At 39.7% G+C, this 72,089-nt stretch overlaps 1 protein-coding gene across 1 annotated transcript; it reads left to right on the top strand.

Moving 5' to 3' along the window:
• The first annotated feature begins 36,985 nt into the window (after positions 1-36,985).
• Positions 36,986-59,426, top strand: LOC149212141 (multiple organellar RNA editing factor 8, chloroplastic/mitochondrial-like). Its single transcript, XM_089391733.1, has 5 exons — positions 36,986-37,472; positions 37,753-37,850; positions 37,977-38,042; positions 58,599-58,850; positions 58,944-59,426. Exons 1-5 carry the CDS (start codon positions 37,075-37,077, stop codon positions 58,949-58,951), a joined length of 822 nt encoding a protein of 273 aa, XP_089247859.1. The 5' UTR covers positions 36,986-37,074; the 3' UTR covers positions 58,952-59,426.
• The last annotated feature ends 12,663 nt before the right edge of the window (positions 59,427-72,089 follow it).

Here is a 72,089-nt window from a genome sequence, read left to right as displayed (position 1 = left end):
GGCTGGTCTTGCAAAGGTTCGACCACTTAAAGCCCTAACTCCTTATACCCCTACCTTGTTGGGGACATGCAAAGAAAAAGAGAGAAAGAGCAGACCGCTCTGATAACCATTGATCCGAATTTAAACAAAAATGTAAAAAATTACATATATAGCCATAATATAGAGATGCAGCATAAATAACACTTCATTTCATTAATATCAAATACTGAAATATGCTTACAAATATAATGGCAACAAGACTAGCTCGAGCAATGGTAGCTTATCTTTAAGAAGAGATGTGGCGACTACATGAATATGAATTGTGTTACAATGAGGTTTGAAGGGCTATTTATTATTCAGAAACAATGGAAAAACCTAAATATTCAAAAACCTAACCCTAGGAGATGAAACACCAAACTATGGGCCACATTGGGGTAAGTTGGTACATCAACTTCACGGGGTCGTAACTTTGGCATACGATCTTCATTTGACACACACGATACCTCGTTAGAAAGATCTATCTGAGGACTACAATTATTGACAACGAATACTAAGTTGAAAACTCCTATTTGCCACAAGTTGTTTTACCAAAAAAACATTGTTTAGGGCCTCAAAATGGCTTCAGAAGTTCACGACCCGAAAAAACTGCCAAAAATAGTAAATTGTGCTACAATTAAGGAAACTGAAAAACTGAAAGAAACAATGGTGGGGGTCCAAGTGGGATAGGCGGGTGGCCACCAACATCCACCTGGATCATAAGCACAACAAAAAATACATAGCACTCAAAGTGCATTAAATTCTAATACATAGAACCTTAAAACTGCATTTATGCACAACATAATTCTTATTCAACATGGAAAACCTATTAAGAGAAACATCATACTACATATAACAAAAATCACATAGCCCTTGCAATTACGTTCAACTTCAATTATACAAGAACATAGAAAAATACTAAAATATATCCATTTTAACCCTTAATAGATTCACAATAGCTTTGTGAATTTGAATGATGCAACCTTAGGGTGCACCAAAAAGTGACTTAAATTTTGGAAGGAAAATTACACTAGAACCAAAATTTGACCTACTCATGTTTTCTATTATGTTATGATACCATTGTTAGGTCAATGTTTTAAATTAAATCTAGATGATATAGTTATGAGATTAAATTTTTTATTTTTTTCTTACCTGAACACCTCATATGTTTTGGCCAAAGTCAGGGATTGGTTTCCCTAACATGCTACCAAAATCTATTCATATCCAAACTCCACTTTTGCCAATATGACTAAGAATTCTCTTATTTTTCCTAGGAACCAAACATGGGCTAACAATAGTAAACTCCCACATGTTTACCATAAGACTGCAACTTAGTTGACATGGGGTTAAACTTGTTACCAACTTATCATCATATGCATCTCCTAGAAAGTGAGTAATTGAAAAATAAATATGATGCATATGGCCATAGCCATGTACAAAGGATGGTAAAAAAAGCATGGCTAAGTAGGAAACCAAAAAGGCGAGGTAAGCATTAAGAACAACTTTATTCATGTTGTGGTAAATACTTTAGAACACTAACCTGATGAAAAATTCATGTTAATGGTTAGGTGTTGGAGGTATTACATAACTTATGTCTTCTTCACTGACACAAGGTTGTTTAACATTCCTCATACCTTATGACTAATGATTAAATCACATTCAACATCTCTATCTCCCATTTTTTTTTCACTTCAATTTTGGAGCTCTCTCTCTATTTTCTCTCTCTCATACTCTTGGACACTTAGAGTTTTCTTGGAACACTCTTGGAGAAGTGCGGTATACTTAGGATTTTTTTTTCTCATACTCTTGGACACTTAGAGTTTTCTTGGAGCACTCTTGGAGAAGTGCAATATACTTAGGATTTTTTCTTTTGGAGCTCTCTCTCGTACTCTTGGACACTTAGAGTTTTCTTGGAGCACTCTTGGAGAAGTGCGGTATACTTGGGATTTTGAGTAAGAAGGCAAAGGAAAAGCAGGAAAGCACAAGAGGACATCGGGATCAACAACTAAAACAGGTTTTGCTTGCAGGTACCGAGTTGTATGTATGATTTCCTTCCTAGTTTTGGCATGCATGGCATATGCATGTGGTTTCTTGGTTATGATTTATCATTGGCATGGAGGAATGCTTGGACTGACGATGGATTTGCTTAGCCTTTCCATTTCTTGGATAGGCGTGGAGTTGTGGGTTTCTTTCCTTTTGTTTTATGGTTGGATCTCATATTCCTTTGGTTGTGGGTTGAGTTATTAGTTCCTGGAGACTTAGTTGGACAGATGATCTGGAGCCCTATAACTGCTTGGATTGTGTTACTAGTCTTGGAGCCTTGGTTGGAAAAATGCTCTGGAGCCTTTGTTGGGCAAACAATCTGGATCCCGACATCAACTGTGCGTTGAGTAACTTGTCTTGGAAGACTTGGTTGGAACAAACACTCTGAAGCCCTAAATAACTTAAGTGGAGACCAATCTGGTGATGATTAGTGATGTTCAACTGTGAGGTGGAATCACTGGTTGAGGGTTGAGGTGGTTTAGCCTCTAGAAGCCCTAGGTTGGTTTGTTGGATTTTTTCCATGAGATCTCACATTAACTCTTGGAATATGGCACATGGGTGACTCATTGAAAGAAAGATTTGGTTCAACCTAGTCCATGGTCGGGTGGTACTTGGAAGTCCCTAACTTGGTTGGATTTTCATATGTTAATAAGAGTTATTTTTCCCTTGGTATGTTCATGAGTAAAGGTACTTGATGTTATGTGGCTTTAATGGTTATTTCCTCATTGATATATCTCTGGTTATTTGTTGGTTATAAGCATGTTTTATGATAGTTATGATGTATGGCTCTCATCATGTTTTGATTAGTATGTGAAACAATAATGATGGATGACCTAATATATGATAATGGATCTAATGTGAGAAGGTATTGTTCCTTCCTGACGATTCTTAGATAAGTATGAGACCCTTATGCTCGGGTTTGTTGTTGAAACCTGTAGATTTCATATTCATGATATGTTTGACAAAATAACAGTCATGGTTGGGCTTGGTTAGGTCAAGTACTTGATCAAGTTTTGTGTTAGAGGATTTGTATTGGTGTCATTTATTGTCTCATATAGTCACATTAAGTTCCGGGCAGTGGATTGGAGACTAGCCTTGAAAAAGTGGCTTAAATCTCGCAGTCTTTGGCACAAAATTGGCTGAAAAAGACTACGGTCTCTCCCTTGCAAACATTGTGGGAGAGACTGGAGGGTCCCAGTTGCATGCATGCCCATGTCATGGGAGCGACTGGAGGCTTAATTCATTGAAAGGCTAGGTTAACTCAGGGGTTGGGCACCTGGAGTGGTGGATTAGTTCCTTGGGGTCTTGTAGCACTTAGAGGGAGGTATGTGAAGTGTTGATTCATTGGTTCCACTTCCTTAACTGCTCTTAGGAAGATGAATCATATCATAGTAAATCTTTATCACATGTTTACCTTGGTGGACCAGTTAGCTTGGGTAAATGTGGAAGGAGGGTGTTACATAAAGACATTAGTGGACCGATTAGCTTGGGTAAATGTGGAAGGAGGGTGTTACATAAAGACATTAGAACACCAACATGATGAAAATTGCATGTTAATGGTTAGGTGTTGGAGGTATTACATAACTTATGTCTTCCTCACTCACACAAGGTTGTCTAACATTCATCATACCTAATGGCTAATGATTAAATCACATTCAACGTCTCTCTCTCCCGTCTGTTTTTTTGTTTGTTTTGTTTTATGATTGTGTATGTGTGTAATTTCATAGATGGTGCACCATTTCATTAACAATAGATTTGGGCAAATAATTTTTTTCCCTCAAGGATTTAAGGTCTAATTAGTTTTTTGTCTTCATGGGTGTTTTTTTTCTTTATTTTATGCATGATTACTCTTAACATAGATGGCATCAACACTATTTTCCGAACTGTGGGGGACAATAGTAGATAATGATAAATTCAACTCAATTTCTGGAGTCACATAACTCAAAATTATCTTAAACATTTTATGGTTTCTTCTTGTGTTCAAAACATGCCAAAAAGTATAAAGTGAAAAATTCGCAAATCTTGATTGTATTTATTCTCTTTCAATTACAGTATGTACATCCAAATAACATAGGTACCAAGCTAAAAATGCCCATTAAATTAAAGTTGATATTAACCTTCGAATTAAAGTAAAATAAAATGGAAGTAAACATAATGTGGAGCCAATTTTTCAATTATTCTCTATCACTCTTGTTCCAGGAGGATATTTATCATGTTTTTAGCAAGAAAACAACACTGAAATGTTGGATATTTATTTTTTTATAAATTCAATTTTAGACCCATTACACAACCCCAAATTTGAAAAATATTGGCAACAAAATGGACAAATTCACTAGCACTATCCCCTCAAATCAAAGCAATAGATCATACAATCAAACTTACACCCCAATGATGACTACAAATAGTAACCACGAAAACAATACAAATTAAAATTTTCTACGATGGAAGAGCAATGGGGTATAAACATCAATGAATTTGATGTCATGTTTTAAGTTTCGGATTGCATATCTTCTATCAGCTACAAAAGCACTGGAAATCCTTTATGAATTCATCATGGGGGAATCACTCCATTGTCTTCATGAAGAAAATCTTTCATCTATAATTGGGCATAAAAAAGGTTCAAAATAAACATCATCTTGATGCTTCCAAATTCCACTTGCGAAACTCACAAGTCTAAAGGGGAAATAATCTACATCAATGCATAGTTGTATAGCTCTATGGAAAATAACAACATAGTGCACCCCTTCAGCTAACAAATATGGTTCCAGGAAAACAAAAATAAAATAGACAACCCAAAAGAAAATTGTAATGTCACTGATTATACGCTTGAACCCACCTTCATGGTATGATTAAAATGTGAATGTTCAAGATTATGTGCAACCTAATTTGCCTTCCTTGATTAAGGATGCAATAGAAAACAACTAGGCTTCCCCATTATTTACTCATAATATTTTGAATCCTAAAATAGAGTTCCCACATATTGCCATGATCGAGTAGACTTTCCAGTTAATTAGCAGGTTGGCACTTCAAATCTTTGCAGTTAATCAAAAGCAGGATGACACATCAAATTTTTGCAGTTAATCAACAACAAGTTGGCACATAAAATCCTACAAGACAAAAATGAAACGAAATGAGAAAGAAATATCAATGGGACCGTACAATGTTCGCATAGGGATTACTTCACCAAGAAGTTCCAGAAAAGTTCCTTTTTTTGGAGAAAAACTTATGCTTGCTACATTGGAAGTTTTCTGACAAGTGCCAAAGAACTTATATATGACATTTGTGGAATCTCCTATAGATTCACAAGCTCATGCAATGTACTAAAGCACAGGACAAGAATCTACTTCTACTTTCATTCAACGGAAGCCAATAAATCGATGAAACAATAATCGACAAGAGGAAGATAATCAAATACACATAACACAATAAATATCTGGGGAAAGCCACAGTTCAAAACCCCACTATCTGTATTGCATATATCATAAATCCAAGATGATAATATAATGCTTTTTCTCACAAGAACAATCCCAACACTCAATAAGATCAATCTTTAGCTCACAAGCAAACTCTTGGCCAACACTTAGCCAATTCTCCAGCTCTCCAAGCCCCTATTTCCTTGCGCAATTCCTATGGTTGATTAGCCCATATTAATGAGAAATTAGTGCATCCAAAACTGTGCAATCCCTTCTAGCTTCAGTTCCTGATTACATTCATGATCTATACAACTCAGTAAATCATACAACTGATAGTACATCGTCCCTGCATTCTAGTCTCAATTGGGTCTTTCTCAGAATCGACATGCACGAGTTTCTGATGAGGGAATCTTCAGTTAACTAGAGTAGCACTAGTTAATGCATTAGTGCACCAACTGACTGTTAACTCACTATTAGTTCCTCAAACAACTTGGAACTAATTTAACTGAACTTAACTCAGTAAACAGAGTTATCTAATTATAACTCACAATTAACTCGTCCAGGACCCCTATAATATAGGGAGAACATATACATGACTTTAGAAAGACTTCCAACTCAAAATTCCTAAGCTAATTAAGTTAATTAAACTTAATTAACTATTTACAAGTTGCTATGAGAATAGAATTCGGTTTTGATTCCCAGTTTAATTCAGGGACAAATTAAACTGGAATTTCTTGTTGTCATTTCTTAACACTCCCTCCCAATAAGAAAGGGATTATCAACTACCCTGATCTTATTTCTATGAAACTCGAATTTAAATCTTGACAATGCCTTTGTCAAAATGTCAGCGTCTTTCTCCTCCATGGGAATGCACTCTAACAACATAATCCACCTCAATACAAAATCTCTGAGATGGTGATATTGGATATCAATGTGCTTGGACAGATCATGAAAAAATGGATTTTCAAAGAGTTTGATACAACTCCGATTACCGCAATAAATCACAGTTGGATCCATCTGCTGACCAAACAAACCAACCAGGATCTTCCTCATCCAGGTGGCCTCACATTTTGCTTGACTCGCAGCCATGTACTCTGCCTCTGCCAAACTTAGTGCAACCGATCTTTGTTTCCTGTTGTACCAAGAAACTGTCGTTGACCCACTACTAAGGATCCCTCTTGATGTGCTCTTCCTATCAGATGGAATCCCAGCCCAATCTTCATCAGTGAAGCCTTGAAGCTTCACTTCCTCTGTCCATCTGTACCATAATCCATACTGAGAAGTGCCCCTAAGGTATCTGAACACATGCTTTGTCACCTTCCAATACAACTTTATAGGCCTAACCATCGCTTGACTAAGTTGGTTAACTGCATAGCACATATCCAGTTGTGTGTTCACCAAGTACATGAGTGAACCCACAAGCTTTTGGTAAATAGTAGCTTCCACTACTTCTCCTGAGCATCCTCCTTCCTCCAGTTACATGCTAAAGGAGTCTCCATGGTTTTGTTGCTCTCCATGCAGAATCTACTGAGTATCTCGTTGGCATACTTGCCATGAGACACAAACAACTACCCATTTCCCTGCCATACTTCCATGCCAAGAAAGTAATGCATGAGCCACATGTCCTTCATCTCAAACTCTCTTGCAAGGCCCTCCTTGCAATATTTGATCAGTTGATCATCACATGTCAGTATGAGATCATTAACATAAAGTACAGTGATCAACAATTTACCTTCCACCACTATGTGGTACAAGTTCGTATCCGCTTCATTCTTTTTGAAGTGTAACTTGGTGAAGTAGCTATCTATCATGGTGTACCAAGCATGGGGTGCTTGCTTCAGCCCATACAACTCTCCCTTGAGCTAGCACACATGCGACTCACGGTCAATGGTTTCAAAACCTTCAGGCTGCTCTATGTACACCTCTTCCTCAATCATGCCATTAAGGAAGGTTGTCTTCACATCCATCTGATGGATCTTCCAACCCATCCGTGTTGATAGTGCAAATATAGATCTGATTGAAAAGTACCTTGCAATAGGAGAAAAGGTCTCATCATAGCCAATCCCCTCTACTTGTGAAAAGCCACAGGCCACAAATATAGCCTTATGCTTCTCTACACTATCATCTGCAGCTTTCTTTACCTTGTAAAGCCAACGGGAGCTCACCACTGACTTATCCTTCAGTCTCGGGACCACATCCCAAACATTGTTATGAATTATGGAGTCATACTCCTCCACCATGGCATCAACCTAAACCGACTGCTGCACTGCTTCCTTAAAGGAAGATGGCTTTGTCACAACACATTCGCCCATAAGATCCATGGATCCAGTGTACCTCTCTGGTGACCTCCTCTGCCTGCGCTGAGAAGTGGGTGCTCCCACATTCTCCTGTGCATCATCCAACAATCTATCAGCCTCTCTGGTGCGATTTCTTCCCTCTCTGGAAGATTCTGCCTGAGTGGATGTCTCCACTCCTCGATCCTCTACATGTGGTTGCTCCACATCAATCTGTGTACCCCACAAATATCCCCAACTTTGTTGTTGGCTCAAGCTTCTTTCATGCATCTTTAGTCACATGGCAATATACCGATGACCCAAAAATCCTAGAGTGACCAACATCTGGCCTCTTATCGGAATAAGCCTCCTTTAGCGTCTTCATCTCAAGTGTCCGATGTGGGCTACGGTTCTAAAAATAAACCATTGTGTTGCATGCCTCAACCCACAAGTCTAGTGATAGGCCCTAATCATGCAACATTTCCCTCGCTGCCCCTACCATGCTTCTATTCTTCCTCTCAGCCACCCCATTCTGCTGAGGGTTATGGGGTGTCGTCAACTCTTGTTTAATCCCTTCCACTGCACAAAAGTTCTTAAACTCATTTGAGACATACTCACCACTGTTATCACTCCATAAAGCTTTAACCTTATTGCCTGACTCTCTCTCCACTAATGCTTTAAACTCATAAAACTTTGTGAAAGTTTGATCCTTTATGCATGAAAAATATCCAACATTTACGAGAATAGTCATCAACAAATATAACATAATACCTGTGTTTGTCCATGGACATTGTCGAGAATGGTCCACACAAATTTGAATGGACTCTCTCTAGAATAGCCTCTGCTCGACTGTCTCTATCATGAAAGGAAGACTTGGTGTATTTTCCCAAAGTACACTCCTTGCATGTGTCAACTTGCTCAAGCATACCTTTGGGAAGACCGATAGATATTTGTTGCAATATCATCAAAGCTCTATGATGCAAGTGGTCCAATCGCCTATGCTACAACTCGACAATGTCTCAGCTCTACATCCTTTCTGCTTTTGAGCTCAAAGTAGCACACTCCTCTACCTCCAACTTATAGAGATTCTTCACCCGAATCCCTATCTTCTTTACTTGACCCGTGGCTATGTGTCGAAGGAATGCCTTTCCTTTCGAGAAGATCACATCATAGCCTCTATCGTCAAGCATGGCAACAGATACCCAAGTTCTTCTTCAACTTGAGCATATACATAACATTCTTCATGGTGAGTGAAGCCCCATGCTCCCTCTGGAAAGTAATCGAGCCCAATCTAGTAACACTATACTTTCTTTTGTCACCCATCTCGATATGTATCTGGAGATATTTCTCCTCCAGGTCACCGAATAACTCTTTGTCACCAGTCATGTGGAATGAAGCTCCACTGTCTAAGTACCATACACTTCCCATCATTGGTGACACCATGCATGCAATGAGGGAAAAGTCCAATTCAAATTGAGAGGCCAAAGCCTCACCCGCCGCTCCTCCTGAGGACTTCTTCTTGGACTTCTTGAGTGGACAATTTGTAGCAAAATGGCCCAGCTCATGACAATGAAAGCACTTAACTTTTTTCATGTATTTCTTCTTACCTCCATGATAAGAATCATATTTAGAATGGAAAGATTTCCCTTTCCCCTTCTTCACCTTAATCGCTAAGGCACAGTTCTATTCATCATCAGTCTTTGATGAAGAGCCATCCCTGGTGTTCCTCCTTATCTCCTCCTGCATCAAATCCAACCACAGTCATTCCCAATTGGGAGCTTCTCCCAACCATTGACAAAGTCATGATTACTATGCCAACTATTTGGGAGTCCTAGAAGAGCAAGACGCACCATATCTTCCTCAACAACCGTGATTCCAATTCTTCCAAGTTCATCATGACATTGAGTAAACTTGGTAAAGTATTTGGAAATACTCTCGCCTTTCTCCATTTTGATTTTTCGAAGTTTGTCCTTTAGTTCCAATTTCCTTTGGTCACTACTGTTCTAATACAAGTTCGTCAATGTTTTCCACATAGCATACGAAGTTTCCTTGCCATGGAGACTCGAGACAATGTGGTCTCTAACTCCCTCAAGGATTATTCGCCTTGCCTTCGCCACACACTTCTTCCATTCAACCAAATTTTGTGCATTCGATGTTGCTGGCTTAGGGATTTCTCGAACAATGAATTCCTTCAAGCCATTATCTTCTAGCACAGCTTCCATTATGTACCTCCACACTATAAAATTTGAGTTGCCTTCCAAGGCATACTCAAGTCGCAAACCGTAGAATGCCATATGCCAATCCTGAAGTATGAAATGCAAATTCAAATTTCACCTGTAACCCTAAACTCAAAACTTCGAAATCTCCTCTAGTATATTGTTCTCAGCTCTGATACCATGTAGAATTTCCTGTAGATTCATAAGATCATGCAATGTACTAAAGCACAGGACAATAATCTACTTCTACTTTCATTCAGCGGAAGCCAATAGATCGATGAAAACAATAATCGACAAGAGGAAGATAATCAAACACACATAACACAATAAATATCCGGGGAAAGCCACAACTCAAAACCCCACTATCTATATTGCATATATTAGAAATCCAAGATGATAATACAATGCTTGTTCTCACAAGAACAATCCCAACACTCAGTAAAATCAATCCTCAGCTCACAAGCAAACTCTTGGCTAACACTTAGCCAACTCTCTAACCCTCCAAGCCCCTATTTCCTTGCGAAATTCCTATGGTTGATTAGTCCATATTAATGGGAAACCAATGCATCCAAAACTGTGCAATCCCTTCTAGGTTCAGTTCCTGATTGCATGCATGATCTATACAACTCAGTAAATCATACAACTGATAGTACATTGTCCCTGCACTCTAGTCTCAACTGGGTCTTTCTCAGAATCAACATGCATGAGTTTCTGATGAGGGAATCTTCAGTTAACTGGAGTAACACTAGTTAATGCATTAGTGCACCAACTAACTGTTAACTCACTATTAGTTCCTCAAATAGTTTGGAACTAATTTAACTGAACTTAACTTAGTAAACTGAGTTATCTAATTACAACTCACAATTAACTCATCCTGGACCCCTATAATATAGGGAGAACATATACATGACTTCAGAAAGACTTCCAACTTGAAATTCCTAAGCTAATTAAGTTAATTAAATTTAATTAACTATTTACAAGTTGCTATGAGAATAGAATTCAATTTTAATTCTCAGTATAATTCAAGGACAAATTAAACTATAATTTCTTATTGCCATTTCTCAACACATTTGTCCTTCCAAAATTGATCATTTTGTGACTACTTCGAGAGAAGTGAATGTGAATTCAAAAGAAACATCCAAATAAAATTAGCAGAACCAATGTACATAATTTACAACAACCCATAATATTATCTATTAGAGCGAATATAGAAGAACTATTGCATATAACAACCTACAATATTTTTCATTTATCAGATTTGCAATACAACCATATTTCATTCATCAACCTCTTTCACTCGTCTTTGAATTCAATCAATGCCTACTCGCTCCATGTAGAATCATTTAATATTGAATGCAAATTTTTTGACCACTACACAACCATTTATCCTAGTTTTCTTCTCATAGCAACATTCCAACAACCCCACGCTAAAAATCCATGTTATTAAGTTAATAAATGCAAAATAAGACCATGGTTATGGGACACGTGTCCCAAGTTGAATGTTGGGAAAAATATCCTAGCAGTTGTTGATTTGGTTTATTGTGGCTAAAAGGAAATTGGCAAAGGCATTTGAAAAGGCAAAGAGGCATTAATTGACATTTATTTATGAAAATAAAGGAAATTAGGAGAAAAAGAAGGTGAAAGGTCACATATTTGCATGAGGAGGAAATTGAAGGAAAAATAGAGGAAAATGGTGAAAATAGAGGCCTAAATGATAAAAAGGCTTATGAGGATCAGTTCATGGCCTTTTGACAACTTTGGGTTGGATCAATCTTTATTCTTTCTCTCTTGTACTCTTGCACACTTAGAGCATTCTTGGAGCACTCTCGCATTGGAGAAAGGAAAGCAAAGAATCGAAAAGGAAGACAAAGGAAAGCAAAGATCAAACAAGGAAGAGTTGGATCAAGCTGCTACAATGGGATTACTTGTAGGTATCGATTTGCATGTATGATTTTCTTGCTAGTTTGACATGCATGTGTGTACTTGGTTCTCTTGTTGTCATTGGCATGGGATTTTCCAGGTGTGATAGTGGTTTTCGGCCTTGCCTTTCCATTTTTAGATAGCCATGGTGTGATGGGGTTCTTTTACTTGTTTGAGCTGGATTGTGGTGCAAGTAAAATACCCGCACATACCTACAGTATGCATAAAAATGCACAAATGCATCTATCCCAGGTAGTTGACTCTTCAAAGGAGTCAAATCTTTCGAGGTCTAATGGTTAAGGCCCTCTATAACAATTCCTTTGCATCAGAACATAATCACCACCACCTAAACATCTTATCGCGAGTTTCTATCTCTTCAAAAACTTTGTTAAATCTTCCCATTCATTCTCGCTTATCGGGACTTTAAAAACCCTTCAAAACCTTTACATCACCCCTTAACCGCATATATAATCCCTAAGCTGTATATATATAAACCTTCCCCTCTTAAGCCATTGGTTAATACATATATTAAACATAAAACCTTTCATCGTCGCTTTTCCTTATGAACCCATTAACAAGGGATTTAACTTTAAACATGCCTTTCTGCCTACCATACAACCTTCTCACGGTTCTCGAGGTTAAACCTCATTGCAATCGCTATCAGCTATCAAGACTTCCGCAGGCCACATTACGTATGTGCCTCATCACTCCTCCGATTCCGATATATGTCTATTGGAATCGTTAAACACCGCTTAAGCCTTAAAACACTTGTCGTCGTTCTTTAAGATAATACACAGGAATTAATTTAGACTTCGGCCGAAGCATATAAGACCGGATTTCAAATTCACTAAACCTGCGACTATATTTGTCATTAGCTCCGCTCATCCATCGGTCCTTAACGTTGCTCCGACCTCCGCCTTCTCCGATATGCGATAAGCAATTTATCGTTGTTAGCAATATTGCAACACCATTAAACACCAACGCTGGCCCTTGGCACCTCCGACTTCCAATTGCGATTTAAATCGTGACTGTTGATTTGGTCACGATCCAATGGTCCATGAACAATCGGTGCTCATTCATCACAATCCTCCAAGGTTCACTCTGATAACTTTAAAAGGGTCTTCACCGATGCGGCTTAATCCTGGTCGTTGATCTTAATGATCCAACAGCTGCTGAGCGTCCATCCTTTACTTTTCTGCTCGACTCTCTTTACTTAGTTTTTTTCTATTTTCTTCAGTTTCTTCTTTGTAGTTCGAGTTTCTTCCAAAGGTTCTCCTTTCCACTCTTCTACTGCTCAACTCCTCCTGGGTTTTGATCTTTGTGAATTCTTACATCGCCTTCTCTTCAAAGTTCCACTCTATTCATCAATTAGATTCTAAGATCCCTTACGATCGTTCTCTCTTCTGCGTATTCTTCAGAGCTTTGTCTGCAATTCTCTTCTACAGAACCTACGAGTTCACTTCATAGCCAATCACTCATTCTTGATACGCACACTTACATAGTTCCCAAATGAACGTCTCTATATATAGAATGATGAATAAACTAATTACAACTGAGACTACTCTATCTCTACACAGGCCTGATTCAACTATCAGTGGCCTCCCCATTTGACTCTGCCCGTAGGCTTACATATATCCAGCATTGGTTCTGTTGGACAAATTCTGGGTTAATTCCTAAACTGGCTCCTAAATCCTCTTTACTGACTCCTAAATCTTCTGCCCACTTCCACTTCCATTAATTCCTAAAGTCTCTATCTCGTCCCTCGAATCATGGATTGTTTTAAGAGTTCTGATTGGCTTTGGACTCTTGTCATTTATTCCCACTCATGTTCTCATTTATTTGAGAGCACTTACAATCCCTCCCATTATCTAATTAAATCACTAAAAGGCCTAAATTACATTAACTTGAGACTTAAGAAAACTATTTCTTAAAGATACATGACCCCCCTATGTCTACTTAATTACAATGATTTTCCTTGGGCTGAATGCTCCTGCATCAGACTCCCAAAGTAGAAAATATTCATGATCTCCTGATCATGTGTCTTCTGGTCTTTGTCTTCCTGTATCCCACACTTTGTTTTGTAACTGTCCACATGCTTTGTTTCCTTGTTGCTACTATACTTCTGCTGTCTTTTGCTCCATCTTCTTCTTATTGTCAATCATATTCAATCTCTAATTGATCTTGCTTCCTGTTGCTACCATTTTCCTCCATTTGGACTGCTTCATCATCAGCTCCCACATTTCTTCAATCTCTGTCTCCAGTACATCTTTGAACTGGTTCATGTTCTGCTTCATATTTCTGCCTCCTTTTTGCTTCAGGTTGTTGCTGTTGTTCATTAGTTCTTTAGTCTGTTGTTGGTTTCCTTTACTTGCTCTTGCTTCAACACTTGCTTTGCTTGCTTCAACCTTTGCCTTGCTTGCTCTACTGACTTTAACTTTGTTTGCTATGCTGATTTTAGCTTTGTTTGCTGCCTCGTTATCATCCTTACCTGCTTTCATGATTGAATCATGATTGTTCAACACTTTCTCTAGCAAATTAACTTCTCTACTCCATGGATTGATTTCTTCCATAGTCTCTTCTTTCACCTTTATTTGGTTGTTCACTTGTGCCAAATCTCCTTAAGCATTTGCAACTAAACCTACATTCACAAAACACTTGTTAAAATAAAAAACATAAGGCTTCTGTGCCTTATCTTCCTTTGGCAACAATTTAGCTTGTTGCACTATTTCTTTCTCCTCTGTCAGCACATCAATATGCTGATTTGAACTCTCAAAAGAATTCAAGAAACTGTCCATTAGTCTCTCTTCTACACCATCTGTCCTAATGATGTTTTCCTGCCCTTGTTCACTGTAGTGAACTCCTTCTTTTGCAATCATACTGTCATACTTCGAATTTTCTAGCAATGCAATTTCTTTGTGACATTTTGCCAATATTTCATTATCACTTATGTTTCCTGCATTTATATACAAATTATTAGTTTGGAAATCATAATGTTCAATAGTTTCAACTGTTGCTCCCCATATCAGTTCTTCAAACTGGACTTCATCTCCTTCTTCCACAAGAACTTGTTCCTGTGTTGTCATATCTTCACACATCCATGCATTGTTAAGTTCTTTCTGCTGCAATAAATCATTGCTTTTCCCTTTTAAGAGACATTCTTCATCCTCTTCTATTTCAGAGTTTTTATCTCCTAAAAGGTACTTCTCCATACTTCTGACAGCTTCTAAAGATTTCTCATCCTCTGTAAAACATTCTTTTGTTAGTGTTCTTTCTATCTTTGCTAAGTCTTTTGCATAGAATTCTTCCTTCTTAACATCTTTCAGTAGATGTCCTTCTTTTCCCTTGACTGTCTCTACAACTTCCATGGCTATTTCCACTGTGCCTATCATCATGGTGAATTGATGATCCTTTAATATGTTTTCAACTAACATAGTTTCTTCTTAAGTTTGCCTTTAAGCTCTTGTTGTTTACCTCCTCCAAGAGCTATGCTTGTCTCACCAGCTGCATTAACATTCTCTTGTATTTGTCCTGCATCCACAAACAAACTATCAATCTTAAAAACAATAGACTCTATGGTCCCACTTGATGGTTCAACCATCATATCTTCTTGTTGTTCTAAATACTTCATATGATTCAGAAATTCTTCAGTGGTCTCCTCTTCAATCTCCTCAAGCCCTTCACTTGGTTGCTTGATATCTTCCTCCAACTGCATATGAGACCTATCTATCTCATTTTCTTCCAAAAGAAAATTTAGATTTTGTTGGTCTTCTTCTTCTTTTATGAAAATATCAACAAATTGTCCTTCCTTAGATGTTTTACCTGTAAACATACACAAATTGTCAGATTTAAATCCATGTGACCCTTTGGCTTCACTTGAAGTTTCAGTCTTCAAGTTTTCATCTTCACTCTCTCCCAGAATTCCTCCTTGTTCTGGTTCACAAATGGATTCTTCCATTTCTAACTCAACTTCCTTGAGTTTTCCCTTCAACCACTTCACTTGCATTTGTTGTAGCCTTCTCTGTATTTCATGCCACTTCACTGGCTTTTTCCTCAAGACCCAACCTAGTCTCTGGCTTTCCTCAAGCATTCTCCTTAATGCATTGAGTTGTTCTTTTAACTCTGCAACTTCCTGGTCAATTTCCTCTTGACTCATCTTCTTGCCATTTGCCTTGGCATCCTTCTTCTCATATCTTCTACTGTGGCTTCTCTCTAAACCTCTGCTATGACTATTAGTAGTCATCTTCTTCTCCTCTTTCTTCATGAGCTTCTCACTCATTTGCAACAAGCCTCTGCTACAGCTAGTCCTCCTGGCTACAATCTTACCTTACTAAGCTCTCCTCACTCAGTCTTTTGGTAAGCATAGGTCCTCTATCTTGAACCTCTTCTTGAGCAACACCTTTGTTCCTTCTAGGCTTCTGCAATTTCTCATTCTCCCTTGAGAACACTTCAGCTGTCCTCTCTGTCGAATCTCTTGTTGGATTTGTTACACTAAAAAATGTCACCATGACTATTTACAGTTAGGATGACTCTATCAACAGTCATACTACCCTCTTAGGCAAGTCTTATGCCTCTGCTCTCCATGTCAAACTCCAAAAAGAGAGAAAGTCTTTCTAAATGTATTTATCTCTGGGGACGCAGGTTCTCTCAACCTTACCTGCGGGGACGCACCCAATGTTCACAAAAGCTGCGTCTTTGGACGCTCTGTATGTAAAGGGGCAGGTGCGTCCCCCTGAAAAGGTTAAAATGCGCAAGTTTCATCTTTAAAAAGTCACTTGTGGTCATTTCTAGAGCATTCTAGAAGGTTGTTCGACGTGTATTGAGCGCCTCCAGATGGTTCATGCACTCCTACCAAAGAGGAACTTATCCCATCAATAAGGGAGCTATCCCAACCAAAGAGGGGATTATCCCATTGATGGTGGACCTGATTAACTTCCTCTTGAGCACTATAAATACAGGCATTGGGCCAGAAGGAGGGGAGGTTGAAAGCTATACATTTCTAAGGGTAAATGCTGCAGGAATTAGGACTCCCATTTAGAAGCTTGTGAGGAGAGATTGCCATCTTTGCTTGTTCTATTTGGAAGTGGGTGAGCTTTGTCAAAGTAAAGGAAGACTCTTGTGGACCCTGGAAGGAGCTTGCACAACACCAAGGCTCAGGTTGTAATGGTTCCTTTTGATTACCTTTAATGCAAATTGGTCCATTCTTCTCAATAACTTGTTGTTTATGAGTTATTTCATGTACTCCTTGGTCTATATGTTGAATATGCTTTGTTTTATGTTATAATCAGGTGCTATTTAATTGTTTGACTGTTGGTGATTGCAGGTTTTGGAGAAAAGGAGGAGCTCATCCAGATCAACAAAGCTTGGACTTCTACAACAGCGTTTGGACAAAGGTAAGAACAAAACACTTGATTTCTCATATCATAATGCATGTTTAGAGAAGGATAGCTCTAGTTTGTTTTGTTTGTCATTAGAATGTCTTAGACTTCTAGGAAGGTCGGTTGTGTCCGCACTATTGACTGATTCCGTGTGACAAATTGGCGACTCCGTTGGGGATTCCATTGATGAGAAAAGTCTTTTCCTTTGTGTGAACTTTGCTTTGAGAAAATTGGTTTATTTTTCTGGTTTTGGCTCTGTGACTTTGTCTTTGGGTGGGTTAGCTTAGGATTAGTTTTATTTTGGTTTTTCTTGAGTTTTTCAGTAGGACGCACCCTCTGAGTGCTGCACAGTGCGTCCCTGGACGCACTTTTGCTGTGTGCACAGAGCGGGCCCGCACCTGTGCTAACGGGTTGCCTGCGTCCCCTGCTAAAATTTGAGAAAATTCCATTTTTTGCTCTTAGATTTTGTTTTTTCTTAGTTTTTACTGCCCAGATTCATTAGTCCCTTGTCAAAGATCTTCACCTGAACTTGTTTCGATAGCATTGAGTGTTTTAGTGGATTTCATCGAAGTGTAAGCCCTAGGGTTTGATTTTTGAGTAGGTCTTGTAGTGACTTTGGCGGTAGAAGTTGTCAAGCCTTAGATCTCTCTGGTTTTGTCAGCATTCTAAGAAGTCAGACCTGTCATAAAGTCTACCTGTGAGAGAAACTTACCATTGAGTTGTCTCTTGGGCCAATTTCGAAGTGCTTGTTGTTTAAGTCTTGAATTCCATTTTACAAAAAGAACAAAAAGATTTGAGTTTTGTTTTGACTAGTCTTTTGATTCTGCATTAGCTGGTCCTTGATTTGATTTTGATCAAGTAAAACAACCTAGAATCATCTTTGTGAGCTTTTGCCTTGTTAGGTTTGCTTAGAGTAATTTCTCTTTCGATTTGCTTGTGAGTCAAGTTTTCATAGATTTTGTAGCTTTTGAAATTGTTTTTTGTTAAGATAGGTTTATATGCTTTATTTAAAAGAGAAAATACAAAAACATCTCCTTTGAAAAGTTTTGTTTCAAGTAGCTTTGAAAAGTTTTGAAAGAAAAAGAGTTTTTTCGTGCACGTAAAGAGTGGTCATGTTTGTATGCTTGAAAAGAAAAAGAGAATTGTTTCTTTGATTGTCTTTTCTAAGGAAGTTGTTTTCTCTAAAATTTGCATTCTCTCAACTCTCTTAGTTAAGAATTTCATTGAAAAAGGAAAATAGCGTAAATCATCTTAGGTGCATCTTTGTAGTGGTTTGAGTCGAGTCTACACACCATTGGTTTCACTTCCACTACCCTTTGTCTTTAAAGAAAACCATAAAATTAACGCTTAAAGTAAAATTGACGTAGTAACTTTTATTTACTAGGGCTCTGAAACACCAATTTAGATCAGGCTAGTGTCTTGGAGTAGGTGAGTAATTAACTCTCCAAGACAACAAAACCAAACAAGTAGCTTATCTTGTGATAGAATAAATCCAATTGTCTCACTTGTACTCTGGGAAAGCTCCTCTTAAAGGAGAAGCACGAGCTCGTGTCCGAACCAGTGAGGGGATCAATCCCCCCTCGTTGGGAACGACGCCAGACACGCACGTATTACAAACGGTAAACCTCGGATTAACCATTGTCGAGGAGCCAGGGGTCACTTGTCGGTAAACCTTGGATTATTGTCAAGGAGCCGGCAAGGGGATTGAGCTTGCTACTCTGCCCTTGCGTGCTGTCGGAGTTTAGACTGTTCCCCCAGGTGCATTTGTTGCGGTTGGTAACCTTAGTGACCATTATCTTTAGGATTCTACCGAGGTGACGGTGGAGGGAAGGTCCCACTGTACCTGGAGCAGACGTCGGCTAGACTCACTTGGATTTTCTGGGGGGTTCACTTCACTCGAGACGGTTAAAGTGGAGGAACTTGGTCCAGTCTATTCATTAAGCAGGTTGCCGGGGTAACTGTTCCACCCGCCACTTCTGTACTGAATCCAGCGAGGTTGGGCTTCATCACCAACTAGCGCTTTCGGTCTGGAAGGCTACTGTTTGTGTTTGGTTTGACGCCCTAGATTCTTTAGGCGTGTGATTCAAATTTGTTTGGTTCTTTAGAGACTTTAGGTGGTTTGATTTGAAATTTTATTTTGTTTTCGTGTGTAGTAGTTAAAAGTTTTTAGCTGTGGCGGAATTACCGAGACAGTCCCGTAGACTTCGGGGCAAGTCACCTGAAATTGTTACCGGAACAGATTTGTTAAGAAAACTCCGTAGATCGCGGGGTGGATCTCCTGAAGACGTTCCAGGTCAGTACGAAGGGTTAAAGGTCCTTGTAACTCCTCCTAGTGGCAGTAGAGTAGGTTCACCTGAAGAAGGAGAATCTTCCTTGGTAGTCCATCCAGATTACCAAAGTTTAGAGACAGGTTATAATCCCGAAGCTGTTACAGTTTCTGAGCTTGTTGGTAGTTTTTCGTCTGCTAGTGATACAGGCGAAGAACTAGAAATATCTGAACCTGTTACTCCGACTTCTAGTGTTCCTGATTCACCGAGAATAGAAAGAATTATCACCGAAAATCTTCCTACTGGTTTGATTGCTATTGAAGAACTTGCTCCAGAGGAAGAAATAGGCGTCTCTAACCTTGAAGATCAACTTACTATTGATCTAAGGGAGCGTGAATCTATCTTTTACAGTCCTCCTAGAAGTACTACTTGGTACCTTTCGTTAACCAATTATTTAGACAACTTTGGGCTAGGTTTTTCCACACCTCGTACTCCTTTTCCACCTGGAGGTATTCATACTCCTGTAAATATGTCTGGTCAGTCGTCCGTGTTTACTCAAAGTCCTGAATCTTTCTTACATGGCGGTCCTTCTGTTCCCACTGGGTATCAATCTCTTTCTGGTACCTTTGCGGGGGCATCTCCTCAACCCGTTGATCATGGGTTATTAGTTGGAAACAGTGGTAATGTACCATTGGGTGTAGGAGACATTTACATGATGTCAGGTTCAGTTCCCGTTTCCCAACCTCAAGGTGGCCAATTACCGCCTGGGGGGCAGCCTCAGTTAATGCCTGGGGGGCAACCTCAAGGTACTTCATTCGTGTCTGGGGGGCAACCTCAAGGTCAGTACGCTCCTATGGGGCAATACATGCCTCAAGGTCAACCCCAGCCTCAATATGTACCCCAAGGTCAACCTCAGTATCAATATCAACCTCAAGGATGGCAACCTCAAGGATGGCAACCTCAAGGGTATCAACCCCAAGGGTATCAACCTCAAGGGTACCAACCTCAAGGTCAAGGTCAACCCCAGTACCCGTATTTACCTCAAGGTTATCAACCTCAAGGTCAATACTCAAGTCAAGGTTATCAACCACCTCAAGGTCAATCATATGGTCAAGGTATGGGAACTGCACCTTACAATTATCAATCCTATCCTCAATCCGGCTATGGATCTCAGTATCCTCAACCTGTTACGGGTCAATACCCTGGAATGTTAGTGTGGGATCCGTCACAGGGTCAACAGATGTTGCAGCCAAGTATACAGTCGGTACCTCAAGCTGGACAACCCGTAGTTTCTGGTCCACCCCAGCAACCGCAACCTGTCCAGTCAAGTGTTCAAACTTCTGTAACTTCGGTAGTTACTCAGCCGCCAATTGCACCTAGTACTCCATCTCAAACGGCTGCTGCAACTACCGCCACATCTACCATACTTACTTCTGGAGTATCGACGGCTCCGGTTTCTACTGTCTCTGTAACCACTCCTCAGACATCTTTACCGTTGTCTGGATCTACGATTCAAACCACGGTCCAGATGCCTGTAGGCCAGCCTGGTATAAGTACGGTTGTCACTACTCAACCTCAATTTGTTCAACCTCCGTACCAGGGACAGTACCAACCTGGGCAAGCTGTCCAACAACCGGTTTACCAGTATCAACCGTATCCTGGGTACACTTATCAACAACCTCAGCAACCCCAGTACGGTCCGGTTAATCCTGGTTTTCCAGGAGGATATAATATCCCAAATGCGACTCCTGTTCCTAGTTATCCTGGATATCCTCCTCCTGGGGCCGGTATTGTGACCCAGAGTTTTAGAGATCCTAACCGGCAGTTACCGTTTATCGCAACTTTGGATTTACCAGACTTGACGCGCCTAACGAACGATCCAATTCAATATCTTCCGTTCTGGCCGCCAATGCCAAATAAGTTGCCCAGCGATATACCCAAGTTCGAAGGTAAGTCTGGAGAGGATCCGTCCAATCACGTGATGACTTACCACCTCTGGTGTGCTTCAAATTCTATCTCGGATGATTCGATCCGCTTACGTCTTTTCCAGCGTACACTCATTGGTCTCGCGGCCAAGTGGTACATTGAGTTACCACGGGCCTCTTTTTACAATTTTAGCCAGTTAGCTACCTCGTTCTTAACTCACTTTCAGTTGCCGGTCAGATACGATAACGGCACGGAGTTATTAACTTCACTAAAACAATCAACCTCCACGTATATTTCTGATCACATTCATGAGTGGAGACGTCGAAGAAGGCTAGTGAAAGTTTTTATCCCGGACCAAATCTTAGCTGAATGGTTTGTTAAATCATTATTACCAAGATTACTGAAGATGTAGCTAAGGCCGGAGTAGTTACTGAGGAGCAAGTCATTGCTCAGGCGCAATACCTTGACTTAGTTTACACTCAGTCGGGTACATTACACGAGAAGATTCTGGATCTTCCAAAGTCGAATCAAATCGCTGCTGCTCCTTCGGGATCTCATGCCGCTGATGGTATGATTGGTATCGTGAATACAAAGAGCAAGAAGAAGTCTTCCAAGGCTTCAACTACTCCTATTATCACTTTGCCCGATTCCGCCGATATTCACACTGTAGAGTCATCTACGGCCAAATCAAAAAACGGCGGAAAGAAGAAAGGAAAGAAGAAGGCTAAAGCAGACAAGGCTCCGAAGGAGAAAACCGAAAAGCCGGAAACCAATGACGAAAAGCGCAAACCTCGATATCCTTGTCTTATTTGTGAAGAGGATCATTTTACGAGAGATTGCCCTCATCGGGCCGAGGTAGTGAAAATAGTCAAAGGTTCTCCCACTCCTGCTGTGTTAAAAAATCCATTTCCGGAGCAGGAGAATAAGATGATAGGTTCTTCCTCGAATGCCAGTGAAGAACCCATTTTGATGATGTCTCATGTGAGGATTGCGACTCGATCGCAAGATTATGGTAGTAAGAATCCTGTTGATGGTAAGGAAGCAGAATCTTCTCACTCTAACCCATCAACCTCAGCTCCTGGTTCCGATCCACTACAGATCGAGAAACCTAACCCGGACTTAGTAATTAAACCGCCCGCCAAGGGTGTACTTCGAAGGTCTGCTTTCAATCCACATGCGAGAGCGGCCCAGAATTACAACATTGTTGAGGACTTAGCTGTTTCACCCTCAGCAATGTCGGCGTTAGAAGTGCTGCAATCATGCCCAGCACAACGAAAATTACTTTTGTCGGCTATAGGAGCTGTTGATGTTCAGGACCCGAATCTAATAATCTTCGATCTAGAAAATAGTACACCGCGTCTCCCCCATCAAATGGCTTTCCAAATTCCAGTGATAGTAAAAAACAGGCCTATTCATAGGACTGTGATTGATGAGGGAGCTTCTACGTGTATTATGTCGATTCAATGTTGGAGATCCCTTGGTTCTCCTTCGTTGAACCAATCCCCCACCATCCTTAAGGCCTTTGATGGCCGTGGGTTCCGTCCGTTTGGTATTCTACAGGAATTGCCTATAGGGGTAGAAGGTAAAACCGTTAGTCTGGATGTGGAAGTGGTTGATGCCCCTCTAGACTACAACCTTCTTTTGGGTCGAAGTTGGTCATATGCTATGACAGCGGTCGTTTCATCGGTCTTCAGAGTAATTAAGTTTCCACATAACGGTAAGATCGTGACTATTGATCAGCTGACATACTTTTCATCCGACCCAGCCTCTTCAGAGAGTATCCAGCATGTCGGTAAGACGACAATCCCTTATAGGGACGTTGGTGTAGGTTTAGTTAAAGATTCCGGTTTACTGGGAACTTTTCCTCTCCCTCCACTCAGCGTAGAACCTTCATTTGCAACAATTCATATGATTACATCAGAAAACATTATTTATGATGATCCTTGGATTGTCCCATCTGACTCTGAGATAGACTCATTCGGTGATGCTATGCCCTTGAGTCCATATGAAATTGCTTATGAAGCTCTCATGTCTTTTACCGACTGTCATTCAACCGAGATCGACCAAATGAATGTGGTCAGTGAAGAATCACTTTTCACCTCAACCTTAGAACGGATAGCGTTTCCCGAAGTCGTGTCATCTGACGAACAACTTCGCGAAATCCTAAGTGTAGACGATCTACCATGGGAGGATCTCCATCACAGATCTTCGTTTTTACCTAAGGATGATGCATTTGAAAATGATTTTTCATCTATCTTTACCGCTGAATATGTCAAAGACGCTCAGGATCCAACGAAACATTCTGATTCAGAGTTGAATTTAGGGAATATTTCTCGTACTATTCCCATTGATATTTCAGTGAAGCCCGGAATTGAGGAGAACATTCATATAGGTGCCGCATGTACAGAAGATGAAATCCAAACTTACAAGGCCCTATTCCAAGAATTCCGCGATGTGTTTGCCTGGTCTTACGAGGAAATGCCGGGAATCGATCCTGCCATTGTTGTTCATGAAATAAAAACCTACCCGGATGCTAAACCCGTCCGGCAACGGTTGCGTCAGATTCACCCTCGAAAAGCGGCTGCGATTAAAGCAGAAGTCGAAAAGCTGTTGAAAGCAGGTTTCATTTATCCGATCCCGTTAACGGATTGGGTATCGAATATTGTTCCGGTCAACAAGAAACAAGGAACAATAAGAATCTGTATCGACTATAGGGATATCAATCGAGCTTGTCCAAAAGACAACTATCCTACGCCTTATATCGATCAAATTATTGATGATTGTGCCGGAAGTGAAATGTTTTCCTTCATGGATGGTTTTTCGGGCTATAATCAAATCAATATTCTACCTGCCGACCAACCAAAAACGGCATTCATTTGTCCATGGGGGACATTTGCTTATTGCAAATTACCTTTTGGGCTTAAGAATGCCGGGGCCACTTTTCAACGGGCGATGTCTTACGCATTTCATGACATCAAGCACATTGTGCAACCGTATCTCGATGATTTGCCTGCTCATTCTTTACATCGAGCTGATCACCTTGTCCACCTACGAGCAATCTTTATGAGGTGTAGGCATTATCGAATTCGGTTGAATCCCCACAAGTGTGTTTTCTGTATAGAAACAGGTCGATTGCTGGGATTTGTTGTTTCAAAAGCCGGCATTCGCGTCGATCCCTCGAAAGTCGAGGCTATCATCAAATTGCCTCCTCCTTCGAGTTTGCGCCAACTCCAAAGTTTGCAAGGGAAAGCGAACTTTTTACGCCGATTCATCCCAAACTACGCCGAGGTCACTAAAGGTTTTACACGGTTGTTGAAACAGAACGTTCAATTCTTTTGGGACGAGATTGCCCAACAATCTTTTGATGCACTTAAACACGCGTTGACCCATGCACCGTTGTTGCATCCTCCCAACTACAACCAGGACTACTTCTTATACCTCGCAGCTTCGCATTCCACCATTGGAATGGTGTTAGTTCAAGAAGATGAATTCGGAGCGGAGCATGTGATATATTATCTCAGTAGGACCTTAAATCCCACTGAGCTAAAATATTCGCATGTGGAGAAATTGGCCCTGGCAGCCGTTCAAGCTGTCCAGCGTTTTCGTCACTACATTCTTCTCCGTAAAACTACAGTTATTTCGGATTGCAACCCTATGATTTACATTTTGACAAAACAACTGCTAGGGGGCAAGTACTCTAAATGGATCGTTATCCTGCAAGAGTTCGACTTGGAGTTCGAGAAGTCCAAGTCTAAGAAATCCTTAGTTTTTGCGGAATTGATGTGTGATTTCCCGCGTACTGACACAGAGACTGTGGCAGAGGAGTCCATTGCGGACGAATCTTTGTTTCTTATCAGTACTTTAGATCCGTGGTACGGGGATATAATCATCTATCTCCAAACCCAAACCTTTCGGCCTGAAGCTTCAAAGGCGGAACGTCGAAAAATTCGGTTTCAATCCCAGCAATACAAAATTATTGGAGATACACTTTATCGCCGGGGGCAGACTTAGTTTTTCGACGTTGTTTAACTCACGAAGAGGCTGAGAGGGTTTTGAATGATTGTCACTCTGGAGCATGTGGCGGTCATATGTCTGGGTATGCCACAGCTCAGAAGGTGTTGCGCGCTGGTTACTTCTGGCCATCTATGTTTAAAGATTGTATCATTGCAGTCCGGAAGTGCCACAACTGCCAAGTGTTTGATCGAAAGATGCGCGCACCACCTGCTCCTCTCCACCCTATAATTGCCGTTGGTCCATTCGCCAAATGGGGTATCGACTTTATTACTTGTAACCCTCACTCGGCCGGGGGCATGCGTATATCATCCTCGCGGTTGATTATTTTACTAAATGGGCCGAGGCGATGCCTACATTCGACGCAAGCGGCAAAACAGCTGCAGTTTTCGTATTCAATCATATTATAACTAGGTTTGGTGTCCCACAAGCAATCATTACTGACCATGGGAGCCATTTTCGAAACATCATGATGACTGAGCTTACAAGCCAGCTTGGTTTGCGCCACGATAGCTCTACTCCTTATTATCCGCAAGCCAACGGTTTGGTTGAGTCTATCAACAAAGTTCTGGTTATCATGATCCGACGAACCATTGGTATTCATCGGTCGAATTGGCACAACATGTTATTTTCGGCGCTATGGGCATACCGAACCTCAGTGAAAACTTCAACAGGGTTCACTCCTTTCCAGCTAGTTTATGGCTTGGAAGCTGTGTTACCCATTGAATGCGAAATCCCATCACTTCAAATGGCTGTCGAATTACTCCCAGCTACTTCCGAAGAGGAGAAACGTTTATTGTACTTAGCTAAATTAGATGAGACTCGACGTGACGCTGCATTGGCAATCGAGACTCACGCGAAGCGAATGAAAGCTCAGTATGATAGAAATGTGACCCCTCGAAGTTTTTCGGAGGGAGACCTAGTGCTATTATATGATCAAGCTAACGATAAGCTAGGTGCTGGAAAATTCGTTCCTATGTGGCATGGACCCTATATTGTAAAGCGAAAGCTAGCAAAAGGGGCTTATGAGCTGGTAGATTTTGATGGGGACTCTTTGGGTAAACCCAGAAATGGACTTTACCTAAAGAGGTATTATGCTTAAATGGTGGGTATGGAGAATTTTTAGTTAGGTTAGGTTTTCTTTCTAGCTAGTATGTTTGTTAGTTAGTCAGTGTGCTTAGCTTAGCGAGTGTGTTTTTTTCGTCGTTATTCTGGCTTATCTTGGTTTTACTCTTGATATTGCAGATGTCGACGCCTCTCCAAACATACATTGGATTTGCTGATGGTGCTTGTCGTAGTACACGGAATATCTCTTCCGCAGCTTGGGTTATCTATTCACCCTCTGACGAGTTAGTTTCTATGCATGGGGTAAGCCTCGGTCAAACAACGAACAACATTGCAGAATACAGTGCAGTGGTTGAATTATTATCCGAATCTATTTCATTTGGAATTCGACGTTTGATAGTGAGGTTAGATTCTGAACTTGTTGTATTACAGCTTAATAGAGTTTATGCCATTAGAAATCCTGTGTTATTAAGGTTGTTTTTGAGAGTGCGTCTCTTGGAACGTGAATTTGATTACATTGAATATCAGCATATTCCAAGGTCTTTAAATACATTAGCAGATGCAATTGCTTCTCGAGTGTTGGACAGACATTTACGATAATCATGCAAGTAAATTTAAAAACATTTCATCATACATGTTAAACAAGATAAGCCGGTAATAGTGATATATATATAGATAGGAGTGTGTCAAAAAATATACATCGTCTTCGATCATAGGTTGAAAAACACCTTATGATCGGCAAAAATGATAAAGTACAAAAAGTCAAAAATGTCACATGTGTCTACAAAGTGACTAGCCAATCACTGGTGGTGCTCCCTATACGACACCACTGCACGGGCTACCTTACGCAAAAATCTCCTAAACGGTCCAGGGACCGCGACTACATAGCGCTGAAGTCTGATAGGAATATCATCCATAGTAGTCTCAGGCATATCCGCCGTCAGACGCTCTAGATCATGCTCCAACTCAGCTAGTACCTCTGCAGCCGCTGCGTCCTGTGGGGCCGGTACCGGTGCAACTGGATGTCTCCTCTCAAAAGGCCGGAGGTTGGCTGGACGCTGTGGACCAACATCTGCATTTTGAAAATTTTACTGTCAGTTTTGAGACGATATATATAAAAAACAAAAAAAAAATACATAATTTGAAAACTTGTGAAAAATAAAGTACCTCTGTCATCCCATTGTTCTCCCTGTGGAAGAACCATGTCCGGATCACCTCGAAAATCTACTCCGGCATACGGAAAGTCCTGGATCGAGAAACCAGTGAAAGTAACTATCAGAAAATCGAACAACTGCCGCGCCCTCGTCAGGATGCCGGGCCATCACCGCAACCCATCGTATCAGCTTTGGCTCCCGAGGACCCAAGATATCAACAGTGAGTTGCTGAGGGATCAGCATCGGAACTCTCTCTAAGGCAAAGCTCACGACTAAAGGCCCATATCCAAAAGTTTTCAGTCGTCCGTTCTTTGCCTTAGTCAGTTGGCTCTTCACGTTAGCCGACACAGCATCACACCAGTTGAAAATGGTGCCTTGGTAACAGTCAATTGCCATCCGCATTTGGGACCCAGAAGCAATGTGTAAAGCGGCCGCGCCGCAAATTCTGGTAACCGTGAACGCTATAACTTTGAGTTCACACAGAGAGATGTGTTTGATCTCCACGCCTTTCGAATGGTGTGCACCAATCTTCCCGGAGACTAACAAGGGATTGGCCACCCGGCCTAGTCCCGGCTAGATTGAGTTGCTCGCCTCTATTTGGCAAGCCAGTGAGAAAGTATACATCCAAGGGCTCTATCTCGAGCTGGTGCCCTCCTATGTAAAAGCATTGCTCTTGAACGTTCCATCTCTCAACCAGCCATTCTAAGAATCTTACCTGAGCCCTCATGCCAGGTATGGCCCAGTATTTATATAGCCCGCATTCTTTTAGGGCATCAATGGAAGGTTGATGTTCAATTGCAGCTAAATCAACGTCTTCATGCTCTCTTTCTCTCCAATCCAACATGGTGAGTGCCCTACACACCAAGAAACAATGATTAGAACTGATTTGGGGAAATTTGAATGGTTATTTGTGGAGATTGGGGTTTTAAAATCCGCCTTTCACGGAGGACGCACCCCGCGTTTACAACACAGGGCGTCCGGACGCAGCTGGCCTGAAGGTGGGCTGCGTCCCCCGACCATTTTCCTGTATAGGAAAAAGTCGGGGGACGCAGGTCACCCAAAGGGCACCTGCGTCCACCGAGGGGCGCATTCTAAAACCTAAACCCCCCAAAAAACAAAACTAAAACCTAAAAATCAACTTTAATCGGATGAAATTGAAGAGTAGGATGTTGTAAAATACCTGGAAGAGACGGCGTTCGATTCTGACGGTCGGATTTTTCGCAGCGACCACGGGAAGTTTCTTGCCAAAAGCTCTTTTTCAACCTCAACAGTCAAACGGTAAAAATGACATGGTAAAAAGTCTTTTTATAGGTTTTTTGGATGAATTTGTTCATTTTTCACCATGGAAAGATGTTTTTCGATGTATTTTTGCCTATCTTAAACAGGTATGAGTAATGTGTTGCTTTTGTGCAGGACAAAGGGATTTAGAGGGAAAATTGTCATTTTTCACGAACCAAAATATCAGAGTCATCTTTTAAGCCCTTTTCTGACTCCTAAAAAATGAAAAGATTGCCGAGCGTTTCTTTTACACTCGTTAAAACGGAATTAAAAGACGGTCCCCTTATAGCTCTTTTCTGACCGTAAAATCAGGAAAAGATTGCCGGGTTTTTGTCGTTTCAAACTCGATACGGAAATAAAACGACGTGTCCTTGATCGCTTTTTACTTTTCAGGTCAGTGACACTAATTATGAAAGTACTCCTTGGTCGCAAGATCAAGCGGTTCCCCCAGGTATTATTTTATACTTTTTCGGGCTTGAGGGACACAAATCTACGAAAAAGTTCAACTTGGAGTCTTCTTAAGTTTTTCAGACTCTCTAAAATTGAAAAACGCCGAGTTTCTCCTATACTGGGCTCGTTAAACATTTCACAGTAAAGGACCTGTTCAATTACAAACAGGAACGAACCACTCCTTCCTAGGGTTCGAATCAAAACTAGGTTGGACTCATCCGAAGGATGAGCTTATAATCAAGCATATGTTATCCTCCTCAAGCTTGTTAAAAATAAAGAGGTACTTGCCAGAAATGGTGGGGGAAAAGAGAGAAGAATGAGCCTATTTGTTACCTTTTGTCTCAGAAGAAACTTTATTACCACTCTTGAACACGACACTTTTCATTCACCTGGGTTGGGAAATCCTTTACCTCACAGTTGATCAAACCACTTTGAAAGTCTTCAGCCGGGTTCCGGGGATTAACTTTGAGTTATTTAGCACCAAGCCATCTGTCGTGTCGTTATGTGTTCAAGAGGTCTGCAAGCAAAACTTTCATCTGCAAAATACTTGTCATCCATTTGACCATCCCTGAGTCAGTCCTTACAGCAACATTTCTTCAACTTGAACAATGATTTCGTGTTGTGGGCTTGCCTGCAACGGGTCGCTTTCTATCGACATCAGCACATTATCTAGAGAGATGACTTAGAAATCGTCAGTACCTTGAAGTCTGCATGCATCAATGGCAGGTTTCTCGCCTTTGACGTCAGTTTACATCATTGACTTTCGATCGAAGGATTCCGTGAAATGTTCGACATCAACTCATTCATTCACATCTCATGGATTGTACTGGGTACTTTGAGAACCATTGACATTACTGGTGGTCTCTCTCACGCTTGTTAACAGTTTACATCATCGACTGGTAATCAAGTGGTTTCTACCATGTTCGACATCAACTCATTTATTCGCATGGCTAGAATCGTACCAATTCGAGAAGTAGAAATGAAGACCCTGGATCTAGTTTCCACCATCCAGGCTGCGAGGAGTTTTGTATTCATTATCTAAGTAGACTAATCATAAACAGATGGCTGCGTCCATACTGTGTCTACAAAAGTCTATGATTATGATGTACTGCAAAATCATTCCTGTATCAGAGTAGTTAGTCTGTTAGTTAAAGTTTTAATCTGAGTATGGGAATGCCTACCTCAGTGATGATATAATCTTATACATGTATTTTGTGTTGAAAATTGCAGGTTCTGACCAGGCTCTCCACGAGATAATCCTTGAAATGATAAAGCGCTTCACCCTTCCTAGATAATACAAAACCCTAATCTATTCCAGGCTTCGCACTTTAGGGGGCAATCTGTTACACTAAAAAATGTCACCATGACTATTTACAGTTAGGATGGCTCTATCAACAGTCATACTACCCTCTTAGGCAAGTCTTATGCCTCTGCTCTCCATGTCAAACTCCAAAAAGAGAGAAAGTCTTTCTAAATGTATTTATCTCTGGGGACGCAGGTTCTCTCAACCTTACCTGCGGGGACGCACCCAATGTTCACAAAAGCTGCGTCTTTGGACGCTCTGTATGTAAAGGGGCAGGTGCGTCCCCCTGAAAAGGTTAAAATGCGCAAGTTTCATCTTTAAAAAGTCACTTGTGGTCATTTCTAGAGCATTCTAGAAGGTTGTTCGACGTGTATTGAGCGCCTCCAGATGGTTCATGCACTCCTACCAAAGAGGAACTTATCCCATCAATAAGGGAGCTATCCCAACCAAAGAGGGGATTATCCCATTGATGGTGGACCTGATTAACTTCCTCTTGAGCACTATAAATACAGGCATTGGGCCAGAAGGAGGGAGGTTGAAAGCTATACATTTCTAAGGGTAAATGCTGCAGGAATTAGGACTCCCATTTAGAAGCTTGTGAGGAGAGATTGCCATCTTTGCTTGTTCTATTTGGAAGTGGGTGAGCTTTGTCAAAGTAAAGGAAGACTCTTGTGGACCCTGGAAGGAGTTTGCACAACACCAAGGCTCAGGTTGTAATGGTTCCTTTTGATTACCTTTAATGCAAATTGGTCCATTCTTCTCAATAACTTGTTGTTTATGAGTTATTTCATGTACCCCTTGGTCTATATGTTGAATATGCTTTGTTTTATGTTATAATCAGGTGCTATTTAATTGTTTGACTGTTGGTGATTGCAGGTTTTGGAGAAAAGGAGGAGCTCATCCAGATCAACAAAGCTTGGACTTCTACAACAGCGTTTGGACAAAGGTAAGAACAAAACACTTGATTTCTCATATGATGATGCATGTTTAGAGAAGGATAGCTCCAGTTTGTTTTGTTTGTCATTAGAATGTATTAGACTTCTAGGAAGGTCGGTTGTGTCCGCACTATTGATTGATTCCGTGTGACAGGATTCTTCAGGTTCACTGCCACTTATTTTTTAGAGTATTCTCCTTACTCTGTCTTCAAGAACTCATTTTTTCTTCTCACAGCTTCTCTTGCTGTCACCTGTGCATTAATATAAAAACACACATTCTCAATATAACATAACATATTACCTCACCCTCAGATCTCAGCATGATCTTGTTCACTATTCCACCTGTACTTTGAATGGATTTCCTCTGTCTTGTCTCTAAGTCCTCTTTCCTTCAGAACTTGCATTAAGCAATCTTGCTTTTTCTTTCCTTCAAGAAATCCTTTGTTCCTGTCTACTCCAAGCCTCTGCTGGAACTGCTACAGTCTTCCAGAACTTCAAAGTTCTCCTTACAGTCTTCTGCTGTAATCTATGCACATTACCTTCTTTAGTGTGCAACCTCTTTTTCATAGAAATCTTTTCCTCACTCTGATTTCAATTCTGCTCTGATACCACTAATGGTGCAGGTAAAATACCTGCACATACCCACAATATGCATAAAAATGCACAAACGCATCTGTCTAAGTTAGTTGACTCTTCAAAGGAGTCAAATCTTCCGAGGTCTAATGGTTAAGGCCCTCTATAACAGTTCCTTTGCATCGGAACACAATCACCCCCACCTAAACCTCTTATCGGGGGTTTCTATCTATTCAAAACCTTTGTCAAAGCTTCCCATTCATTCTTGCTTATCGGGATTTTAAAAACCCTTCAGAACCTTTACATCACCCCTTAACCGCATATATAGTCCCTAAGCCGTATATATATAAACCTTACCCCTCTTAAGCCATTGGTTAATACATATATTAAACATAAAACCTTTCATCATCGCTTTTCCTTGTAAACCCATTAACAAAGGAATTAACTTTAAACATACCTTTCCGCCTACTGTACAACCTTGTCATGGTTCTCGAGGTTAAACCTCATCGTAATCACTATCGGCTATCGGGACTTCTGCAGGCCACATTACATATGTGCCTCATCACTCCTCCGATTCCGATATATGACTATCGGAATCGTTAAACATCGCTTAAGCCTTAAAACACTTGTCGTCGTTCTTTAACATAATACACAGGAATTACTTTAGACTTCCGTCAAAGCATATAAGACTAGATTTCAAATTCACTAAACCCGCGACTATATTTGTCGTCGGATCCGCTCATCCATCAGTCCTTAATGCTGCTTCGACCTCCGCCTTCTCTGATATGTGATAAGTGATTTATTGTAGTTAGCGATATCGCAACACCGTTAAACACCAACACTGGCCCTTGGCATCTCCGACTTCCGATTGCGATTTAAATCGTGACCATTGATCTGGTCACGATCCAACGGTCCACGAATGATCAATGCTCATTCATTGCAATCCTCTACGATTCACTCCGATAGCTTTAAAAGGGTCTTCGCTGATGCGGCTTAATCCTGGCCGTTGATCTTAATGATCCAACAGCTACTGAGCATCCATCCTTTACTTTTCCGCTCGACTCTCTTTACTTAGTTTTTCAGCGTTTTCTTCGGTTTCTTCTTTGTAGTTTGAGTTTCTTCCAAAGGTTCCCCTTTCCACTCTTCTACTGCTCAACTCCCCCTAGGTTTTGATCTTTGTGAATTCTTACATCTCCTTCTCTTCATAGTTTCACTCTATTCATCAATTGGATTCTAAGATCCCTTACGATCGTTCTCTCTTCTGCGTATTCTTCAAAGCTCTGTCTACAATTCTCTTCTGCAGAACCTACGAGTTCACTTCATAGCCAATCACTCATACTTGATACACACACTTACATAGTTCCCAAATGAACCTCTCTATATATAAAATGTTGAATAAACTAATTACAACCGAGACTACTCTGTCTCTACACAAACCTAATTCAACTATCAGTGGCCTCCCCATTTGACTTTGCCCGTAGGCTTACATATATCTAGCATTGGTTCTGTTGAACTAATTCTGGGTTAATTCCTAAACTGACTCCTAAATCCTCTGTACTGACTCCTAAATCTTCTGCCCACTTCTACTTCCATTAATTCCTAAAGTCTCTCTCTCGTCCCTCAAATCATGGACTGTTTTAAGAGTTCTGATTGACTTTGGACTCTTGTCATTTATTCCCACTCATGTTCTCATTTATTTGAGAGCACTTACAATTCCTCCCATTATCTAATTAAATCACTAAAAGGCCTAAATTACATTAACTTGAGGCTTAAGAAAACTATTTCTTAAAAATACATGACCCCCCTATGTCTACTTAATTACAATGATTTTCCTTGGGTTGAATGCTCCTGCATCAGATTGCTAGATGGTTTCGAAACTGAGTGAGGTGGTCTCAAGAAAAATCACAAGGCCTAGGAATCCTTGGATCGATAAAGGTGGGATTGCGGTAAGCCTGGTTATGTATACCCTCGTTGGGCCTAAAAATCCTTGACCAATAAATGACGAGATAAACTGTAAATCCTGAGGGTGGAGACATACAAATTCCTCATGGTTTAGGTGGAGAGATCTGGAGGTATCCATGCTTGTTTACGACTTAGTGATCCTTGGATTGATAATGGTGGAATTGTAGTAAAGCCTAGAAGTGTATGTTTATTGTTTCGGCCTAGGAGTCCTTGATCGATATATGGCGGGATATACGGTAAGGGCTGGTTGTATAGGTGCTTGCTTTCGACCTAGAAATCCTTGACAGCTTTTGGCAGGATATGTGGTAAAGCTTGAGAAGCACAGTTGGTTTTTGTTGTGAGTCCCACATTCATGCTTGGAATATGGCATGGGGGTGATTGGTTGAAAGAAAGATTTGGTTCAACCCAATTTATGATCAGCTGGTAAGTGGAAGTCCTTGACTTGGTTGGTTTTTACATATGAATAATAAGAATCTTTCCTCTTGAGTTTTATGAGCAATTGTGCTTGTGATTATGTGATTTTAATGGTTGTTCTATCATTGTTATTATTTCGGTTATAAGCATGGTTTTATGACAGACTTTAGTTATGGATCTCATCATGTTTTGTGCAGTAAATGCATGGCTAATGAATGTATGACCTAATAGATGATAATTCAACTATTTTGAGAGGGCATCAAACCTTCTTGACGATTCTCATATAAGTATGAGATCCCTATGTTTAGATATGTAATTATGACCTATAGATTACATGTTTATGATGTGTTTGATGGAATGTCTGTCATGGTTAGGCCTTGCTAGGTCAAGTTCTTGTCTAAGTTTTGTATGGAAGGCTTTATCTTTGTGTCATTCATTGGTTTAGAAAGTTTCATTAAGTTCTGGACAATGGCTTGGAGTCTAGCCCTGAAAAGGTGGCATAGATTTCGTGGTAGTAGACACAAAACTATGAGATTGAGACTACAGTTGCTCCCTTCCAGGCTTATGCATGCGACTAGAGGCTTCCAGTCGCATGGATGCAGGCTTGTGCATGCGACTAGGAGTTCAAGTGAGTGAAAAACAAAGTTAGCTCAGGGTCTGAGCACCTGGAAGGGTGGTTTAGCTCTTGGGGGTTCTGTAGCACCTTAGGGAAGTCAGTAAGGTTTTGGTTTGTTGATTCCACTTCCTTAACGTGTTCTAGGAGGTTGAATCATATCATAGTAACTCTTCGTCACATATTTACCTCAATGGATCGGTAAGCTTGGGTAAGTGTGGGAGGAGGGTGCTACAAACACCATCCCTTTTATCCATTTCATCTTGAACCACATTCTTGAATTCATTATTGTCTACTAATGATACCTGCAAAGAACAAATCCAATAAGAACATAGTCAACATCAATATGAAAGTTCTAAAATAATTACAAAACCTACAAGCTCCACATGGATTAATGACATTTCTATTTTTTTTTTTCTTTTGTAGAAAAGATGTCACTGCAGGTTCATAGTATATTCCAAAGTTCCAAAGTTCAGTGTCTAGGTTTGATTTGGCTCGTCTATGTTTGATTTGGTTTACGAAAAATTGTAATGTCAAATTGTCCATCGGATGGTGGATTCAAATTCCAGTTTATTACGGAGACAATTTGATTGGAAAGCAGTGGTCCAACCTTGATATTGTGAACAGACGAGGTGGTGTTATGCTGCGATGCCATGGAAGTCTCAATATTGTGAATAAAGGAGGTGACGTTATGCTGTGATGCTGTGGAATTGGATGCAAAGATGAGAATTTTGTGATGAAAACCATCAAATTCTATGCATTTAAAGGGTGAATTTATGGGATTTCATTCGACGCAGGATCAAACGATGGATTCCTAGATTCTGGTTCTGAGAGAAATAATTTGATAGGGTATCTAGCAGGTTTTGTGGCAAAATTTGGCGGGAAATTTGGACCTGAATGCTTGCAGGCCGACCAAGCAACATTATGTATGGTAAGGTGACAACATTTAATGTTTGCCTATATCACATCATTGTTGGATGCCAACACGATGCCTGGGGAGCCGAACTGATGGATGATTGGGACTGTAATGACCGACTTCATAGCAGTCGCATTTATGCCACATTGGGGTTTGTAGGCGGATTAATGCTAGCTCCATAAGGAATACCAAACCTAAACTTTGAACATAAGTATTCCAATGTGCTGAGTACACAACATTAATAGTTCTATGCCCTCTCGTGCATCTACAACGGTGTTGATTTAGGCTCTATAGCCCTAATGTGACAATAGACACTGCCTAACCATCCTTCCAAAACAAAATTTTTATGAAATTTTATAATAAACCTCGCAAGCTCAAATATCTATATAAAAAATTATATATAAATTCAACATTAATACACATTCATGAATCATAAAGGTCACTACTATAGATTGAGTGTAAAAAACCATCAAACAGAACTATTTTTTTACTACAACACCATCGACGATTATCTTTGGATCAAACACGAAATACATTTTTTTTCCCTAAAATACCAACAATTATATTTGGATCCAAACACGAAACGCATGACAAGGAACGTGCACATTACCAAAAATATCTTCTCTAGGATATCTAAAAGAAAAGGCTCTTATAAACATAGAGGATTCTAGAACTATATTATTAATTTTGTTATTATTTTTTAAGTTAGAAGATTTTAGAACCATATTATAAATATTATTATTATTATTTTTTAAATTATATTTTCCAGGGACTTATGATGATAAGAACGTGGACAGCCGGGCTTAAACCCTTAGCGATAAACTCTCGTTCCTCTCCGTAGGGTTTTACATAAATAGCACAGTTCTGTGATCCCTTTGGCTGATTCGCTGCTTCGCTTATTTGTGGACGCTATTTACTACATTTCCTGCCTCTGAAACAATCGCGAACCAAGATGATATTGGGAAGGGCTCTTCTGTTGAGGCCAACGCTGGGCATCTCTTCTAACAGAGGAGTCGCACTCTTTACAACAAGGGCCACATTTCAGAGTGCCTTCAATGGCAGAGTCTCGACCATGGGGTTTCGCGGTGGGAGGTTTCTGGGAGCTGTTTCCACCTTCCGACCTAAGGCCCTAGTCCTGAACAATACGAGGTGTTTTGCGGCTAATCCTACCACTTCGTCGATGACGGATCCTTCGCCCAACTGGAGCAATCGTCCCCCTAAGGAGACTATTCTGCTGGATGGTTGCGATTACGAGCACTGGCTCATTGTCATGGAGCCCCCACAGGGCAATCCTACCAGAGATGAAATCATTGATAGCTATATTAAGACCCTTGCCCAGATTGTCGGAAGGTGAGCGTTTCGAAGGGTATCCCTTGCGTTTTATTGGTTCGTATTTGCACTTGGTTGCATGGGGGACTTGTTGGTTTCGGCTTTTTTTTCTTTGACAAGTGTTTTTGGGGGTGTTGAGGGGTTTATGGCTTTTGGATTCGAGAGTTACAGGGTTTCATAGATTCAGGCTTTCTGGCTTGGGGTTTTAGGTATTTATGGGTTTAGGGTTTCAGGATTCAGGAGTTTAGAGGTTAGATTAGTGTGTAATGAAACTGGATTTGTTTTCTTTCTGGTTTTGCAGTGAGGAGGAAGCCAGGATGAAGATTTATTCAGTCTCTACAAAGCACTACTATGCATTTGGCTGCCTGATATCGGAAGAGTTGTCTTATAAGCTCAAGCGTATGCGTTTCTTTTTAATGAGATTTTTATCTTTTTTGATTATAATTGTAATATTTTTATGTTTCCTTGCTTTTATTGTAATCGTACCTCTGGCGGTTTTACTGAAGCTTATGGGTTGTTTTGCAGCCATGGAGAATGTCCGCTGGGTGCTTCCTGATTCCTACTTGGACCCTCGAGCTAAATCATATGGAGGTATGTTGTAATTTTCTTAATATGTATCTTGTTGCTTGTTTCAGCAGAGCCTTCTCCGTTTTAAGTTTCTGAGTAGATGTTTGGACCATGGAATTGAACTCTGCTAACTGTGGTGGGGCTTGTGTTGGAATGTTAACAATAGTGGGCCTGTTTCATGTATATCCAACTTTGCAACCACGGCTCAGAGTTGAACTGAAATTGTGTCACAAGTAGGCTGGTTGGGCAATATGGTTTTACCCACTTGATAATTTTTCCCTCTGCAAAAGACTCGTAACCTCCTTATTATCGAAAATAAAAAATTGCATCTGGGAAATGCCAAAAATTGTCACCGAGTTGACATGAATTACACATTAAGCTGCCTAGGAGTCCGAGCTTTCTCTGCTTTATCTCTGAAATATAGTCTAACATATTAAGAATTAAGCACACCTAAAATTTCAAAGTTTATGTATGTTAGAAAAATATGCCATTAATGTTCATGCACAAAACATTGGTATTAAACGAAATTACATTGTTGCAATGGTAATTAGGGGTGGTAACATTGGTGTTTTGTGCTGTGGTGCATCTTGAGCTTGTATTGCCAGAGAATATGCCCCCTTGTCTCCCCATTTAGGTGATATGCCCCTTCCTCTTTCACCCCCTTTCCAGGTTGTGACAAACATATCTATTGCCCTGGGTGTGGGATGTTAAACTCAAAACCCATCCAAATTATGATTTTGTTGGTTGAATTTCTCCTTTTTTTGGTCTTCTATTCATTCTTCAAAAAAGTGTACTACATCATTAAAAAAACAGAGATAGTCTCACTCTGACTAGGTTTGTTGATTATTGCTAGTAGCAAGTGACAGTAAAACAAAACAATAGAAAGTAACAAAAACCACAGTTGAAAGGGCCAGAAGCACCAAAAGACAAGCAATATACATAAAACACTTTATATCATATCAATTGTCAGAAGTGATAGAGGTTGGGTTTATGGGGCTGTTCCAAGAGGCAGAGGAGGGTGGAAGGCGCATTGCACATGCTCTTCGAAATAGGCCATCCATGCATCCAAATTTTCAACTTTCTTGGAGAGTAGATTTTGGCCGCACTAGACCACCACCATATGTTCCTAGGTATGGCATTGAAAATAGTACATCTTGTTTAGTGTTGTGATAAGCTCTGCATGTTCCTCCTGCCTCACACGCTCTGCGGTAGCCAATCTATCCATAATTGTCTGGATGAGGCCCTGACAACGATCCATCCTCCATGGCATGTTGCCTCCTTCCTCCATGGTGCGCTACCTCTTGACTCCATCCTCCTTCGTGACTAAAGACCCTCCTCGGTGCCGATTTCTTATGGTGTGGCCACCTTGGCCACCAATTGAAACTCCAGGGCCTTTGCCTCCCTAAATCTTTGAACCATCCTCGCAATTGCGCCAGATCTTCCTCCCTTATGGCTTGGCGAATCCAACGAGCAAAGACGACCACCCCTAGGGCCACCGTGTCTTGTATGTTTTCTAATGGATGCTGATGCCATTTCGGATAGGCCTTGCCACCCATAGGGTCTGCTGTATCAGGCTTCGGACGAAACGACCTGTGTGAAATGCAAGGTGCCTGTTGTAACATGATTACTTTTGATAAGTTTTTTTTTTCCAGTGGAAAAATCTGTAACCTTTTATTAAAGAATGAAAAGTTACAATTGCAGATGCATGATGCATTTCCATAAGCTGCCTAATGGGCTCCAGTGCCATGGCACCCGACGCAACGTTACATGACTAACGTGCAAAAATGATGAAAAGAAATAGAGAGAGAGAGAGAAGAAGTATAGAAAGCAAGAAAAACTAGATATACTTTCAGGTTTTTCTTCCTTTTTTCTTTTCGACCTTGCGCCATTCTCCTTGGGTGGGCTCGATCGAGGCTATGACTAACTGTGTTTCAACTTTCTGCGAGCCTGATTCCTTGTTTGAGTCTGATGTGTCTGAAAGATGGTGTCGTTTTGTCCCTCCCATGTTCGGATCATCGTTTATCTTCTCTGCCTGATTTGGATGAACCCGTGGAGCCTTGTCTGATATGTTTTCCTTCTGATTCCCTGTCTCGGCTTCCTCTACGATGGTATCATCCTCTTCTGCTTCTGAGTCTTCGTCTTCTGATATCGAAGAGGCTTTCTTCTTTTTGGCATCATCTATATTCTGCCATCCTTTGGGCTTCCTTTGTTGTGGCCTGTTTTTGTTGAGGCTTTTACATGCATTGTACAGATGACCTGTTTGTTGACATCCCCTACATCTGAAAGCTGTATTCTCATAGTCCAAAGATTGTTTCCACTGCGCATTGTTGAAGTTCAGAATGATGCTTTCAGGTAATCCTTGGCTAAGATCTACCTCGACACATATTCTAGCAAAGGTAAAGATTCCCTTTATATGTCTCTCTGTATCAATCTTTAACGTTCTCCCGAGGGTATTCCCAATAGCTAGTAAGGCCTTGGAGTGCCAAAAATGTATCGGGAGGTTGTGCAGTCTAACCCATACTGGCATCCTTGATACCACCATAGTATTGGCATCAAACTCCGGGAACCAAGGGGTAACAAAAAGTCCTGCACTGCCGTAGAACCATGGCCCTTGATCGAGAATTTTTTCCTTTTCTCCTTCTACGAGGAAAGTTACTATGAAGAAGCCCTTAGAGCATAAGTGTATTTGGCAATTTTTTGTCCAAGCCGTGTGGATCCATTGGTATAATGCATCAGTTTTAGGCCAAAAACCGTTAAATCTACAAATAACAGCATTTTTTTGTAGATCTGAGAATATGTATTTTACCTCTGGTAGATCTAGGGAGATGGATGGACTCTCTGGCGATTGATCCACGATATACTGCCCTGGAGTTACATTAGCAGCTGTAGATTCTTTCCCCTTTGGGGGTTCTTTCCCTTTGGCTGCATCTCGATAGGTACTTGAAGGTTTTGAGGAAGCTCCCTTAGATCCACCTCGCAGTCGGAGATTGAGGATGATAGTTGAGTCCTTTGCTACCCTGTAATGCTGGAGTGTATGTTGATCCTGCAAGCAGAGCCCTGAAAAAAGTAGATTTTGTGATGCAACTGGAATTCCTAGTTTGTCCTGGATCTCTTTTTTTAACTCCAATACACTCATCCATTTCCAGATCTGCACGCAGACGTGTCTGCCTTCTGTTGATCTGATAAAGATTTGCTTCTGGTCCGCTGTGTCTACCGTGATCAAGTCCTGTTTTACGGATTTGATTTCTGGATCTGGCGGACTTCCATCTATCTTCTGCCTGGATCTGGTCCGATCAGATAGCTCCACCTCAGATCTGCAATATTTAGCCTGATCTGATGAGCTGTTTTCCAGATCAGGGTTCTTGTTGGGGTGATCTCTCGTTTGCACGACATAGTCTGCAAACCCTCTGTTGAAAAACATCGTATCATATAGATCCGGCCTGGATCTGCTGATATGGGGCCATGCATAAGGGTGAAAAAGCGGATCTGCCCCTTGGGGTCCCCTGTCTTTACATGCATCAAACGCCTGGATGTATATCCTCTTGACGCCCAATAGGCTAGCCAATCTCTTGAAATACAGGCCGATCTCTAACTTATTCCAGCCCCCTCGATGGATTCTGGGCCCCAGGACAAAAAATGTCTGCAGATCTTTGGCCTCCGTCGTCTTTGTTTGGTTCTCATTCAGATCTGTTTTAGAAATGACTGCTGCATTGAGGAAGATCGATTCTTCCCAGGCTATGGGCCGCTTGATCAATCCGTCGCTGCTTACCCGCACCATGCTCTGTAAATCGAGACTGTGAGAGGCGAGGACTGCGTCCTTCCCTCCCACGCCGCCGCCGACAACCTCAAGGGCTAGGGTTCCCTCCCCTGTACAGAAAGAAATCACCGCGGCCATCGTTTCCAACTGTTCACGTATCAAAGTCTATTAAAATTTTTATTTTAAACAGTTTTACCCGCTTTTGATAAGTTATTGCTTGACAATGTTTAAATTCTTTAATTGGGATTTAATTTTGTTATATAGTTTGGCATTTGCAATAATTGGATAGTGCATGTTTTCTAATCCTAAGGTTGAAAGGTGACAAAGATGTCACATCACCATGACATAAGTCTTCAGCAAATTGTAACGACTCAGATCAATCCCGCCTAGATTAGCAGTGGAGGATCCTTCTCGGCCCTCCTTTGCCGTCTGAAGGCTATCGTTAGAAGGGGTCCCAAAGTCGACGACTTTTCAAACTGCATCTTAAACCACCACCTCCACCTTTTAGTTATTCGGGACATGTCCCCCTGAAACCATAAACTGTTCAGCCTACCCCTCGAAATCCCACCGACGGTTTTCAATAAGTCAAATGGTCAACCTTCACTAACCGCGCCACATTCATTCCACTTCATCCGCCACATCATCCATCCGCCGCCCTTCATCCAATAATTCACCATGTTAGTTGCCCACAACGCTTCCGTTCCATTGCCTGTTTCATGGTCAATTGAAACTATGTTTTTTCCTATATGCCGCATTGATTTAGGACATGGTTTCTGAACCCATAAGAATGAATTTTATGAAACTGAAAGAGGTTTTTTCTGCCAACATCATTATTAACAAAAACCTCTCCCAGTTTTGTAACAACTCTTATGGTTTGGGAGATTTTAAAGAAACTTTGAAGACATATGTTCCTGAATTTTTCCTGTTTAGTCATATTTTTGCAGAATAGATTGTGGCCAATAAAAGATGATTCTTGAGGAATTGAAGGAGGTTTGTGTTCCTAAGATTCTAAAGTACAATAACCTACTTTAGATTTTACACAACTTCAGATATACAAGTACATCTTCACAACCTATTTTTCAGACTGTGAATTCCTTTTTAGACATCTTTTTGCAGAAAGTATTATGAACAGACATCTTCACAACCTATTTTTCAGACTGTGAATTCCTTTTTAGACATCTTTTTGCAGAAAGTATTATGAACAGTTGGAGCCGAATTTTGGGAAACTGAGAGAGGTTTATCTCAAGAACATATTCATCTACAATAACCTCTCTTAATTTTTATAGAACTATCTCGGATTGAGATATACAAAGGCATGACTGGACCTTATTGTTTAGAAATTCGGGAGAAAAAATCTCAAAAACAGTGAGTGACTTGGAGGCCACCTCATCAAATATGAGTTGTAAACAATTTCGAATTCCTCTTCTTTAGCAACATAAATCCTCAAGGATAGTACCAAAACTCTTCAAATAGTTTTAGTTACATTTATTTGTGCTCTATTTTTGTAATACAATTTTCAGATATTTGTAATAGCCCTTGATATTTTTATCAAGATATTTTGTAATAAATTGTATAAATACTTCATCAATTGAAGTAATAGGTGTGGGCTTTTGATGCCAAAACTCTTTACTCTGTAATAAAACTTCTGTTGTAGTTTTTCTAATGAAAGCCTTACCTCTCTAGTTTTGATAGAATTTTGTGCTTCAAGTATGTTTTTCCAGTTTTTCATATCTTATTTCTACACATGATAAAAGTGTTTAAAGGAAGGTTTGTCATTATCTTTAGAAAGAGATTTGTTTATTGGACTGTTTGTTCATCATAACTCCTCTTTAACTGGTTTTTGTTTTGTGCTTTCTGACAACCATTAAAAGAGATTAGCTTATTAGGCTATTTGTCTGAAATAGCTCCTCTTAGAATTGGTTCCAGTCTGGCCATTTTGTTTTCCTTTAAGTTTGTTTTGTTGGGCTGTAGAAATCTTTTACATGCATCCAAATCTTCCTAGTGGTCAAGTAATAAATCTGGCTACTCAATTATTAGGAATTTCCTTACATTCTTTTGCCAAATTCTTATACAAATCAAGTCATTTTGTCAGACTGGAAGCTGACACTTTCAAAAGGAACCCAATGAGAGAGCCTTTAAATCATGAGTAGGAATTGTCATTGATCGTCTACCACCCCAATTAAACCCATAAATTTGGCCATTGTGCTTCAAAGGCTGCTGTTCAGTGACAAGTGAACAGTGTTAAACAAAGCCTTGTAACAACTGAGGAAGCCCCCTCTGGTTCAAGGGCCAACTTGAGCCTAAATACTGGTTGAGTTGGTTTTTTGGCGTAGTTTTTGCAGCCAAGGACTGCATACGGGAAATAGGTACAACAGTGTCGACCTCATTTCAATCCACCAGAAAACATCGATTGAAAGAGCAATAGAGGGCTTCCCTCCTTCTACCACCAAGACTGTCTGACTACTACCTGAGCTGAGCTATTGGGCACTTGGTCTCACCACCAACAACACAGAACCATCGGTGTGCGAGGGGAAAATGTTGCTCGCCACCTAGTCTCCACCCATGGTGCACTACGCCACCAGGATGAAATTACCCTAGCTAAAGAACTAGTGAGGGCACCAAGAACAGAGTCTCTCCACGCCCAAACATGCACCTCCCTACCCTAATTGCTCGACAGAAGAATTCCCCACCCTCTGTTGAACCACTGTTGCTCCAGGATAAATGAATTATCCCATCGGCTGCTTCGACCCACTAAATGTATACATAGGCTTAACCAATACTTCACTAGGATATACCCTCACGGGCGCCAGAAGGACCGTCGACGGTAAATCTGCCACTTTTCCCACACCAATCGCGCTCGCGACTTAGCAATTTTCCTCTCCAACCTCACACACTAGGAGTCATAATAACACCATTCACCATGCAGGATTTTGAAATTGAGCCAAGCCTTGTTTGGGTTAATGGGCCTCCTCCCTTGCTATGAATGCTCCCTTGATGCCACCACTTGCAACGCACCCTAAAGAGCAAATGTTTCACATACTCAAGGTTCAGTGCCCTTGATCTCAAGGTACCTGAAGAAGGCTTGGGGGCAGGCCTTTGTGCTTGCATCCATGTGCCCATCATCAATCCCCATGCAGGCCTTCGGGGCTTGAAATCACGTTGTTCAACACCCCCATCGGGGATATTACACATCAATTTTTCTGGTTGAATTTCATACCTAATATTCTCTTCATAATTATCTGATTTGAAATCTTCAAGCCTATCATGATTTGATTTATGGTTTGATTTGCATTTTGCCTGCCACGTGATCTATTTTTAGAAAGTAGATTATTAAAAAGTTGTTTTGGCTTTGGTACAACATCCATTACATTTCAAAGAGTCTACTGCTAATCTTCTAGATAGAGATTTTGTTAAAATTGGCAACTAGGGCCAAACACCATGTGGGTCATCTTATTTATGGCAACTAGTATTTTTCTTGGATCCCGAGAGGTGTAGGATTGATCTAAAGATCAACCGATTCCGATAAGTATTCATGGAGATATGAATTTATTTATGTTATGGGACAATTCGTCAAGGTCGGCCAGCAACCAAATATACCCCACTTGTGCTCAACGTTTTAGTATAAATAAAGGAGGACTTCAAGTCATTTGATAATCATCTCTTCTGGTCTCACTCTCCACTTGTTTGGTATTTAGTGGAAGAGGAGGTCTAGAGGAGATGCTTTCTACGCAGCCCTAAAGAAGGGTCATCTAGGAGTGCCCTCGCCGTAGACTTGTAGGAGATCTGGCTGCAGATTTAAGAGGCTTTAATCTGCAGGTAGAAGAGCCCTAATCTGCAGCGAAGTGAGCCCTAATACGTAGCTAAAGTGAGCCCTAATCCACAACTAGAGGATGCCCTAAACCACAGTCAAAAGAGGCTTCTTAGCTGTAGCAAAGAAAGGAGATCTACCCACTGTTTAGGGGAACTTCTAGACCTAGCAAGGCAACCCTAATCTGCAGACATGAGGAAGCCTTAAAGGAGCCTTAATTACATATCTAAGGAAGGGTTAAACATGCCCTAGACGCAGTCTATACATGGTTGAACGCAAGCCTAAACGCAGTCACCTTAATACTATTCTAGGTTGCATTTGTGGAGGGTTTCATGTGCCCTTAGACTGCTGTGAGAAGGAATCTGAATGGTTCCTTATATGTAGTCTCATGACTGCCCTAGCCACAAGAAAATAAAAGGTTACAACAGTTCATTAGTGGGACTATTTGGGAGGTCTACTATATCAAGGAGGACTGTAATGATGAAGCGTGGAGGGCAACATCTCATTGGAGGACAACCGCAGTCATTAAGAGCAATTCTGGGCCAGCTTAGATGGGTTGTTAGGGACTGTGGTCAGTACCCTAAACAGTCCCTGAATTGCAGCATTACAACATAAGTGTATCAAGGTGCAACATATGTGTATCAGGGTGTGCAACACAAGCATATCAAGGTGCGACATAAGTGTATCAAGGTGCAACATATGTGTATTAGGGTGTGCAACACAAGTGTACCAAGTTGCAGCATAAGTGTACCAAGGTGCAACATAAGTGTATGAAGATGGAAAACAAGGGGATGCAACATGAAAGGCACAGTAAGGTACAATTTGAAGATGCAACACAAGGAGGTGCAACAACATGACGTGTGCAGCATGATGATGAAGAGCAGCAAGATGGGTCCAACATGATGAGGTACAACTCAGTAGTAATGCAGCATGGTGCAGCTCTGTGATGATGGACATGGTATGATGGTGCAGCATGGTGCAACACTATGATAGGTTGATGGAATCACATGACTCTGTATCAGTTACCTCATGAGACATCTTCTTAGAGAAGATCTATGTTCTTATCTTGTCAAGTCGAAGTGTTGAATTATGTTGTAAATGTATTATCTCTCTCTCTCTCTTTGTTGAACTATTGAAGATCATATAAGAAGAATTGATCAAGGGTTTCCCCCATTGGGGTTTGTCCCTGGCTAGCACCACATCTTGTGTACCCTTGTCTTGGCTTGTCTTCTGTGATTTATGTTTATGTTCTATTTGCAGTTTACTTTAATGCTGATGTGATTGCTAATATGGAAAAGATATTGAGCTAACTGTGTAAATTGAAATAAATTGCTCTAAGCATAGAACATATCTAAAATTAACATGGTATTAGAGTTGAGGTGAAGACAAAGCCCAAGCAAGAGTGAAAGAGCAATCATAGAGGACAATTGGGAAAGAACAAAAGGATCAATGGATTCCTCATCCCTCTTCAAATTCATTGAGGGTGAAGTCGAAGCAGAGAATATTATCAGAATGGCGCAGCGGAACATGGCCTACCTAAAGATCACTTCATTAGGAAGATTGGATCTCAGGGTGGAAGGAAAGGCAGATAACTAGTTTGGCCATTATGCGAAGGAGTGTCCGAATGGCAGGGACACATCACTTGATGATGATAACAATCATTCCATAGACATCTTCAACTGTCAGAGGAATGACTGGTAATGCAGGTCATCAAAGAAATGACAGACTTTTCAAAGAAATCAAGGAACCCCAGGGATGAAGAATCCAATGTTGTTTCCGATAAGATAAAGAAGCGCTATCTTGTATTGGCCCTCTCCTTTAGATTCTTTGGGAATCTGGCTTATCGATTATAGTGCTTCAAGGCACTTCATCAGATAGAAGGGTGCTCTCTCTAATTTGGTAGAGATGGAAACAATCGTGGGATTATACTTGGAGCCAATGCCACCTATCTCGGAAAGGGTGTAGGGAATGTTACCCCTCAATTGAATGAGGGTAACTCGATTCATTTACAGAATCTCTTTTATGTACCTGATCACAAGAAGAACCTGGTGTCCATTTCGGCAATGGAAGTCAAATGTTACAGGGTGGCATTCATCGATGGAAAGGTATGTGTTTGAAAATGAAACTTTCAAAGATGCTTTTACTCATGGGTTTAGGGTTGGCAATTTGTGTCAAGTTGCAAGATAGTCCATTGGGGATCATGACATATCTCATCTATAACACTTGAAATCTACTTTATGAGGCCCTAACCAATGTGAGTTAGATGGTGACTCAGATACCTGAATTCAAGAAGAGCATCTTGAATTCAAGAAGAGCGTGAAGGTACATGTCTGAGATGTATCGAAGGAAAATCTTACAAGGGGACCATTCCCCTCATGTAGCAGGTCCACAGGTTTGGAACAACCTGAGGGGTTTGAGATTCATGATTGGGAATCTCATGTATATAGGTGGAAGAAAGCCCTCTATGGCTTGAAGTAAAACACCCCAGGCCTAATATGAGAGGATTGATAGTTGTTCGATGAAGCTGAGATTCACTAAAAGTCAAGCCGATCCAAACCGTTGTTTGAAGGTTGTGGATGATAGGCCTCTCATATTAGCCAGTGTTTTAAAATTCGGTCGAATCGAATTCGAAATGGCCGAGTTGATTCGAGTCGTTGAAGTTTTTTGTGACTCGGTAGAAAAAATAGTACGGGAGGTCGAGTCATGGTTGACTCGACTGAGTTATTGCATGACTCAGTCAATTCGGCCATTTCTGCAATAACTCGGCCGAGTCACTAATTGCGGCCTGTAACCCCCAAAAAATGTGATTTCTCATATTTTTTAATTTTTTTTTAAGTGTTAGTTGATTGTTGGGGACTCCAATGTGTTTATAATTTAGTTAAATTCTATTTGGGGTCTAGTCCCCCTTCCAAACCCTATTTAACACACTCAAATGCTCTCATTCTCTCACAACCATCTCATGCATTTGAGTGAGAACTTCAATGAGAGTTAGTGAGCAGTTCTTGAGTTTGTTTTTGGAGCAGCAGTGAGGAGTCTTGGGCAAGCATTGTAGCTGGAGTGAGGAGCTTCTTGGGCAGCCATTTGGAGTTAGCATTGAGGAGTTGATTCTTGGAGCTAGCTTGAGGAGGTAGTTTGTGCTTGGAGGTATTTTTTTTTCACTTCTACAAATCTATTTTTGCTTATTAAATTTTAGGGTGCATATCTAGAAAGCCTAGAGAGTGTTTTTTTGTGAAAGAAATTAACATTGAATCAATGTTTTTTTTTTTCATTTTCAGATTGTTTGCTTTCATTTCCTGGTCAAAAAATGGCACCTAGAGCGAGAGATCCTTCTTGGGCATATGTTGAAATGGTTGATAGTCAAATGCAATGCAAATTTTTGCCATAGGAAAATTAAAAAAGGTTCTGGGGGCATTAATAGGCTGAAACAACACTTGGCGGGGATTAGAGGCCAAACTACTCCATGTACCTCACCAGAAATTGGGGAGATTAGGAAGTAATTGTTGGCCAACTTTGAGAAGTTTAAAGAAGATAAGGCTAAGCAAAGAGAGTTAGAGGCTGAAATTGGGAGAAAGAGGGAGATGCAAAAAATGATGGCTACCAACCCCAATTATGATTTTGTGTGTTCTTCCTCTATCCCTCATACTGATGCATCCAACCCTTTCTGAGATGTTCCTCCCTCTTTTGGTTCTGTTCAAGATAAGGGAAAGGGTAGAATGAACAAGGGTGATATGACTATCAAAAGTTATTTCACTCCCTCCTCTCCATCAGATGCACATGGTTCTCAATTTAGTAAAAGTCAAATGCAGCTCACCTTAGATGACCATTGGAAGAAAGAATTGAGGGAGACTGCTTGTGAGTACATAGCTAGATGGTGGTATGATGCTGATATCCCCTTCAATGCTTCCCGTTCACCATATTATGAGCCTATGTTTGATGCCATACATGCTGCTGGAAAAGGCTTCAAAGGCCCTACTATGCATGAGCTAAGGGGGTATCGTTTGCAAAAAGAAATTGACTCCATTAACGAGTATTTGAAAGATTTCAAGGAGTCGTGGGCAAGAACAGGATGCACAATCTTGTCAAATGGATGGACTGATTAAAGAAACCGTACCATCATAAACTTTCTTGTCTTCTGCCCACGGGGAACCATGTTTTTAAAACTAGTTGATGCATCTGATAAGGTAAAAGATGGGCAATTGCTGTTTCAGCTATTGGATCAGGTTGTTGAGGAGGTGCGGGTGGCTAATGTTGTTCAAGTCATCACAGATAATGCCTCTAACTATGTTCTTGTTGGTAAACTGTTAGAGGAAAAACACAAGACCATCTTTTGGACCCTATGTGCTGCACATTGCATAGACCTCATGCTTGAGGATACTGGAAAAATAGATTGGGTCAAAAACACTGTAACATAATGCCAAAATCATAACAAAATTTATCTACAATCATTCATTGATTTTGAGCCTCATGAGGAAGCACACTGGGGGCAAGGATATTATTAAGCCTGCCATCACTAGATTTGCTACTCATTTTTTGACATTGCAATCTATGCTTTCCCAAAATAGAAACTTTCAAAAGATGTTTTCCAGTGATGAATGGAATCAAAGCAATTGGTCTAACGAACCAGAAGGCAAAGAATTGAAAAAGAAAGTTAATGAAGAAACTTTTTGGAGAAAGGCAACAGAGATTGTGAAGCTTGCTGAGCCACTGGTTAAGGTGTTGCGGTTGGTGGATGGGGAAAGGTTGGATATGGGCTTCATTTATGAGGCTATGGATCAAGCAAAGGAGCAAATAAAGAGGGCATACAAGGATAGAGTGGCTAAGTATGGGCCCATTTGGGCAATCATTGATGAAAGATGGAACAATCAACTCCATCGCCCTATACATGCAACTGGGTATTTTTTGAACCCACGGTATCATTATAAAGCTAAGGAGTCAGGAGCTTTGAGGGGGAGGTCAGAGATGGACTGATTGACTGCATTGATCGCATGATCCCATTGGAGTCTGATCAGCTGGAGATACACCGACAGGTCATGACCTTCAGCAATGTCTCGGGTAATTTTGGGAAGAACTTACCAAAGATTGCAAGAGAAGCAGATGAGCTAGGTAAACAAAAATTTCAATTTTCAAATTCTTAATAGTTTTACTGTTTTCTTTTAAATTCTAGGTCACCTGACACGGGGATTCGGGACACGTAGGATTCGGGATTCGTGGTGTCGGATTCGGGACACGCTGACCCCCCGGAACAAGACACGTTATATATTATTTTATTAAAAAATATATATAATATATATATATATATATATATATATTAAAAGTTAGATATTATCATATTTCTTACACAAATTTTAATTAATGATACAAATTTATTGATTTCAAACATAGATCTTCATCTATAGCTATTAGCATGCATAGTACATACAAAATTCAAATAAATGTCAATGGTACTGGTCACATAAATGATAAATCTATTAAAAATTTAAATCATGATTCATAATTCATAACTGAAAGACAACTTACAACTACAAGATAGTAAGATAAACACACTGACAACTGTAGTTTTCTCATTAAGTCATCAAATCAAAATGTGTTACATAGGTAGTGTTGGTGCAATGCCAATGGCAAACAGAAATAGAAAATATAAAACAACTACTGGTATACAAGCCTCAAGGCATCAATCAGCATCAGAATCAGCATCACTGTCCCCATCATCATGGTCCCCACTGCTCTCCTCTACATCCTCCTCCTCCCCTGTATACATAGTCGCCTTTTCATCTGCTGGTATGGAGGCTGACCCCTCTAAGTCATCAAATCTAATAGGCTCTAGCATTGGATCATTGAGATCCATGTTGGCCAATGCCAACTCAACAATGGTGTCTAGATCCATATCATCAGGAACAATGTTACTTGGGAGTGGGAGCGAAAGTGGGGAGCGGGAGCGACATATTCAGAAACTCTTGGTTTGGTGCTCTTGATTAAATACGAGTTCCATACCCTAATACATGACAAAATTCAATGGAAACATTGCAATCCCCCAATACTAAAATCCTGAAAAACTGATAAGTCTGTTGGATTTTGAATGAAATATAAAATTCTACTTTCTCCATATGAAATCCAATGAGGCCGGAACCACTCTCAAACATCTTGAGTCATTTCATGGTAATGTTAAAAATTTAAGTAAGAGGATGAAAATGAAGATTAAGGAGAATGTCACTTTTACTTTAAGAATTTAACATTACCATGAATAGCATATCAATACTAGGGCCTAGACTTGATTATGAAGCTGCCAAAATGCTCTACTCCTTGCTGCAACAGCACAAATCACTTACCAAATGAAAATATTAATGAGCAAACACGCCCTTTTCATACCCGCGCTGAGCTTAGCGAGTCCTGGAAACCGGACACGTGTCCTAAAATCGCGACACGCCCTCGGACACGACCTGTCCGAAACGGACACGACGTGTCCTGTGATTTGGACACGAATCCGGACCGAATCGTGTCGGATTCGCTGGATTCGGGATTCGCAGGGGGTTTAGGATGAATCCGGTTTCCTAGTTTAAATTTTGTTAAATCGTTTATAATTTGAAAGTTGGATATAATTTGTAATTTTGTTGAGCTAACTCATTACACTCCTATGTTTTTTGCAACACAATGGTGGGAGGCTTTTGGTGGCCATTGTCCTGAATTGCAAAAGTTTGCAATTTGTATTTTGAGTCAAACTTGTAGTGCTACTGGGTGTGAGCGCAATTGGTCTGTCTTTGAGAGGATTCACACAAAGAAGAGAAACTGTTTGGATCAAAAACGGTTAAATGATCTAGTTTATGTCCAATACAACCTCCGGCTTAGACGAAACCAATTGTTGAACAAAAGACCTGATTCAGATCCCATTGTGTTGGAAGACATTGATCCAACATCAGATTGGGTAGCGGAGAGTCATCCAACAGAGTTTGATCCTGATGAGGATCTTGAATTAGATTTAGATACAGAGGCATCATGATGTTCAGTTGAATGCAGATCCTGATCCACCTGTACTACCAGCCTCAATGTCACAGCCAACAAGGACTCTAGTTGCACACGCTTCCTCTGCTCAGCCACGACAGAAGCGCAGGTGCATATTTTCTCTATCTCAGCTTGCATTTTGCTGCACAACCTGCTAGTGGTACCACTTCTACAGTTGCAGTTGGAGATGATGATGATGATGAGGAGCCATGGGGTCCCCTGTCTGACTCTGATGATGATCTAGAGATTGATCGACATGATCTTGGCTCCTCTGGCAGTAGCTACTAGCCAGTAGTACTGGAGTCTGGTCACAGTTTAATTTTGTTGTAGAGGCCATTTCTAGCCTCCTTGGTTATGTGATTTTTGTTTTGAGTCTTTGATCATGTATGACAGTTGACTATGTATTGCCATTGGACAGTGCACTGGGTGCCATTTTGATATAATGGATTGTTCATGAGCCTACTTTGATCATATGTTGTCTTCCATCTATATTATAATGCTGTGTGTTTGGAAACATGAACGAAAATCTTTAAAATTATGTTTACAATCTTTAAAATTATGGTTTTTTTATAAAAAATAAATATTTAATGTATTTTTACAATGACTGAGTCATTGAAATCAAGCCGATCGAGTCGGAGTTGATCCTTGGCTGAGTCAGAGTCGAAGTCAGAGTTTTAAAACATTGATACCAACACCTTTTGAGAAACGACCTATTTTTGATAGGTGCAAACCCTCTCACTTGCAGAAGTAAGAGGTAGTTGGATTCCAGATATGGAATGGTAAATTGCAAGCCCGTGACTACCTCGAGGATCTTAACTTTTAGAAGTTATATGGTGGTGATGCCGGACCAGATTTGGGAAATGCCTCTGAGTTTCATAAACTCATCTGCATTGATGTTCTTGGTGAACTGTCACTCGTATATATGCTTTGCAGTTAACATGGTGAGCTCATATTTGGTTGAGCCTCACTAGATTGGTGCCAAGAATCTTCTTAGATATCTTCAAGGCACAATCTCTCATGGATTGAGATACACTGCCAGAAATATGAAGCTGCATGATTATTCAAATGCTGACTGGGTAGGCAGTGTGAAGGATCGCTAGAGCACTTCTCATTGTTGGTTCTCCCTGGATTCTGCTTTGATATCAATGGATGAGCAGGAAGCAGAAGTCGGTTGCTATAAGCATTGCCGAGACCAAAAACATAGCTACGAGTATGATCTTGTGTGAAGCTGTTTGGTTGTGGAAGCTCATCAGTGCGCTGTTTGTACACATGATGAATACCACTGTGATTCTTTGTGACAACTAGGGGGGATTTGATTATTGAGGAATCTCGTATTCGATGATTGCTCCAGTAGATAAACATCAAATACTACCTTATTTGGGATATGGTAAGTTAATGAGCGAGAAGGCTTCATCGCATTGAGACTGATGTACAGGTCGTAGACACTTTGTCAAATCTGTGATTTTCCCGAACGACTTGGAGTCGTTGAGAGACCTTCGTATAAAGGTCCTACATGTTGCACGCACTAAGCTTTGGGAGGTTTGAGGGGCTTGGGGTACTTACTGGAGCGACATACGACTACAGGGCGGCTCACACTTCCTTGGAACTTTATGGAGATGAACTGTTTTTTAGGTTTTGAAATGCCCAATGTTTAGAGTGGCACTCCACACATCATCATAGAAAAATAAAGCTGAAAATTTTGATAGAAGAGAGTGCTGGAATTAAGGTTTTAGAGGGTGAAAATTATATAATAGTGGTGAAAAATGAGTAAAAATGTCATGAAGCTGTTGGGAAATAATAATATAAGGAATTGGTGAAGCTAGGAGATATGGCAGGGGAGGGAGGTTTGTAAATAGAAGGAACCTAGATAGGAGGAAAGACTCCAAGAGTAAAAAAAGGGGAGGGATTAATGACAGACTATGGATAGCCTGCTTCCAAGATTGGCGAAGCTTGTAGCCATCATCGAGATTCAAATTAATAGGATATTTTCTAATTTCAAGCTTTGGATACCAGACATACAAAGATTCAAGCAAAATTATGCCCTCCTTGAAAACTCACAGGAATATTGTTGAACAGAATTCTCATAGTTTAACAGAATTCCCTATGAGAATTACAGGCTTGCAAGACATTCTAACAATAGCAAGATCAAATCCCTAACCAAGTGCTAGATGTTGATTGTAATAAAAGCACAACACATTATGATTAGAACATCACAATGCTTAGTTGAACGATATCACAATATGTTGTTGTTCATGATTGCTACATATTTGAACCATAGGGTTCTTTATTTATAGCTTGCCAGATCTAACCAATTTCCTTGAATTATGGAGGATTTTGTTCAATAACAAGTCTCGAATGTAACTACTATTTTCGGTGATTTTGTGTTATCTTGTTGGTTGATTGTTCAAGTTAATTCGATGATCTAGAGGATTCATCTGACTGTTCAGTCGGGTATACATTAGTTGATCATTGTCTAAGTGACCAGCCCATTGACCTCTGAGTTGACAATCACTCAAGGTGATCATTGGACTGAATGTCTTGTGTTAAGTTTGATTCTTTTATTGGCTCTCTCCAGAAGCTTCAGAGATGTGTGTGATGAACCAGCATAATTGTAAGTTTCAATACTCTCCATTAGTACAATATCCTTGAGGTTCAGGAGGTGAACTTACAGTTGTAGGATACCCCCACAATAATTGCAGCTTCTTGAAGCTGAGCAAACCACGTAGCCTACCACATAGCTTGACAAACTGGGCTCTTCAGATAAAGACTGTTATAAAGATATCAGCAGTGCCACAGTAGGCAAGAGTGACAGTCTTTTCTTGAGCAGTTGGAGATAGTGGGCATGAAGTTCAACATGCCTCATTTTACTGTGTGCAACAGGATTATCAGTGATCTGAGTTGGTTGAGCCTTGTCATTGGACCAAATTCTCCATGATCTTTGAGCATTATTTTCTCCTGTTTGTTCTCTGATTATATTCTGTTGTATGTTTTTGGTTCCCAACAAATTGGACTTTCGCCATCTCTGTTACACTGCCTCAAGGCCCAAACATTTCTGTTGCTTGCAGATGTCTCCTACAGACATTCTAGAGTTGCCGTGGGCCATAATGCTCGCGGAAGTTTCTTTTGGCCCCCATGCTTCCAGACCCACAAACTAACAGCGAGGGAATAGGGTTTTGACGGAGTTGTGAATAGAAAGAGAAACATAATTAAAGAACCAAGGCTCCTTAATCATTCCACATTTTTTTCTCAAGATCAGCACAATGAATGCATTTTTGACCACCACACATGACCATATCTTGGTAATAGGGACTTATGAATCTGGGAATTGCGATATGAGAAGATAATTAGAGCTAGTGATAGGAACAATTTTCCATACTGGACGGAGTAATTCTGAGCAGATTTTATGAAGATGAAGTGGGAATGTCATATTTTCCTATGGCCCTCTACTGACGGAAAAGTTTGTACATCTGTTTTTGTTTACTTTATTTGTAAACTTTTAAGTTGGTTTTGTTATGTTGAGGTTATTGATATTAGCATTTAAAGGCCCTGTTTAAAATATTTTGTTGTCTTGATGGTTGACATAGTAAGTGAATTCAGAGGATGCCATGGAATTTGCCTGTAAAGTGGTGTTCTTCAGAGTTAACATTGGCATTAAATTTGTTAGAACATCATTCCTATGATCCACCTATTCCAGTTTTCCAAAATATTGATCTGAATTCTTCCGTTACCACGAGGATGTTGACATATGAGGAGGGAGACCTTGATTTCTCGGAACCTTAAATGAGGCCTATCAACATAAAATGTGCTGGATTTTAGCAGAGTTGCAGATATTTAGCTCAGGTGGCATTTTGTTTTCAAAACCAGGCCCAATGGCCAATGTTACTTGTTCAATTTAAGCAGTACATTTACTCCAACAGTTGGTGGTTGTTTTTTCTGTAAATAAGGGGTACATTGCAATTATTGTAATCTGGGTTTGGTGGTACTTGGTTCAAGACAAGGGTCAGCCTGCCAATAGTCAATATTATTCAAGCCATGCATTTACTCTTAACAGTTGGTTGAATTTGATATGAACAAGCATAGTTCGATTTTAACTCTGGATCTACTGTGTGTCTCAAGTCCGACTATATTAAATGTCCAGAGTAATCAGATCACTCAAGGGAACCAAGACAAGGGTCAGCCTGCCAATAGTCAATATTATTCCAGCCATGCATTTACTCTTAACAGTTGGTTGAATTTGATATGAACCAGCATAGTTCAATTTTAACTCTGGATCTACTGAGCGTCTCAAGTCCGACTCTATTAAGTGTCCAGAGTAGTCAGATCACTCAAGGTGAAAACCTTTCCTCAAGTTCTGCACAAAAAAGGAGGTTTGCATCTTGGGATATTTGGTCCTTTTATGCTGGATTTAAAATGGATCAAATTTAATGCTTTGAGTATGGATTCATCCTATCTTGGATCTACCATGAGAGATATCAAATCTTCCAAGATTGATGCAGTCTTTTTTGGGAGTGCAAAACTTGAAGAAAGATTTGAGATTTGACCTCCTTGAATGTTTCCTAAATTAGGACATGAGAGATATCAAATCTTCCAAGATTGATGCAGTCTTTTTTTGGAGTGCAAAACTTGAAGAAAGATTTGAGATTTGACCTCCTTGAATGTTTCCTAAATTAGGAATTACTCAGTTAAGATGGATCCATGCAAGTTTGTTCTATAATATATATATTTATCTCATATCTCTCTCTACGTGTTTAATAATTGTTTTCTTTAATTGATATATATATATATATATATATATATATATATATATATGAGTTTATTGTGAATATCAATTTTTTATATGTTTATTAGAAATTTAAACATAATTTTTGGAATGTCATAGTTAGGTCTGAAAAATGTTTACAAGTTTATTAATAATGACAAAATTGCAATATAATGAGTTGAATTGAGAGGACTTGTAATTTTTAAACTTTTTATTACTTTTTTAATTGTACATTTTTTTTCATCATCATTATTTTTTATACCTTGTGACAATATTTCATCTAGTTTCACAACGTCTCATCTAATGCCTGCCTCACTACATTCACAACGTCTCATCTAATGCCTGCCTCACTACATCTCATCTAATGCCTCACTGCAACATCTCCACTGCCTCCCTGCTTTAATGCCTCATGCCAATATTTCATCTAGCTTCACAACATCTCATCTAATGCCTCACTACGTCTCCCCGGTCTCCCCACACTGAGGTGTAGAGTACCTCCTGGCCCAATAAAGGGGACATGATTTATTACCACATTTTTGTAAAAAGGGTGACATTGCGAGTAGCTTGCTTAGCTAGCCATCTCGTTTAACCCGGGTCATCTGTCTGTAGCCAACATCATGACTTGTTCAATTCAGGTGGGTGCATTTACTCCAACAGCTTATGGTATTTGATGTAAATGAATGGAGGAGTGCATTTCAGCATAAGCTATAATTTTTTATTGTTGTTGTTAGCAATTTATGACCTTTCTTAAACAGGCGGAAAATGCAACGAGTGGTTGTCGTGTTTTTGTTGTTTAACCCTTTTTAACAGGGATTGTTGCTCACCACCATTTTGGATGTGCACAGTTTGAATGCGAAAAGCGAACCCTTAACCTTCGAAGCAATATTTTGCAGAAATATAGTTGATTTTGCTTTTCCCATCCATGGATCACTGAGTCAAACGTCTTAAAAGGGCACACAATAAAGGCCCCTGCAAAAGTTTGTGGGTCAGAGATGTTGACAGAAACATGTTACACAGTATGTCTTTTCTAGGGCAGACGCATTTCTTGGGTTAGATAATGGTGGTGTTTGGTTGAAAACTATTGTTTTTTTCTCCTTTTAGGAAAGCCTTTAACTGATAATCTTAGATTATTAATATGCTTTTATCATCTGACCTGTTTGTTATTTTTGAATGGTATTCCTATTAAATGTTGGAATTTCTGCCTCTACTGGGCTGGTGTTACGTTTGGCTTTGTTCTGATTCTTCTTGCTTTTGTTTTAGGCGAACCTTTCATTAATGGACAGGCGGTTCCCTATGATCCCAAGTACCATGAAGACTGGGTAAGGAACAATGCACGGTGCAATGAAAGACGCTCCAATGATAGACCACGGAACTTTGACCGATCAAGAAATTTTGAAAGGCGCAGAGAAATGCAGCAGCAAGCAAGGCAGAATTACCAGCGTCCTCCACCCCCTACTTCCTCTCCACCTGCAGATGGCAATGCACGGCCTGCTCAGGCACCATATACTCAGGGTTAAGTAAATAATTTTAATCTCACCATTGTTGAAACACAATTTGATCTCAAGAAGCAGACTTATTTGATTTGTGGTCTCGTTGGCAATGCAGGTCGGTGAAAATGTGGAACTTTTTGCAAGCCAATAGCGCTAGGTATTTGGACGATTTTTCAGTGCGACAAATTGGCTTAAACTCTTGCTTTTAACTCATATAATGCTATATATATTAGGGTTGGCTCAGTACCAGAGTAGGATATTCATAGAAGGCCTATGATGGAAATATCAGAAATATGATAGGCGGGTGGGCAATGTGTGTTTCTGTAGAAGTCTTTAGTGGTTTTCTGTCCTTGCTTTAAGGTATGCTAAGCTACTACATGTAAGATATCTGGACAACGGATTTTGGTTTTATGAATTTTACATGAGAAGATGAAAATTGGAAAGCATAACTCTATATGTTTGGAGTAAATGAGGTTCCAGATGGTGGTGATCGTTAAATATTTTATTTACTGTAATTTAGGTTTACAATATCCACAAAGACAAGTATAATTAATCTGAACCTCAAAAGTTCGTACTGTTAATGCATAGCATTCAATCACGTATTAGCGTTTAAGTGATACGAATCATTGAATTTTTTTAACATTATTCTTGTTTGGATGTTGTACTGGATACTAGAGTCTGATTATCAATTTTTTAGAGGTGAACCTTGTCAGACATTGTTGATCAGAAGTAGTTGGAGTAAAATTGATTACCTGATTACGAAATCAAGTGAAAAATATTAAAATAGCGGTTACAACCTAAATTAAACGAGTGGCTGGTGCAAGTAAAAGTTACTTTACTGTGGTTACTAAAAGAATGATAGAAGTAAATTGAGTGTTTCTAATTGAAGCATGGTACAAGTAGCTTGACTTTCAGGCAAGGTGCAAGTATGTGGAGATCTATATTTTCTTGGAGCGGTTATGCAGATGGGGTTTATATGTCTGAAAGAACGAACTCAATTTGGTGACGTTGCGAAGAACATGGGTTATCTTTTTGGGAGAATGTGGTTACGAAGAACATGGGTTATATTTTTGGGAGAATGAGGTTACGAAGAACCTGGGTTATATGTTTGGGAATGGGTGTGAAGGGTTTCTATTTTTTTTTGAAATGGTCGTGGGATAAAATTAAGCTTTGATTAAATTAAGCTAAATTTGAAGTTGAGTTTAGTGTGAATATTTTTAAGTTTTTTATGGGTTTTTTATTTAATTTTTCTAAAATTCGGTAAGTTTTTTTTGAAATCACAAGTTAGATGGGTAACTCTTGCCCTAGGGGTTTTTGAATCCATATATGCAATGAAAAATTGAATCCATATATACAATGAAAAAACCAGTTTAAATAATACAAATGAAGATTTCACTTCAATTATTTCTGTCGAATTTGGACTCCGAAAGTCAAAAAAGTCATTCCAGAAATATCAAACTAAATATGAATAACATAAAGCTAAATATGAATAACATAAAGCTAAATATGAATTGGTTTGGTATGAAGTTAAATTCAAATTAATTAATTGGTTGGGTATGAAGTTAAATTCAAATTAATTAATTTGAAATCAAATGTCAATAAATCATTCTATTAATAAACATCTTATTCATTAAATGAAATTAATTTTGAATTTAAGCAAATATCAATAAATCATTCTCGAATATATACCAATTTAAACAAAATATCAATAATTATCAATAAATAATTTTAAATAAATAATTCTAATATCAATAAATCATTCTCTTAATTAATAATTAAATAATTTTAAATAAATAATTCTAATACCAATAAATCATTCTCTTAATTAATAATTAAATAATTTTAAATAAATAATTCTAATACCAATAAATCATTCTCTTAATTAAATTTGAATATATACCAATTTAAACCAAATATCAATAATTATCCATAAATAATTTTAAATAAATAATTTTATATATGGATGATAATATTTTTAAATAATTTTAAATAAATAATTTTATATATGGATGATAATATTTTTAATTTTAAATATAGATGATAATATTTTTAATTTTGAATATGAATTTAAACTATTTATAATTTTAAAAATATAAACTAGAGTATTCATAAATAAATTTATAAACTCGAGAGTATTTATAATTTGTTTATATATGATCAAAGTTAAATTTAAAGGATAACTGAATTTATATTCAACTTTAAGCCAAATATAATAAATTATTCTTAAATATGAATTTAAAATATTTATAATTAATTTATGAATTTAAAATATTTATAATATATTTAAACTAAATATAATAAATTTTTCTAAATATGAATATAAAATATTTAATTTAATAATAGAATCAATTAAATTTAAGTTAGATTTAAAATAAAATAAAATTGAATAACATCAAGTTATATATGTATTTATCAACAATATTAAATGAGTAATTATGGATTTATCAATAATATTAAATGCTTAATGTCAATGATTTTATAATTATATTGGAGTAATTAGATTATAAATAGATGATTATTAATGATAATGTAGAAAAATTAAGTTATATATAAATATAATTATATTAAACAATAATTGATAAAGCTGTCAATTTAAAATATTTAATTGTTGTCGAGTTTCAATAGTATAAGTTGAGAAATGGTATTTTTAGTAAAGCGAGTTTCAATAGTACAAGTTGAGAAAGGTTTTTTTAAGTAAGGCGTGCTGCCAAGCATGTGTGTTAGGAGGAGATATTTGACTTAAAAAAATTGTTTGTTTATTAAAAAACAAGAACACAAGGGGTTGGTTAATCCTCCATTGTAGTTGGACAATTGAGATCAATTCTAGTAGTGTCTTCATTGGACCAAGAGTTCTTTTCTTCCAGTTTGACTGGGAGTTCCTCAATTTGCATTCGCAGAGTGTTAATTTCATCCTCTAATTGACGAATCTTCATTTCTTTTCAAATTGCCTCTCTTGCATTTTGTATGCCTCTTTTTGTTGTTGATGTAGATATCTTTGCATAAACTCCAACCGCTCTCTAAGTTCAACATGTTGCTTGACAGAAAGACCACAATATGGAGATGAGAAATTTGTCTGTGGAGGGTTCCTCCTTTGTTCCTTCACCAAGCGCCTTGTCATTTTGCCTGAACAAAGGCGACGACAACCCTAGGAACTCAAAACTGAGGCCATTTCATGGGTATGACTCGTTGCATCCATGAAAATAATTGGACACTGATAGAAAGGATTACCAGAACAGGAAGGATAAACACCAAGCCTAGCGAAGACCAAACAGAAAGGATATTCACAGGGCCCCTCAATTGTCTAACTCTTATCAAATGTATCGAAATTGATCCCCTCTACAGATACTAGCTCACACTCTCGAGTGTGGCTTTCCTTTGATCCCACTACCATGAAAAACCCTTGCTCACCTTGACTTACTGGGTCTTGCCACAGGGTCCTTGAGCTAATTACTGTATTCAACCATCTCACAAAATAGAAGAAGAGATAAATCAATGACTTAAAAATAAGCCTCTTTAAGGGGGCAACCTCCTTTACATTACACAGATGAACAATTTTTGATGATACAAATGACAATACCTTTTTTCTATATATAGGAATCTAATGGGTTACAATATAATCAGAATTGACATAACAATAATAATGTAAGGGCACAACAATAACAATAGTGAGTTTCTATGGGACACTTGCACTCATAACAATATGGGGCTACACTAGTAGTATAGGGACTTAACATACCCCTCTAAAAAAAATAATGTTCTCAACGCTTGAGTAGTTCTGGATGCTTTTCTATAAAATTCTCATCTTCCCATGCAAAATTTTCAGCGGTTAAGTTCTTCCATTTGATGAGATATTTTGAAATTGATTGATTTGGTAGATGTCAGGGCCTTATTTTAGTGACTTTTTCAGGTTCCAATATAAATTTTCTTTCTTCGCAAAGTTTCGGTAATATTGTTTGAATTGGGAGCTTGTTACTTATAACTTTCTTTAAGCATGAAACATGGAAAATTGGGTGCACTTTGGAAGATTTAGGAAGCTCTAATTTGTATGCCAAATGTTATGCAACTAGATCACAAAATAGAAGAAGAGATAGATCAACGACTTAAAAATAAGTCTCTTCGAGGGGGCAACCTCCTTTACATTACACAGATGAACAATTTTTCAACGATACAAATAACAAGACCACCTTTCTATATAGAGGAGTCTAAGAGGTCACAACACAACAATAACAATAATGGGCTTCTATGGGGCACAATAATAACAATATGGACACTACATGGGCACAACAATACAATAAGGGGGTTGCACTAATAACAATAAGGGGCTACACTAGTAGTATAGGGACCTAACAATTATGACCAGGGCTGAGACATACCCACTCTTTTGGCAGAAGATCAAACCATTATGCTTGCTTATATAGAAATTTCCGAGTTTTAGCCAAATGCGAAGTGTGGGATTATGCGCTTACCTCTTGCATCCTAATGATCCTCCATAATGCTCTTCACTGTTGAAATGAATTCCGACTTGTCCAAATTCACTCGCCCCACATGAACTGTCTGCACCAACCCAGATGGATTAACTTCCAATCTTGTTCAGAGGAAATTCACATGTTTTCTCCTTGAATGCACTTGCTACGGAGCGAAATTCACATGTTTTCTCCTTGAATGCACTTGCTACGGAGCCTGATCCAAGAAGCTAGCACTAGGGCTCTCACACTTGAGCACAAGCCAACGCCAAGTGTTACAACCATCTGAGGACAACATACACACAACAAATGAAATAATACGTCATGCTGAGGAGAGCCACCACGAGGCGGGGAGAGGGGGCGTGTGATGAGAGGGCAGATGTGACTGGGGTGTGGAGGATAAGAGGGAGGGTGAAGAGGGGTGAGAAACCAAGGTGGCTTGGAGAGGAGGGTGATGTGGCGGGGGAGGTGGAAGAGGGGGAGGCAGGGGGAGGGGTGGAGGGTGAAGAGGCAGGAGTGAAGGAAGAGGGGGATGCCATGAGGGAGATGGCAACTTATAAACCACTTCTCTCCTTATTTTCCATCTTATTATTTCGGTTTTTAATGCAAGACTCAAAATTAACTATCAAGTTTTGGATTTTCATATAATTATTTAGGGGATAGGAAAATGTCCCACTATATTGTTCACCTCATTGCTTTCTTCTTTCGTCTTGCAGGAAAAGTTGGCTTGCCTATCAACTTCCTTATTTTGACCTCTTAGGATGTGAAAAAACTTTAATTGTCAAAAGTGAGGTAGCATTCCCTAGGCTTTCCTGAGGATTTGATTCAATTTATTGTTCTGCGCTGCTGAGTTGTGGTTCATATGATTTATGACTAGAAGGGAATCCCCTAGGATATTCATATCCATGATCCCTTTTTTTGAGCAAAGGTGAGACCGAGGAACAAACCATAAGCCTCAACTTGATTATTTGTCTTCTTTCCCAATCCCCAAGCGTATCTATCTTCTATGGTTCCTTCGGGATTAATGAGAATCCCTCCTCCTCCGGCCACCCCAGATCACTACAAGCAATTTTAACACAGTTACAACAATTACAGGGAAAACAAATCATACCCATTTCTTATATACATCATAGGACTATGAACAAAGATCAAGCCAACCATAAAAAAATTTAAGAAATCATATAATAAAACATAAGTAGTACGTACCAACGGGCTCTCCTGGTCCGTGTTACTATTAAAGCTATGAAATTCTATTGCAAAATTATACAATCACCTGCATAAATCCTTCTTATATTACTAAAAACAGAGGTTCGATACAAAAGAGAATGTATGTATTAAAATCCTCTTTCTCTCCAACACATATCTGTATCATCTATCTACTTTTATACAAAATATCGTTGCTTAATTGAGCTGCCCAAAATCAGGGTCAATTCAACATTTTCATACTAAAAATAGACTCAGTAATACAACAAAAATGTAATTGCCCTCAACTCCATAATGTGTATTCTACTTCTTAAATTTTGGTCACTGATCCTTAGCTTGTTTGGAGAAGATTATGGAAGCTCCCAAGATACTCTACATACCACGCTGATTTGGTACACCTTACCTTTGAATTCTAAAATGAACAGATATGGATCAAACTCCAAGTGTCAAAATATTCCTTGCTGATGCAGATCATTGTTGAAAAATGCAACAAGAAATTCTCAATTTGATTTTGCCTTGATTAGATTGAGAAAATTCGAATTTCCACATGAGCATACAACTTGGATGATGTTAACTTGTGTGACATGGTTTGTGTCACTCAATTTACTAAGTAAATTCAAATTGGAGGAGTTAGAGTTCAGTTCTGCATGTGTGATTGTTAATTTGTAGTAATCAAGGTCAGTTATCTCAGGTTGTTTTTCAGTTAAACTAGTTCCAACTGTTGGAGGAACTAGTGGAAGGTAAGTGACGCAGTGAGACTTCAGTCAAACTCAGTGATCATTCACTGAAATGATCAATCCGCCCAAAATATATAGTGCATGCAAATAATTCGAGTTACCTAATTGAGGTGGAGATTCCAAGGCAGTGTAACATCAGTTGTAGACTAGTATTAGGTGTATATGTGTTGCATGCAGTCAGATGATCAACCTAAAGGAATTGCGCAATTCAATTGAGGGAATTTACTAAATAATAGGGGCTAATTCCTCAAGGAATAACGCAAGAAAATAGGAGATCAAGCCGAGGGAAAATTTTACCAAATCTGGCTTAGAGACCTTCAGTGAGTAGAGATACATGTTGTGCACTTGCAAGGTGAGCTTAGTTGAACAAAGAAATTGTAATACATCTCTATTTCATTTGATTAATGCAAGAGGCATTGGGGTTTTTAGCAGATTGCTTTTCTCAGATAAAAATACTTGTTGCATGTGTGTTATTCCTTCTTGCATGTCTGAAATTTTTGTTCTAAATTGTGAAATAATGTCTGTAGAGCAATAATGTAGATCTGTGTCTTGTGCTTTTGATTAAAACTTCATTAGAAGTTGAAAATCTACAACCTAATTTCTACATGGTATCAGAGTTGGATTCACATTAGAGTAGGAAATCAAAGTTGTTTCTCAGAGGTTCAAATTTGAAGATTAGTGTAGCAAGATTTCTTCAAATATGAGAACATGGCCTTCAATGGACTAAGGCTAGAGTATGCCTTGGAAGGAACCTCTAATTTTGTTGCATGGAAGGACCACATGGAGGCAGTATTGGATGACAATGGGTTTCTAGAATACGTCAAGACAGATGTTGCAAAAACACAAGCATATGATGCTCAAAACCTTGCTCAGTGGAAGAAATATGTAGCCAAGGTGAGGAGAATCAACTTGGAGGGATTATGGGATCATATTGTTTCGATTTCCATAGAAAAGAAACTCTGTTCGCGATGTGGAAAGAACTGCCAGAATTGTTCGAGAACAATAGTGACCACAGGAAACTGTCGCTTAGGGATAAACTTCGAGGTATCAAGATGCAAAATAATGACACAATTCCATAGTATTTGAGCAAATTTACACAATGTCGTGATGAACTTGGCAGGGTCGGTGTTAATGTCCTTGAGAAGACTTGGTAACCTTAGCTCGTTTGGGCCTTCCCAAGAGTTGGCATAACTATCAATATTCCGTGAATGGGAGGGAGAAAACCACTGAGTTGGGAGCACTTATGGTCCGACTTGGTACAAGAGGAAATAGGGCATAATACCAGAGATGGGACTTCATCCAAGGGCGAGGATGAAAAAAAATATGCATTGGATGGAAAGGAAAATAAGGGAAAAGGGAAGAAATCCCAATCCAAATCAGAATCTAGTCAAGGGGGCAAGAATAAAGATTTGTCAAAAATTAAATGCTTCCATTGTCATGAATTTGGGCATGAAGTGTCTGCACAAGAAGGCAAGCAAGAAGACCTCAGGAGGAGCAGTAGGTGAAGCTTTGAATTCAAAGTTCAAGCTTGAATTTACCCTCGTTGCATGCATGACCAACACAGTGATGGGGAGTGTGTGGTACTTGGACTCAGGTGCATCATTCCATATGACGGGCAATAGAGGTTTTTTCAGTGCCCTGGAGGAGAAAGATTTGCAGATGCACATCAATATGGGGGATGAAAGAAGGTATAACACGATCAGGATTGGTACAATCACCTTTTAGAGGGAGTCGGTCTCCCCCCTCAGGCTCAAGGATGTTATGTTTGTTCTGATCCTAGAGAAAAATCTCGTCTTTGTTGCAGTTTTGGAAAAATGTTGTTATGATGTGATCTTCAGCAAAGGAAAGGAATTCCTGAGACACATAGCCACAGGACATGTGAAGCAGATCAATGTTCGTGTGAAGAACCTGTACAAGCTAGATGTGGATTATTATGCTTCATTGAGCACAAATGAGGAAAAGGTGCAGAGCCACGATATCATTGAACTTTGGCATAGAAGACTTGGCCATTTTCATAATGGCGCATTGAAGATCATGTAGTAAATAACCACATGAATTCTCAAAGGAGCACTTGAGCAACATAATGTATGCAAAGGATATACTTTGGGGAAGTACACAAAATCCACATTCCATGGTTGGGACAACAAGGCACATGCATTCCTTGAAATGGTCCACTCTGATGTCCGTGGACCTTTCTTGACAACCTCCATTGCCAGACAAATATTTTTTCATTTTTATTGATGAATTCTCATGGAAGTGTTGGATCTTCTTCACGCGGAATAAGGATGATACATTCTCCAAGTTCGTAGAATTCAAGGCACTGGTTGAGAAAGAAACAGGCACGAAGGTGAAGGCTATCAGGAGCAATAATGGAGGTGAGTACATGTTGAATTAATTTAAAAATTTATTTGCAAAAGAATGCATTCGACGAGAGTTGACAACACCCCACAACCCACAGTAGAACGGATTGGCTGAGAGGAAGAACCATAGCATTGTGGGAGCAACAAGGACAACGTTGCATGATCAGGGCCTATCTCTACATTTTTGGGCCTAGGCATGCATCACAATTGTCTATTTGTAGAACCAGATTCCTTGGCATGATTACACTAGAGGAGGATTTCTCGGGGAGAAAGCTGGATGTTTCACACTTCAGGATTTTTTGAGCCTCTATTTACTACCATGTCTCCAAAGAATCAAGGAAGAAGCTAGAGCCGACAACATAATTTGGGGTATTTGTGGGTTACACAGAAACTCCCCACAACCACTGTGTGTACTTTCCATTCCTCAGAATGACAACTATGCAAAGGGATGTAAAATTTGATGAAGACAAAGAGATGCTCTCTTGAGAGGGAGCTTCAGATCCCACCATAAAAGGATCCTCAAGAGGTTGGGGAGAAACCACAAGTTGAGGAGCAGAGAGTGGATATAGCCACTCAAGTAAAAGCATCTAGAGAAGGCAAGAAAAGGACCAGGGAAGATGCGAGACTTATGCAAGATGTGAGGGAGAACGTGGGTGCTCCTTCAAATTATCGCAGGTAGAGAAGGTCACCAGATTGATACACCAACTACATGGCTCTAATGACTGAGATTGTAGAGACTAATCCATTCTCTTTCTAGGAAGTAGTAGAGCAACCTGTGTGAGTTGATGTAATGGTGGAGGAATACAAATCCATTGTAAAGAACATTGTTTGGGAAGCGGTTCCAAGACTAGTAGATAAATCAATTGTGGGTTCGAGATGGATCTTCAAGCTAAAGCATGCAACAAACAGAAGCATAGAAAAGTATAAGGCCATGTTTGTGGCCAAGGGGTACTCTCAACTTGAGGGGATTTACTATGAGGAGACCTTTTATCCTGTAGAAAAGTACTCATCCATTAGGTCCATTCTTGCTCTGGTTGCATAGATGGGGTGGAAGATCCACCAGATGGATGTGAAAATAACTTTACTCAATGGAGTTATTGAGGAGGAGGTGTATATAGAGAGACTAGAAGGCTTCAAGATTTTTTATTGGGAGTCTCATGTTTGCATAGTCAAGTGAGCGTTGTAAAATCTCAAGAAAGCACCCTGTGATTGGTACACCATAATTGATAGCTATCTTCACCGATTTGGGCTTCACCAAAAGTGAAGCAGATGAAAACCTCTCATTATATTGGTAGAAGGTAAATTGTTGATTATTGTCTTATATGTTGATGACTTGATTTTAAATGGTGATGAGCAACTAATCAAATATTGTAAGGAGGACCTTGCAAGAGAGTTTGAAATGAAGGACATGGGTCTCATGCACTACTTTCTCAGATTGGAAGTATGAAAAGGTGATGGGTAACTGTTTGTCTCTCAGGGAAAGTATGCCAACGAGATACTTCAAAGGTTCCGCATGGAGAGTTGCAAACCCATGGAGACACCTCAAGCAACATACTGGAGGGAGTATGCCACTTCAGGTGAGGAAGTGGATGCCACTGTTTACGAACAATTGGTGGGTTCACTAATGTATCTTGTGAACACACGACTAGATATGTTATATGCAATCAACCATCAGATCCAAGCTATGGTTAGGCAAACCAAACTATTTTCAAGGGAATCTAAGCATGTTTTACAACCATCCACCTGAACTCCCAACCTATTTTTCCACCTAGCCATTGCAGATGACATCTCCATGTCCTCAATGAAACCTTATAAGCCATGCTCTAGGCAATTTCTTAGCTCCCACTTGGGCTACTTAACCATGCACACTCTAATTCTTTGTCCCTTCAAAGTAGCATTGATACAATGTTTATTTTTCCTTTACACTTCAAAATTGGGTTTATGTCTAAGATCACGATTGCAAACACACTAAAATTCCATAACACAAGCACTTTGCACAACATAGATTTTTAACAATGAATCAATGTAGTATACAAGACAATTTTTTCGCTGACCAATCTACCTCTATCAACCCTCCTGCTACTCCAAGAGTGATTGATATTATGCCTCCAAACTTCCTTATGGAAACCCTCTCCGTCCTTTAATATAACATGATTTTAAAGTCTTTAACTTCTTCCCTCTTATCACTAATATGCTACTCCAAATCACTGAACTATGGCATCACCAAAATCTACTTTCTATCAATAGTTTGGCTTTTCAAACATACTGATCACAAGGACTTCACCAAGAAACCATCACTTCAAGGATATGCCTTGTACACACACTGATCTTAGGGCTCCAAAGACTTCCCTCTTAACAATGACAAGTATTTTCCTTGATCATTATACTATGACACATAAACCGTTGTCCTAAACTCCATGTAGGGTAGACTTCACTCCTTTACTTTCAACTCTGTCTTCTCAACATAGTAGCCCTACATGTGTTCTCTAGTAACAACCCTTCTCTCTTCCCAATCACACACACATCTTTTCAGCAACCCGAGGTAATATTCTCAGCCTATTATACCACATAGACAACTCACATTACTTGATACCTTTTAGCCCTTACAAAGTCCACAAACCTGGGCTTTTTATGCCTCCTTTAATGCCTCATTGTCCCTTCCTCCTTGTGTTGAACTAGAAAAAACATAACAAAACTTTTGGGAAGAATATAAGAGTTTGCAAGCACCTAAACAAAACCCTAACTAGGTAATGAACCACATAGGAAAAATCTCCAAAATAAAACCTGTCAAAAAAAACCTCCAACAACTTAAAACTAAATGTCTTCTTACCTGAGCCTAAACACAACCTTTAATAGACTTATGAATGACCATCACCACTCCAACTCATCCTTGCTTGAGATTTGTGTCTACCTAAGGAATATTTCACTTATTTGATGGTAGATACATTTGAGAGAGAGGAATGGATTGATCCCTAATGAGCTCTCTTCTACTCCCTTTTATATTGTTCCCATGTTGCGGTGGAGCGCCCCCCTCACCCCCCCCTTCGCACCCGCTCCCGAAGCGCGCTCCCTTAAAAAAATTTGCGCTCCCTGGTCTGTTAGGGAGCGACACAGGGAGCGATCGCTCTCGCACTCCCGGAGCGATTTTTAATGCCCGGGAGCGATCGCTCCCTGATCGCTCCCGGACATTAAAAATCTCTTCGGGAGCGATTCGAGCCGGGCCGGGAGCGGTTCGGCGGAAAAAAAATCCGCCGGACCCGAAAAAATTAAAAAATTTAGAATTTTTTTTGTTTGTTTTATAAGGCCAATGGGCCAAAAAACATTCATTATAACTTCATTGAGCAAGGTTTGGAGCTGGAGCAAGAGCATTGGAGCGAAGAGCAAGTGCTGAGGAGCGAGGAGCAAGTGCCAAGGAGCGAGGAGAGAGCCTGCAGAGGTAAGTAACTTAGTAATTTAGTTAGTTTAGCTGGTTAGGTAGTTAATTTAGTTGATTTAATTTAGTTGTTTGAGTTTAACTGTTTAAAAATCATGTATTTAAATTAAATTAATTAATCCCAATAAGTTAAATTAATTTGCAGATTCAAGACTCAAAGCCCTAAAAACATCAAACACCATGGACCTGGCGATATTTATTGGCATTTTCCTCTTCCTGGTCCCTTTTATGGTTATTATGGTGCTGGAGAGTAGGAAACAGAGGGGGCCCCAAACTGAAGAGGGGGATGAAGAAGCCGGAGAAAGTCAAATGGGTGAAAACCCCAGTGAGGAGGAGGTGGAGGAGGGTGAACATGACCCTCAAAAAACTAAACAAGACCAAACTCCATTGTGGAAATATGTTCACAGGGCTGAAACAGGGAGAGGGGGTGGAACCACTAAATTTCATTGCCCCCATTGCAACACTGATTACACAGGTTCATACACCCGTGCTAGAAGACACCTCTGCGGGAAAAGGCCATGGGATGGAGAGAAACAAATAGGAATCAAAACTTGTGCAGCGGTGTCAACAGCAGATAGAGCCAAATACATAAAGGAAGAGGAGGAAGCCCAATACAGAACAAAAAGATCAAGGGGTTTCTTTGAACCAAGCTCACAATCACAAAGAACTCCTTCAGCATCCTCCCAAGGCAGTGGATATGGACATGGAGGCACAGGGTCATCATCTTTAAGGCGTAGAACCATATCAGATTTCCTTGATGAGGGGTGTAGGAATGATGTGGATTCAAAAGTTTACAGGTTCCTCTATGCATGTGGGATACCATTCAATGTTCTACGCTCACCTTATTGGCACGAAATGGTTTCTGCCATAAATGATGCCCCTAAAGGATACAAGAGCCCTGGGTATGAAAAGGCAAGAACTGTTGGCCTTGATCATGAAAAAGAAAAAATATCACATTCTTTGAATAAAATAACAAGTTCTTGGACTGAAAATGGGGTGTCCGTTGTATCTGATGGATGGACAAATGTAAAAGGCAAGCCATTGATAAGTGTTCTTGCTGTGTCT

The sequence above is a fragment of the Pinus tabuliformis genome, chromosome 1_1, assembly GCF_031772625.1.
Source record: "Pinus tabuliformis cultivar Carrire ecotype Pingquan chromosome 1_1, CPIR1, whole genome shotgun sequence".
In the NCBI taxonomy this organism is placed as follows: Eukaryota; Viridiplantae; Streptophyta; class Pinopsida; order Pinales; family Pinaceae; genus Pinus; species Pinus tabuliformis.
Note: the sequence above shows the minus strand (reverse complement) of the source record. Positions and strands in the feature narration are given on the sequence as shown.

Coding starts and splice junctions, on each gene's coding strand:
- LOC149212141 (XM_089391733.1), top strand. CDS start 37,075: ATGATATTGGGAAGGGCTCTTCTGTTGAGGCCAACGCTGGGCATCTCT. Junction 37,473..37,752: donor CTTGCCCAGATTGTCGGAAG/GTGAGCGTTTCG, acceptor CTGGTTTTGCAG/TGAGGAGGAAGCCAGGATGA. Junction 37,851..37,976: donor GTTGTCTTATAAGCTCAAGC/GTATGCGTTTCT, acceptor GTTGTTTTGCAG/CCATGGAGAATGTCCGCTGG.